At 40.1% G+C, this 63,863-nt stretch overlaps 1 protein-coding gene across 1 annotated transcript; it reads left to right on the top strand.

Moving 5' to 3' along the window:
* Window positions 1–28,442: 28,442 nt before the first annotated feature.
* Window positions 28,443–62,440, top strand: LOC104523686 (pleckstrin homology domain-containing family G member 7). Its single transcript, XM_010166353.1, has 13 exons — window positions 28,443–29,072; window positions 39,024–39,119; window positions 40,319–40,468; window positions 42,475–42,570; window positions 44,839–44,934; window positions 46,206–46,319; window positions 47,938–48,112; window positions 50,057–50,172; window positions 50,931–51,024; window positions 53,607–53,686; window positions 54,946–55,105; window positions 59,666–59,763; window positions 62,333–62,440. Exons 1-13 carry the CDS (start codon window positions 28,443–28,445, stop codon window positions 62,438–62,440), a joined length of 2,013 nt encoding a protein of 670 aa, XP_010164655.1.
* Window positions 62,441–63,863: the final 1,423 nt, after the last annotated feature.

The following is a 63,863-nucleotide window of genomic DNA, read 5'->3' as shown; positions in this document are numbered from 1 at the left end:
AATCTTTCAGGTAAACAGCTAAGCCAAAAACATGATGCATAAATACTTCATAGCATTCTTTGAAGCTGGGAGTAAGATGGACCTAAAACATCATAAACTGTCCCACAAGGATGAATTTTAATCATGTTAGCATGTTCAATAGTCTAGCTATGCTTTTTATCTGCTTTTGGTCTGCTGGAATATGAACATAAATAATAAAAGCAACAAGAGCAGCTACATTTGTAACTTGCAGGTCTGCACTCAGGATTGTTATCATATAATCTATATCTGCCCAGAACAAGAAAAAAAACCCTCTTTGAACAGGAAAAAAAACCCTCTTTTAATATTGCCAGTGGAATACTTTCACACATCTTTCTTCATTCATCCCTCCCACTGCATCTGAAAAGTTTATCACTGTAGCGACTATCCAGTTTGGTGGCACTGAAGTGTTTTCCAGACAGCAAAGAACTGAGGTTGAAAGCTTTGTCCTTTTCAAAATGCAGAACCTCAACAATTATTAGGAATATTGCTAAATTAAAACTTGAAAACCTGGTAAATTTCCACCTTTACACTGAGTAGCCTTTATGTAATGTGCAAATCTGAAGGAAACAATAACACAAGAAAAAAAGAGAGAAATACAGCATTCTGTGATACTGTCCACAGTATTATGCAACATGGCTTACTATAATGTAACAAATCATTTGGGATTTTATCTGGAGTACTTTCTTTATCTGTGCATCTTCCTAAACTCTTCTTATTACAAACTCTTTTGCTTTCAATTATCATTCATCAGCAGGGCTTTTGTTATCTGAAGGCTAAGTAAACAGGAGGGAAAACAAATCACCCAAGCTATTCTATGTCACCAGGCAATGTCTTACTGCCACCTTGTGTTGAGCTAAAAATATTATTAGCTCGTATTTCACAGACATTTAAATAAAAAAAATCTGCTCAGAAAATAAACAGGTAAAACTTTCAGGAAGGTATGTGTGAATATGTGTATAACATTATAAAAAAGGTTTTAAGAGTTCATAAAAAGAGGAAAATGCTTTATTTTCTTTTCAAATTTCTCTTCACAAGCAAGTGGTAAATGTCCATTAATGGTGGACATATGGCTGTTAAAAGCTGAAAAGGGGCTTCTTTTTTTTTTCCCCTGGAGAAAATTAATGCATATTTATGATTTTATTCCCTGTGTTGATTTTTTTTTACAGTTACTTTGTGAATAATGGAATTTACTGAGAAGCTAGAGAGACTTTTATCCTACTCTTGGGCTATTTTTCAATCATTACAAACACCAGTTTTCACACATAAGTACATCCAAGTAATGAAAAATTCCTACAGTGCTGTAGTTTCTTACAGTTCAGAATAAATCCACATGCTGCAGACAACTTTCCCACTCACCACATAAATCATTTACTGTGACAGGATTGGTCCTTGCACTTTTTTACATCTTACAAAATAATTGCTTATAGAAAATCTGTCCTCTGGTAGCTCCACAGAGATTAGTTTTCCTTGTGAAGCAATCACTGCACAGCAATACACACACACACATGCACCAGCACGCATAGACAAAGCCAAGAGATAGCAAGCTCTTCTGCCGCAATAATTTGACCTTGCAGAATGATGATAAAAAAACCTAGTTAATCAAGTGTGTATTAGAGATGCTACCATTACTATGGGTTTGCTCTGTGCCCATTATTATTAGATAAAGCTGTCCCTACAATGATGGCTCACTGAACACCATCCTTGGTACTTTAAATCAGTTGTTTTCAACTTGTAGTTTGCAGATCTTTCAAAGTCCTGTGGACCATTTCTAAGGTGCCTGCAAAACTAGATTTTTTTAAAAAGCACATTTTTAAAAGAGCACATATCTTTTTTGCAATTAACTATATATGCAGTCTTCAAAAGGTTTTACTTTTCCATTGGCCAAAATTTAAAGATTCAAAACCAGAAAGAGGTAGGAAAGCACTGAATTAAAGCTCAGATCCAATCTCAAAACTTTGGGGGCCACTAGCGATCACATTTTCTTTTGGACAGCACATACTTTTATCTGCAAACATATTGAAACTAGGAAAATGTTACTACCAGCTTTACTGCTTAGTATGATGCCAAGCACCATTTACAAACTGCTTGCAGCTTTTCAAGGTTGTTGTGCTCCCATGGCTATGGATCTCTTTAGTACAGCAGGTAACTTGATTATTAGACAAGTCTTCAGTAAATCAGAAACTACCTTGGAGTGGTAATACTGATTAGTGAGAAGTGATTCAGCTAATTCCATCATCATCATATGGTTCATATGAGCACTATAAAATGGTAGCGGACTAAAGCTATGCAAGTTTCTGCTCCCAGAAAGTCAGTGCCCATGGCATTAGTCCCAGCACAAAAGAACATAAGTTCTATGGCTTCATGTGGTATGACAAATGGATGAACCAGTTACTTAATTCTGTGTGGATAACAAAGACTCTTTTCAGACATTTATGATCATTGCTAACCCCAACTCATAAAAATGAGCTTGTATAATGTACTTGATAGAGACACAATCCTGCCCCTTGAGGGTTCACCAACTTCAGTCACTGCAGTCTGTCCTCAAGGCATTATTTGCAGGGTTGATGAAAGTGCTTCCACAGCAATAAAAAAATCAAAATAAAACAATAATAATTAAATACCTATAATATGAATTACCACTTAGTTTTTTATGTCTGTAAGTAGAAGTAGTCTTCCTACTCCCATATTAGCTTCTTGATCATTATAAGAAACTTTTGTCTGCTACTAGTATTTCTAACTAGGAAAACCTGTGCTTTAGGCAGCCATGGGAACATATTAACAAGGTCTAGATGTAGCAAGTCACAGAAGATGTTTTGGCACAGAGAGGCCCAAAACACAGGGTTGCTTAGGATCCAAGTGAACAACCTGAGTCACACTGCCTTTGACTGCTGAACAAACAAGATTAAAAAAACAAATGACAAAACCACCTCAAAGGCAGGTTCAGAGATGAGAGAATCAGAAAAGGGGCAGAAAAAATGTTATTTGTACCTCAAAACCTCCTTCCTTTTAAGAACTTTTCTAATAGAGGAATTTTCAAACCCTAGGACTCATAGTCTGGACTCGGAAACACTGGAAGTTCCACACAAACTTAAGGAAAAATTTCTTTACTGTAAAGGTGACGCAGCACTGGGACAGGCTGCCCAGAGAGGTTGTGGAGTCTCCATCTCTGGAGATGTTCAAAACCCACCTGGATGCTTTCCTGTGTAACCTGGTGGAGGGAACCTGCCTTGGCAGGGGGGTTGGACTAGATGATCTCCTGAGGTCCCTTCCAGCCCCTACTGCTCTGTGATTCTGTGGTAGTCTTGAGTGATCTCTTATAGTACCCATGTTGGGCTCCCACTAGGTTCCACAGCAATGCTTCTACTGCCCCTCCTTTCTTCCTAGCCGTCTCTGTTTCCTCAGGCATCTCTCAGGCATTGACAACAGAGTCATATCATCCTGTCTCAGTTCTGCTGATCAAGGAGAGGTTAGAAAGCAGTTCTCCTCTTACTACTGTTGTATTTGTTGCTGGCTTTGCCTTCTTTCATTTCATTTCATTTCATTTCATTTCATTTCATTTCATTTCATTTCATTTCATTTCATTTCCTCATCTTGCTCCTCTGCTTTTTATGTTCCCCTTTTGTTACAAAAAGAATCAGCAACACATACCCCTTTTTCAGTCCCAAAAGTGCTCAAGGACACCTCAGACAGAGACCCCTCCTGGCTATAAGCAAGAAATATGACAGTGATGGGGAGTTTCTCAGACTGTGTTACCCAAGATAGCTTCCACTCTCTCACTCTTTAAGTCTCAGTCAGTTGTAGAGATCCTAAATATGCAATATGGTAACATGTTTCTATGAGTCTTTCCCAGTCTGCATAACCTACTCCATGTATACATTCTCAGAAGTGCCTCATGGTCTCATTATAGGTCCCACAAAAAACACATTTGTGGTTAGTGTGCCTGCCTGTAAACACAAAGATCTGTGAGGCCAAATATCAGGAAGTAATTAGAGATTTGTGCATTTAAATTTCTTTAAGAGTAAAGGAAAAGTAATTGAGCTGGTCTCTTCTGTTACAGCATTGTCATATTATCAGTTTTCCTCCAGATGCCAAGCTTTCCTCCAGCAGGATGTGGGTGTAAGTAAAACCTACTGAAAAATGGTTGGTTAAGACTAAAGAGGTCCCTTTCTTCCAAATTCCAGGAAAAAAAACTCACCCATATCCCCAGGTGAAATACCCATCAATATCAAGACTGCACAGTATGGATTTGGACTATAAATCCACAGGAAATCTAACCGCTGGCATCTGATCCCAGCAAACCCTTGGCTGTGTCGCAACCTTGAAGGCATTCAGCTGCAAAAGCCTGTCTGGAAGACCCAGCACATGAACTATGCCTTTGGTGGTCTTTGAATCAGACTTGTTTGATGGCAGCCATTGGTGAATTTTAGCAGACCAGCAGTTTCTCCTATTTCTGTCGGTAAAACCAGAAGGTTGAAAGTCATTCATCTCATTATGGTAATAAGATTCCACTGCTTTTTCTTACAAGAGTTTGAAGGATTTTGTTGTTAAATTCTTAATTCCTTGCTCAGAGTTTGTGACTGAAATAGCTCTATATTGTTTTAACTTGCCCATGATAAAGAAAACAGAAGATAAAATGTATGTTCACACAGCAGCCCATTGTGCTATGTAGATTTACTCACACCATCATGGACAATGGCTGCTCAGCTGCCAGTATTTAACAATAAACAAACATCAACAATTAAAAATGTTTGACAATAAATTTAATTACTGTTTGGGGGGCAGTTGTTTTCTGTCTTACATAACACCAAGGAAGAACTTGCTCAGGAAGGACACTCAGTATTTCAAGCAGAGGAGCAATGCAAATAAATCATCGATGGAAAGAGTGCCCTGCATCTGGGACAGAGGATAAAAGGGAGCTAAGCAGCCAGCAGGATGCAAAATGACAGCTGTTTAAACCACATTTCTAACTGTTGTGGCCAATGGTTTGATATCTCTGAGGAACAAACAGGCAGCCATGGGGGAGTGGGACACAGAAAAACAGAAAAGATCAGCATATTATTTCTATTGTGACCAGACTGTCTGTTCCTGTCCAACTTCTATAATAGCTAATTAGCAACTGCCAGAGCTTACCCCATCCAAACATCTTGTTATCCAGGCCTTGCTTTCCTCTCTAAACCTTTAATGAATTTTAACATGTTTGAAAGAACATTTCCCTCTGCCTTACTGAGATAAAACAAGATATAAACTGTCCCTTTGGGCCTGGTACATCCTCTATTCAGTAGTGTTCCCAAAATGACTTACTGCCCTATCCTCCCAGGCAATTTATTTGCCCCCAGATCTCCTAGTTCCTGGCTTGCTGAAAAAAACATCTGGTGAAGTACACAAAAGCCCTATGCCTTATGAGAAGGACCATTCCTCAACTCTATCTAGGAGCAAGAATAAAGCTACTGAAGAGGGTACTTCTTACCACCAAATACTGTGATGAGGCTTTGCAGCAATGGAATCATAGAGCCTTTTGGTTGGAAAAGACCTTTGAGGTCATTGAGTCTAACCGTACCTGTCCACTACTAAGCCAATGGACGATGGTGCCTCCTGGTTCTGATACTTCCTCTGTGTGCTGCCTCCATCCATGATGGAGCACAATTCTCATCTTCAGCAGCTTGTCTGTGAATGCTTCCAGCCCTTGGCTATCAACCAGATCTCCACAATTGTCTCTAGTGACAGTCTCACTAGCCATGACCCACTCTCTCTAAAACACATTTCATGTTAAATCTGTCTGACAGGAAGAGGTTGGGAATACAGTTGTCAGTCCAAGTAAACGTGATCAAAACCCACCTTTTAGGAAAATATAGAGTCCTATACTGCAGTGTGAAAAGATAAAAGGAAGGGAGGTGTGGGAAACTGATTCAACACTCCAGTAATTCCTGGAATAACTCCAAACATGCTTCACAAGTTCCCACTGAATGAAACACCTTTGTGCCTTCACATGATACATCACTTATTTACTCATCCAACTTCTTATTCTGAGCACCCAGAACACATCACAGGAAGGCAAATTGTGTTTAGTCTCGTAACTTTGTACTATCAGCAGCTGGAAACCAGAAAGAATTTTGCCAGTGAAAGTTGCTATCCAAATTTCAGTAAGGTACTTCTACACCGCTTTGGGAAGTCTTACTCAGCTGTTCATTTATGTTATCTTACACTGCAACCAGTTAAATTAATGAAAAATCTGGCTATAGTTCCATATACAGAGAATGACAGTAAAAAAAGATATTAAGTTTGACAAGGTGTCTGGTAAGAACTCACAGGGTACTGGATGAAGCTATGCAGTTTTTTGCTGTTTGCACAGAACTACATATCAGAGAGAGAGAAAGGTGATAGTATTTCTTTACACAGCCCCGTAAGTCTGCTGTTATATCCACTGGACCCTGTCTCTGCCAAAGACACTCTGACAATAAGGACACTGAGAAAAGAAGGGAGGATGGTTACATGGTCGAAGGATTGATTTTTCTCCAGCCACTTGCTTCAGAGCATGGACGATTATCACAGCTACTGCTCGTACTGGTTCCTGTCTCTCCTAGTTTCTAGTCTATGTATTGCTATTATCTCCCCTGCCTTCTCACTACAACTGCCCTACAAAATGTCTCAGCTACCTCCATGTCTCAGCTACCTCACTCTACCACCCCCCAGGTGCTGTTCCATACACCTCTCAGCTGTCCCTGCTCCCCAAGCATGCTTCACTGCAGACCCAGCTTTGAGAAATGAGGCTGAGGAGAGCAGAAGGCTTGTGACTTACACCACATAGAGTCATTTGGTTGAAAACGACCTTTGAGATCATCGAGTCCAACCATACCTCTGAACTACTAAATCATATATCTGAGCACCTCACCTACCGTCTTTTAAATACTTCCAGGGGTGGTGACTCAACCACTTTCCTTGGTAGTCTGTTCCAGCGCCTGATAACCCTTTCAGTGAAGGAATTTTTCCTGATATCCAATCTGGACCTCCCCTGGCACAACTTGAGGCCATTTTCTCTTTTCCTCTTGTTCTATCACTAGTTACTTGGGAGAAAAGAAACAGACCTGCCCTGCTGCAACCTCCTTTGAGGTAGTTGTAGACAGTGATAAGGTCTCCCCTCAGCCTCCTTTTCTCCAGGCTAAACAACCCCAGTTCCCTTGACTGCTCCTCATAAGACTTGCTCTCCAGCCCCTTCACCAGCTTCATTGCCCATGACATGTTAGGGGAGCTCCTTCCTTGTTTAGGGCTCAAAAGACCCCATGAACCACCTGCAAATGCTGAAAATCACTTCCCCTTTGACCTGACCAGAATTAGAAAAGATGAAAAGACAAAAAGGATGATGATACGGACAGTTTCTACCATTCAAAAAGAATTCAGATTGTATAGATAGAGAGCATAGCTAGAAATTACATTAGTCAGGCAACAGTAGAAGGCAACAGGTAAGTCAGAATTTTAGGTCTACCTCCAAAACTTATTTTAGAAATGAGGGCATACCTGACCCTTTACTTGTAATGTAATGGTTTAAAAGAGATTTGCCTCTTTTGACTTGGAGAGTTAACCAATTTGGTTTTCCTTTTTGCCATCCATGTCCCTGAAATAATACCTCGTTCTCCTAGGAAGCCTGACCTTTCCTGGCATTTCTCTTCTTTTGGAGTTTTTCCCACACATTTGCACACACTCAAAATGTTTCTGCTATCGTTTGTTACCAGAGTCCTGCAGCTCAGGTTTTGGGAGGCCTTATCAGAGAAAGGGGAAAGATATGAGATTCAGCTCAGTGGGCCTTCTGCAGCCTGATGTGATAGTTTCACTGGGCTAGTCCTTGGCTAGCAGCCAACACAGCCGTTCACCCACTTCCCCTCCACCCCCCCCAGGGGATAGGGGACAGAATTAGGGGACAAGGGTAAGGAGGCTTGTAGGTTGAGATAAGAACACTTTAATAATAGAAATAAAATAAAACTTAAAAAAACCCTAATATTAAAATAGTAGTGATAATAATAACAGCAATAAAATATACAAATGAGTGATAACCCAGTGCAACTGCTTACCACCTACTGATTAAACCCGGCCCATTCCCAGATAACGATCCCAGAGGAGCAACAATCCCGAACCGAAACCACAATCCTGGAAGAGCGAGAGCCCGAGCAAAAACCCGTGTGAATCCCCACCTCCTTTCTGGTCAGCCCCAGATAATATAATAAATATGGCGTGATATGATATGGAATATCTCAGTGGCACATCCAAATGCCAGCTCTGGGCTTTGCTATTCACTGCTCTTCTCCCTCCCAGTCCTAATGCAGCTGTGAGCAGCCAAACACGGTGGCCTTGAGCTCCAGTAGCAACTAATAACATTAGTACTTTTATCAACGTTCTTCTCATAACAAGTCTGAACTGAAACCAAAACACAGCTATTCTAACTACTGAGAAGAAAATTAACTCTATCCTAGCAAATCCAGGACACCTGACAGAACCAAATGTGACAGCAACAAACCAGCATAACAGGAGGTGTCAATGATGGCTGCAAGACTAGAGACACAGACCTGTAAATCTGTATATCTGACACATATTCTCAGCTGGAGGCCACCTCTGAAACCTCGACTGCTGGTCTGTGTTTGAAGCAGGATCTCATGGTTACACATAATGTTCATGTTTGACTTCAATTTTCTAGGAAAAGCAATGTATCAACTTACAAAATCAATATTTTTTTTTTTTTTTACACTCCTTCACAGGAACAATCAGGCTATATTCCAGATTTCACCTGGAGATCCCCTTCCAGAGGTCTTTGTGGCACTTGAGATGATGGAGCTTTGACCTTTATCTTACCAGTTTGAGTCCTCTTAGTCATCATTTGAATGCATTCTTATATCCACCTTGTATCCACAAATTTGTCACTGGCTACTGACACATCAGTGGGGAATACTGAACACATGCATAGGTTTATATCTGTGTGGGACCATTATATCTGATAGATTCTGTCTGGGGGACTTTAGGCACCCATGTAATCAACCTATGAGATAATGCACATGAAAAAACAGCAGTAGCACATTTACACAGCCAGACTGAACTGTGGCATTTCCTGATATTTAGTTGTTAACTGTGTAAATGTACTCTTGAGTGAATGTCAACTTTTGTATTTGATTTTCCTTGGATTTGTTGTTTGTTTGTGATTTTACTTTGAGGATAACATTTCAAAAGGCTAATCTCTACTGCTTCGTAGTTATGCTGCTTAGACAATAATTACACAGCAACCATGTAAATGTTGTTGATGTTTGACTCAACACTAGTACAATCCTGTCATTTTATTCTACTTCCCTGTAACCAAGATGCCTTTGAAGTAGTATATGTGAATTGTAAATATAATTTCATGAAATAAATAAATAAAATTATGAGTCCAGGGAGTAATTTTAGATTATGTCTTATCTGGTTTGTAATTGTTTTGGAGTTCAAGGAGCTTGGCTTGTACTACAAAAGCACAGACTACTTCTTTCAAAATAGCAGCTTTGTTTTGGTGTTTTTTCCTAGTGACATGCTTTCCAAATGCTCATATTTTAATCAGTTTAAACCTCTGGGGTTTTTTTGTTTTGTTTTGTTTTTTTAAATGCAGTGCCTTGCCGTCAGGGCCAGCTATTTCCATATCCGTTCCAATATTTAATTTTCAGCTATTTAATTGCACCTTCTCTATTGCAAATACCTGGGGGTTTTTTATTCCATCCAGTATCACTAGCTGAACTAATGTTTCTAAAACCTTTCAAAGGTAATTGCCTTTTCATAGAAAACACCAGGGAGGGGGTTAGACAGTGGAATGGTTATCTCTGTGCTGGGGTCCTTAAAAGCAAGGAGCAAGAAAGGTCCTGATTTATTTATTTATTTATTTTTAAAAAGAAACCTATAAATGTGTAACTTCTGTGCTAGTTTGTATTACTTTTTGTATTGCTGCCTAGCTGATTAATACTGGCCTCTATCTTGCATGTACCTAAATGCCTCAGAAATAAAGGTTCCAGTGATCCAAGGTAAAAGCATGACACCAGCTTTCTTTACATGTGGATGATTTACAACATACTGAATGTTGCTTCTGTCTGCTACCTCAGAATTTAAGACTCAAGGCAAATTTCCCCTCCTTTTCCTATGTGTTGATTTCCTGCTCTATAAACTGTGCAATAAGTCAGCTGGTCAGATAAATGGGACTTGGGAACCTCTTCCAGGTGCATGGGAGATGCATGGGAATGGGGAAAAGATACTGATTTCACTATCCCAAGAAGAGCAGTGATACAGTATAGTCAATCAACTGTTTATCCAGAGTCTGTGCAATCTCCATCCTTGGAGGTTTCAAGACCCAACAAGATTAAGCCCTGAGCAACCTGGACTGATCTCAGAGCCAACCTGGCTTTGAGCAGGGTTTGGACTAGAGACCTCCCGAGATCACTTGTAGCCTGATTTACTCTGTGACAATGTCTCCTCTCATCCTTACAGCCACAATGACATTTCTAAAGCAAAAACCCATCTCAGAGGTTGCTGGATTTGAATAAGTTCAGAAACTGGTAAAGCAATTACTTCTACCCAACTTCTGGTGCTAAATTATGGCAGAAGTGTAACTTGTCTGTTATAGGTATGAAGTGCCGAGTGTACTGCAAGAAGCAATGCCTAGCATTAGCGTTAGTTGCAGTGCATGATAAGGGATGTCACCAGGTTGAGGATTTAGTGGTGTACTGCAATGTAGCTACTGACACTGTTTGACAGAAAAATGAAATTAACAGTAGGCACTAATCCAAAGGTTTTAGCAGCAGATCTTTCAAGTGAAACTATTTCACACCTGAACAGATTGATCAGTGAGAACCAAAATGTCTGAATGGGATGTTTTATGAAATTAATTAAAAGTAGAACATATTTGCTAAATTTGAGCTTGGGTTCTAGAGCACTTTTTTTTTTTTTTTCTTTTTTCTTTTCTTTTTTTTTTTTTTGTCTTTCAGTATTATGATAATTTGGGGGCTAAAGAAGTTTTGGTTTCCTTCCTGGCCAGTGGATGGTCTCTAATCATCAGTTTTTTCAGGCTAGAACTCATGCTCCTCTCCATTCAGGCTAGGAATGAATAAAGACTCTGAAATTCACTGTGAACATCTTCAGTTTAAGCCAAGGCATGACAACTTTCTGTTTCCTGGCAATACAAACTCAGTCAGTGACCAACAAGTTAACTCAAAGCATAGTATTATTTCTTTAGTAGAAATGCATCAAATATGCATTTAAAACAGCAAACTATGTATAAATGCCAAGTTAACAAAATAAAAATATTGTCCACAATCTGAACAGCTTCATGAATCAGAAGAGTCTTTTTATTATGGGGCAGGTTTTTAGGGATGATTCCCCAACCAACCTTTAGTCTCTGCATAAGCAATGCAGAAAGAAGCATCTCCAAAGCACATTCCTATGACATAAAGAGTAAGTATGTGCAACAGACTGGGGGGGAGGAAACTAACATTTTTTTTAAATAAAAACTTCAACTCTTCTTTAACTGTGGAGCTACAGCCAGGTCCTTCATTCATTTTATTCCATAATGCTCAGTTTTATAAGACATTATTGCTGAATCTTAACCATAAAGCCATTGGAAACAGTGACCCATAACTTGGAAAAGATATCCAGTGACTGAGCTAGTTGGGCCACTGAACACAATCTGATTCCTGGAAATTACTGTCTTGTTATAATGTTAACAACATATTTCTGGCCATAAAATGTTCCTAGTCTTTACAGTATGTGTCCATAGATACACACAAACATAAACACAGTGAAAACTCTGTATGTGTACATGGATATTGTTAACCTGGTTTTCACCTCCAGAGCACTCAAAAAATTTCCACTATCATGCATATATGAAATAGTTGCATCCTGCAGACTGGAACCCCTTGTGATCATTTGGCTTTTGCATCAATACACCTGCTTCCTTTATAAGCCCACTGCTGAAATTACCTATATAGCCAACTGATGGGAAAGGGAGAAAAGGCTTGATGGCCAATAAATACAAGACAATAAAAAGGAACAAGGATTTTAGCTAAAAAGGTAAAGTTCTGATCCATTGTACTCAAAGCTACCTCTTTCAATAGCCTGGATTTTACTATACCTTTTTAAAAAGGGGTTTCAAACAGCTCATTGTTACAAACTGTAAAAGATGTCTCAACTTGAGTGACACCCTTTGTTGGGGGAGGAGAGAGATGGGCAGAGCTCTGCACAGGTGGGGCAGTGGTTCACTTCTCTCTTACTTTCCTCTGTTGTTGTCCAGAGGAAAAACTTGCCTGATTGCACAGGTGCAAGTCAGAGAAGACAAGAACCTTCTAGAACAACCAATGGCACAGGCGTAATAAAGACTATAAAAGGACAACATCCCACCCATGTTGGTTTCAACCCATGACCTGCAGACCAAGCTTGCTATGCCAGATATCATTGGATCCAAGGGTGGTGATATCTTTATATCTTTCTCTCTTTCCTTCCTTTTCTCTGTAGATAGAAACCAAGGGGCTGTACGTCATGCTCAGAACTGTAACCTGCTCTCTTTGCCAAGATCTTTTCTTACATATAAGTTTTATATGACTTATGATGGGCTGTTAAGAAAACAATGTCTTTGCCAAAATGCCTTTATTTGTTTGTTGAAGGTTATGCGGTTAATTTGTTACCAGATTGCCTCCTCTTATTTATCAAGGTTTCTCAGCTAATAAAGCTATCTGGGAAATTGTCCCTCTGAGTCATTGTTGTGACTCGCTCCGCTCTGTGGCTCTGCCAAGCAGATACCAGTTCGTTTTCCTCAATGACTCTATTAAGAGATTGGCCACTAGTCTTTTGCAGTGACTCTACTAAGAGATTGGCCTCTTTTCCAGAACACGGGCTGTCAGGGAATTCAAAAGATTCACCCACCTCGCAACCCACCACATGGGACAAGACAGACATCCACATATTACTCTATAACTTCTTTTATTTTAAAGTTCAGTTACTGTGATTCTGTGTTTTGGCTACTCCTTTCTCACAAAAGGAGTTCTCTCCCCCTGTTTTCTCCATTAGAAAAGAAGGTATTGTTCTTACCTTTGCTCTCTTTCCCCCCAGCACTTTCCCTGCCCTTTCTACCCTTGTGTGGCTAGGTTTTTTTCATTAACATATATATTTCTCCTATACTCACCAAGGCATGCATAATTTCTGCAGATACTTTCAGGACATCATGAACTTTACCAGAGATCATGGGAAGAGTCAAATTGTTCATATCACAAGGCAGAATTAGCATGGGATATGTAATACTCCTTGATAGAAGTCAATATTGGTTTATTTTAACATTTAGTAAGGGTTTGGCCCAGATGACTTCCAAGTGGGTCTTTCAACCTCAATTATTCTTCAATCCTAGAAGTTTAAAATCTTCCAGGACAAGTTTTTCCATCATTCCTCATATAGAACAGCAGCATGTTGTATAAGAATATCCATCTTTTTGTACCATAAATTACTCTGTGATACCTTCTTGCAAACTCCTTAAAGCAGGATGGGTGGGATTATTTTTAATGGAAAAAGTACAATACAGCACAAAGAAAGAGAGGATTGATGTATGTTTTATGCAGATCAAGTGGCTCATCCAGATCACAAAGAAAGTTCAGTGTAGGCCCAAGCAAACTGACCAAGCAAGTTTAAATCTAGTCTATTGACTACACCACATCTTGCAAGTCCTACCGCTGCCCTGAGAAGCGCTCTGAACCAGAAGAGAGAACTGACTCATCAGATGCTCCAGTGCTGTTTCCACTTAGAGGCTATGTCCCACAACAACCATAACCTAAATATTCATATGTGAGCGCTCATCCTGAGACCTAGCCATACTTCAGGTGCCACTACAGAGCAGTGGGAACCCTGTAAGTGTGATGTTTTTGCCCATGTGTGAGCTACTTTCACATGTGATCTTTCCCAAATATGAGCTTCTCTTTGCTCTTTGTGGTATCAGATATGCGTCTTCTGGTTTGGTATACCTGCAAAGGTCCAGAAGGCTGGTTGTGTTGTTCTGGATTTAATCTTAAATAAATTGAACTTAATATTATGCCTCTGTTTAGGTTAAAAGCAGTTTTTCCTTGAATTCATTAGACTTCAAGGATTCCATCCAATGTTCAAGCACAATACCATTTCACCAGTTTTAAATAAATGCAATGGTTTTAATGCAGCACATTGACTAAACAGGATGGCATAATATGTGCATACACTAGTAGGTAGGTGTTTTAATAATATGCCATATCATTTATTATCCTTTCCATTATGAGATTAACTGATTATTTTGGCAGTTTAAACAGTTCTATTTTTCTTTTACAGGGATGAAAATGGTGCTGGCATGCTGCAGATGGCATCATTTGCTGACTGGAAAATTTATTCATGAGATTAACTACAACTGAACAGTGTTTCATACAACTTTCAGACACTGTCAGATAATTACTGAGTCTATTTTATGAAGATAATTTCAAGTATAGTTTAGACAACATTTAAAGAAAGCAAAAGGCAACTTCAGAAAATTTTCCTATTAAAGACGATACAAATATGACAGGCATTAAGTTTCTAAAGGCTGTTGTCTTGCCACCGTCTTCAAGTGCAGAAGAAAGGTTTTCTTTGGAAAGAATATTTCATGAGAATTTTTTTAGATTATCATAACTCGTTAGGGATGTATTTCTTCAGAAATGACTCATTCATGAGATTTTCCTATCTGTTTTATGTATTGAAAGGTACTTTATAATATAGAAATAAAGAGGTACATAGGAAGAATTGTTTAACAAGACAGGTAATGCAGAAATATTTTGTGAAAATAATATGTATCCTATGGTATTTAATAAGTGTCTCTGACCTCTGAAAACTTAAGGCACTTAAAGGCATTTCTCAGAATTCCCAGTTTCAGTCCTAAACAGCAAAAATAATTTTCTTTGGTCAAAATTTTTATTAGTTCACATTATGTGTTAAAAGATAACATGCTGAAAGAGCAAAGTATGAAGTATGATATAACTGAAAGCTAAATGATGCAGTGATCTGCAGACACTGCCATAAAAAATTCTAGTGACTGATACATTAGCAATAAAATGGTCTTGGGAGCCTCCAGCCCGACAGCTTTGCAGAGCCAGGATCATCCTCCCATAGAAATGAAGCACAAGATCTAGACTCTTTCAAATCACACAAACCCAGCCAATGTGCAGTGCCACATCTCAGGAAAAGCAGAAAATCCCAGAAATGAGTAACCTCTCATTAGCCCCCAATTTCAGTGTTCCAGCCTTAGCACAAAGCAAGGTGTCTTTGGAGGCAATGACTGACAGGGTCCCAAAAGACGTCTTATTTAGCAGATGGTGGGAGTGAGTACCACACGGAATGTATCAAAGTTATGTTACACTGGCAAGGCCTTTTTGTGAGCCCAAAATCTCAGAGCTCACTGATTTTAATGACAGAAGAACTACCACCATCACCAAAACAAGAATTTTGCCTTTTGTATAGCAGAAATCTATCACTTTTGTGATAGAGGGGATGTGAAAACAGCCCATGAGACAACTGGTAGCTAATCAATATTCAAAAGGGAGAACTCGGATTAATCTATCAGAATATTTCAAATTTAAGAGCAAATGGAAATGTTAAATGTTTTTTTAACAAAGATCTACATATAGCAGCTTGTCATTTTTCACTGCATTGTGAGTTCTGGTTTTTCTCTGTTTGAGCAGATACACAAAGTTCCAACTGGAAATAAAGGTAACATTTCTTTGTTAATATGACAACTGTCCTCTTGAAGTATTATTCTTTAATATTTAATTATTATTTTTCAAAAGATAAACATTTTGTAAGTATGGTTCTCTTATCAACTGAGTTCTATTTGCCATTTGATAACTGATTGTAAACTTGATTACTGAAAACACTTATTTTTCACACAGACTGTTGTCTTCAGCGCTGCCTGATACCTTCCATCAGGGAACATACCCATCTGTATCTGTACAGGTTTTGGCTCATCACTTTGGATGTTTTCATCAAGTAGTTTTTTCTCAGCATGAGTCCAGCTGGCAAACTAAAGGGTTGTGGAATTCTTTTTGTAACTGCCACAACTTATGAAGAAAAAAAAGAAAATCCAGAGTAAAAGCAAACCCACTCAATGCACTTACACTGTTATTTTCCCACTTAGGAAATTACATTCTGAGTTCTGAATAGTTTAATTCTTTCTGCAAGTTAAGAGAATAGAGTTGACACTACACTAATCTTTAGATTGTGACTCTATTAATCCTTCCTTTAGATTAACATGTGTCTCAGGGGGTGTGTTGAACTCTGGTCTAAGCAACACAGCTAAAATTCCAAGCCTTATTCCTAAGAGGGATGTACAAATCACTTAAATGCGCTGATTACCAAAATAGCTGACACAAAGGCCGTGGAGACTGCTATTCATAGTAGTTTGTAGCTGTAACTGTACGTTACCATAGTGTGTTATCAAAAGATCTAAAATATAGAAATGTGTATGAATATTCTGTTGAGATGATGAATCTGTGGATTTTTCCACCATAGTGGAAAATCACTAACTATTTCTTAAACATCAAAGGCACAGCACCAAAGAAAAACAAAAAAGCTACTTCCAGCTCTAGGGAAATTGCTGCCTGCTTTTGCGATGCTCTTAGCTAGTCAGCTGCACCTCTGGATTTGTTCTCCAAGATGCATGGATGCAGACCACAGATTATTAGAGGTGTTCACTCAATAAACTGTTCATGCTGTAAATGAAGTGTCTCTTTTAATGACTTAGTGAAAGGATGCTCTGCTTTATGTTGTGGATTAATGCAACAAAAAGCTGCCTTTTTTGCTTGTCTTTGTATTACGCTGCAATCACTAGGGAACTAATAGTCTAATCTCTGCCTACTACTGTCAACACCAAAACAATCTCTGAAGTTTGTTGTGTTTTAATAATTACCCAGGAGTTTTTAAGTGCCTACAAAGAGAATGGTAAGAAAATTTCCATGCAGCAGAAAGACAACCTACCACAAATATTTCGTGTTTACCTGTATTTTCATTGAAACAATTGACATCCCTATTTTCCTCCATTATTTTTTCTCCTTAAGCTAGAAGAAACAGACCACAGGAGTGGATGTAGTCATAATATGAGATAATAATCTTTCATCAGTTCATAGTGGAGACAGATTTTCTCTCATCCCCATGAACATCCATAAGAAAAAGTGATCTATGCTTCCTTCATTGAAAAAAATGTTGTCAATAACAATTTAAATTCATTTAAAATCCAAAGCAATATTTCCCAGTTTTAGAGACAGTCAGTCAAATCATACTTAGATAGTTCTATATATGGTTGAGTCAGATAAATAAACAGAAAGTCTCAGCCAGGATAATTCAGGGTAATTCAATTGATTTTGCTGAACTGAACTGACTACATCACTTGAACATCCAGTCTTAGAGGGGTACAAGAAGCAGCACTAGCTTTATGGTGAGCTTCATACCTTCTATTTCCATCATAACACAGCCTTTCACCTGCCTTTTTTTTTTTTTTTTTTTACTAACATATTTTTTTATACTAACATACAAGCATCATCCCTTAAGGTTTCAAATGCCATTATTAAAAAAGAATGATCCATTGTCTACGTATCCAGTGAACTGATAGGTGCTACCAAAAAATAAAAAAGCTCTTTTCCCAGATAATACTAACAGCAACATCTGTCAACAAGGTAAGTACAGCAAAAATTCCGTTTAACTTGCTCTTCTACTGTACTGATATGTTCTTCAGTTGGAAACTAGGTGTAATTTATTGAATTTAGATAATAAATTTGAATTAACTTCATGAGACTAGATATGACTTTATAAATTTCAAAAATATTGGGTTTCTTTGTTCTGAAGTGATCTCCTCTCAGAGCACATTAGGTCCTAAAAAGCATACACAGAATGGAAAAATATATGTAGATATTTGATGGGAGTCCTGTCATTTTTGCTACTGTGATTATCACATGGGAAGCCACTGATAAGCAAACAGAAACAGATGTCACTCTTCACAACACTTTTTGTCTTGGCAGGACTACTGCATCCACTAAATCCAGCTGTCTGGATAAAACAATGCCGAAGCATAATGGCGCTGGGGGGGATTCAAAACTTTTTCTTCTCAGTGTTACATGTTTCCTGGTGGTATGCCTTACGGAGCTGTCCAGGAAAATATAGACATCCTTAAGGCTAGAATAGAGGCTAGCTGATGGAAAGTTAATATAAAGCTATGATTTTTCACCTACAACTTTAGCTTGTGATTTATCCATAGCTGGACAACCAATATCTGTCACCGAAACAGCCTTTCATAGAGGTCATGGTGATGAGAATGCTGGGTTCTTCTGATTCAGTGTCACTCTTCTGTCTACAGCTTTAACACTGAGCTGTGAAAAAGATAATTATGAGAAAACATCTGCAACTTTCAATTTAATGACAGCTGTCCTGTAAACCACATTAAAGTAAAAGTATCACTTATTTATCAACACCCAACCACACAGATGTCAGCTCTGTATTCCTGATTGATGATTTGCCAGCTGATTCTTTTCTCTGTTTCAAAGTCACTTTGCCTTCAGATGGAAAACTACAGTTGTTCTCTTCTTTACACCTCTGTTCCTTCAAAAATTAATTTGCAGAAAGGAGAATATCACTGTCTGAAACTAAGTGCAGCTGCACAGAAGACACCGGTTTGGACATCTAGAATTCAGGGATGAAGATGTCTGACATAAAAGTCTTGATGAATCATTTCTAGTATATTTTTTGCTTTGTTTGTTGCTTGTGAAATGAGGTAAAATATTTTGAAAGACCCTTAATATACACATATCACATATCACCCAGGGCTCCCAAGCACACCAACAAACTCCGTAACCTCTTGTCCCCTCCTTGGGCACATTACCAGTTGTGCACGCCATGTTGCAGCTGGCCTACATAACTCACCATATCATCATCTTGGCCAGTGCCACTTTCAGCCAGAGTAAATTCTTATAGGTCTTCTTGCAAACAAGAGCCCTCATACACTGCAGAGATTTCTGCCAGCAGAGCAACAGTAGAGGGATCAGGCTCCTGCAGTAGAGGGATCCAGTCATACTCATGGATAAAAAACACAAAGTCAAGATAAGGCACCAGTTTATTGCACCTTAATGGGCAGACAAGGTTAGGCAACCTCTATGAAACCTTCATGTATCTGACAGCATCATACTTAACACTCAGGACAGTAAACGTGCTCAGTAGCAGCTGGGGGCCAGACAGCTTGAAGACCATGGGAAGGATTCATTTAAGATATATAGATAAATTTGGAATCACACTTAAAGGCACTAAGGAGAAATAGTAAAACCTACAGGGGATCCTAAAATGAGTGCCTAATACAGGTCAGATGAATTATCCCCTGATGTGCACGGCATGCATAGTAGGCATCACCGCTGACTACAGAGGGACTGGAGAATGGCTGCTTTAGATACTTGTCTGACTAAATACGGATGAGATGAATCCCTCTCACAAACCCCTTGAAGGAAAATTGGAGAAAGCAGGCTAGCAGCTCTCTGATCTGCCAGGTGAGATTCAGACCTGATCCTTTGGCTGTTGTCTCCTAACTCTGCTTCAGTATTCTGATTTGCATTACACCACGTGTTTTCAGATTAGGTGCTGAGAGATGAAAACCAGGCACAGCATCTGACAGGAAAGGCAATCATCTAGAACGCTAAGAGCTATCAATGTTGTGACCAAGATGCTAAAGTTCAAGTTGACCCTCAAGGAACTCAAAGAAACTCTCAGAAAATAATAGAAACCATAAAAGGGAGTATAAATAAAGATTAATAAAGTTGAAAAAGAAAGTAGATTTGTTGAATTATGTAGTTTGGAAGTAGCCCATGTTATGTGTAATAATGCTCAACAAATGCTTTCTTCTAAATATATATTTTAAGTAACTCTTCAAATGGAAAGGTTTCAACTCTTGAAGTGACCTATTTTTAAGGTAAAAAGCATTACCTACCCAAAACAATGCTTCACTGGACACAGAGCAAAGTTAGACAGAGGGAAGTTTTGCCAAGACAGTCAAGTAATTTCTGTTCTACTTCAGCCCAAAACAAAACCGCTCCTTTGTTATTTCTTTACATTTCATTACCCTAATACAAATACCTACAGATAGATTTGGTATGAAACCAAATAGATGGTTTCACACAGAAATCAGTACGTGTTTGAGAAATAGTAACTCTGTTCCTCCTCTGTCTTTTATCCTCTTTGTCTATTAGTTACATTGTGGATGTCACTGATCTCTGAATGGAAAGAGGCGTTCCTCCATTCAGTTTGGGATACACAGAAAAGTAACCACTAACATTCCATAGAAGTTTGTTCTGAAGAATAGAAAAGGTCTCTTCTTTGCATAGTGTTTTAGAAAGTTTTTCCTATTAATAGTGGGAGGGGTTTTTTTTGTTTTTGCTTTGTTTTGTTTTTCTTCTATAAATCATATTTTCATTTGCTCCAGAGGAAGTTCCAAAATAAATGCTTTACACAGAAATCATTGTGTACAAATGGGCATGCATGTTTCATCACTTGCTAACTTCTGTAAAAGTATTATTGTCTACTGATTTTAAAAAACCCACTATTATTATTAAAGACAGAACTGTCAGTGCAAGTTAAAATCATGCAATACTTGGTCTCATTATGATTAAATTCCCATTTATTTTGCCAGATTCCAACCATTTGGCAGATTTCATACAAAAGGTGTCTGCAATTCACTGAAGTTTTTGAAACTTATCAGGCAAAGTGTTCTGTATTTTTGAGGGCAAATCTAGAGGATAAAAATATCCTGTTTGTACCATAATAACAAAATGGGAATTTCTTCTTTTATAAGCCTAGCTTTGGATTAGTCACTTGAAATTTTGCTGGCAAATAGAAAAAATTAGTTTTGTGTAATTTATTTTGGTCCTGTGAACTCTGCCAAAATTTTTCTAAGGTAAAGCCTTGGAAAAATGGCAAACAGTGTCTCTCTGACTAAATTTCAAAAGGTCTCTGCCCACACCTACTGAAAGGATCAGCTGAACTTGCATGCTCTGCAGCTGCAGCTCTGGGACAAGCCAAGACTTCCCACTCTAACTGGAAACAGGAAGCTCCCTTTCTTTTTTATTTAAATAGGGATGACAAAAGGAGGCTGTAGGCTTTTAGAAAACCAACATTTTTGTTGAAAAGCTAAACACCCAGAAATGAGAAAGTACCAGAGCATACATCCCTTTTGGTACCTGTTTTGATCTCTTTGGGGAAGGAATGGGATGATTCCAGTTCAGATGATGCAACAACATTTGCACAACGTGCCCAACTCCCTGCCCCATTTCACCCAGTTCTGGCATTATGAGGGGTCTTAATCACACATTCCTACTGTGTGTTGGATGAGACCCTTCCTCACGGTACAGGATGTTCTAGCTCTGGGAATTAATCAGTACTAAGGCATGTAGGAGACTGCTGTCTTTGGACCACTGGTCTTTATTTGTTCAAAAGCTGAGAAGCACGATGTGAGGCTGGCATTCATAGGGAGAGAATCCGGGAGTTCTCATGGGAATGTTTCCCTGGAAAAAAAAACATTTTCTCTCTCGATCTACTGCATAGTCTCTTTGTGCTGCTGCCCGAGCCATTTAAATTGAACTTTTCACAGGGGTCACTAAATGCATGCTGTTTATTCTCTGGGTACTTGACTTGAGACCTGAGGTCTGATTACCAAGGGAGCTGAACACTTACAGCTGCAGCTGATGTCAATAGCATCTGTGCCCTGAGCATGTTAAGAGTTATTCAGCGCTAAGTATATGGAGAGCAGGACCTCACATGTTTTGATTTGGACAGCAAGAATGAGTTATTTTTGCCAAGTTACTTTTAACTGGTGTACATCTACCCTCTCTTGTGGAAGCATCTTGCTGAGACCATATCTGGCGACTTTCTCACCAGAGAAATGCTCCTAGAGGAATCTCACCAATAGACCAAGTTATAAGACTCCAAGCGTGTTCTGAAGTTTTAAGCCCTCATTAGGATGCCCACAGACACACACTGTAGACTATGTGACCTCATACCTGGTTTGCCCTCCAGCTCCCAGCACTGACTTGCAGTCTAGCTGGAAGCCTATAACCTCCCACCATGCCACAGTACTGGCAACCCACTGCACTTGGTCTGTACCTACAAGAGTACAGCAGATGAGGTGGGATACACAGCCTGATTTTTAAGGCCAAGTCATACTGCAAAGCTGCCACAGACCCCCACAGGGCTACTATCGGGACTGCTATTTGCTTCTCTTCTTTTGGAAGGGCTGTCAAGCCACCATAAAAATGTCATATGGACTCAGAAGCAAGCCTCCATTCAAGAGGCCAAGCTGGGAGCAGTGCTGAAAGAATGTAATAGCTAGATGAGTATGTTCAGGATACACCAAATTCTGAAGGTTATTTGAATCAGGACACAGTAAAGCCCATTTCAAAACAGTTCCATGAATGGAGGATAGGAGGAAGAAGAGCAGAGTAGAGAAAGCTTTTTACTTACAATGTAGAGAACATGCCAGATTTTGAGGACAAAGACAAAATGTTTTGGGCATTGTAACAGAAGGCCCCTTTGGCTGAGGTACAAAGACCTTTCAAGAGGTAACAGATAATCAGGAAGCTGACATTTCTGGTATGTGGAAAATACAGTACAGATCCACCTATGAGCCTGCCCTAGGACTTGGATGCAATCCAGGTCCCTAGCCAGCCAGGTATAGCTGAGATGTTGTTTGTCCTTGCCAGTGTGTGAGAGACCTTCTATACTTGCCAGCAGTAGGAAACAAGTTGTATTTGACACATGGTCTGATACAGGACAAGATAGGGAACTTTGGGAAACACAAGAAAGAAAAAAATGCAACAAATCATGATTGAAAACACAGGAAGAAAGTTGAGGACTTTTCCTGGCAGCTCTAATAACCTACATATCTCTGAAGGACCTGCAAGGACATTGCTAGAGGCACAAAATCCGGGACCACATTATTTTATTTCTGGACCTTCCACCCTAAAGAGGTTGTCAGCAGCCAAAAGGCCAACTAAGTGTGCTACAGCTAGAGGGAGTTCCATGCCAGAGCTGTGAGGCACTTCTAGACAGTGCTGCATTCATATTTACTTCTCTGCCCTAACACCAAGCTGCACTAGTGCTCTAGAGATCTGTTTAGAAGGACAAGTCTGAAAGCTACAACTCAGCCTGAGTTTTAGGTTAGATAAGATAGAAAGCTAAAAACTGTAAGAATTTCTTAGCTCTTAAAAGGCAAGGCAGCAAAGCTGAGAACAAGTCTGGTCCACCTGGATACAGTTAGTCTTCTGGTAAACAAATAAGGCTGCCCTAATGCTAAGGCTAAACCAAATGAGATGATAAGGAGTTGTACAGACTGAATCTGGGAATCTCCTACATTAAGGAGTGACTTGCCAGGAGAAAAGGGCTGGCTGGAGCAGCCGTTAGTCTACATTACTGAGGTAACATGAAGCATAAGGTTTCAGCACACAGCGGCTTAGCAGCATGAGTAACAAGTGAGTTCAGGTGACCACAGAGGCCAGTGAGGACATCTGTGTAATTCTGGAACAACAAGGGGAGTAGGGGGCTGGAGATAACGCTTAGGATAGACCTGATTGTGTTCAAAGTTAGCAGAGATCATTGACCTGAAAAATCATCTTGATCCATAGAGCAGTGTAGGTCTAACCTGGAGATTAACCTTGGAAGGAGTCACCTGTCAAACCCTGCAATTGGTTCTAAGTCCATGGTCAGTCCAGGTCAGCAAAGGCCAACGCACTGGCTGCACTCAAAGGACACTACCAGGAAAAGATGCACACACAAGAGACAACTTTAGCTTCAGATTGGAGGTGTATTTTAGAGTAAAGTTAGTTGACAGAAAGCTGAGATTTGAGCATGAATGTTAGGATTTAGACCAGAAGAGGCCATTAATCTATTACAATTATTTCTTTTAGAAAGCACATGCAAGGTAACTGGAGCTTAGTCAGTTAAATTATTTGGCTACATTTGCTTCCAAGGGTGAAAGTTATACTTCACAAAATTAATACTATGGCAAAGGTTTCTCTAGAGTTGAGTTTATAGTTGAGGCTAGGATAGTACTTGTTTGGAAATGTAGTAACTCATGTAACTTGAGATGAGGCGATGACAGGAACCAGTTAAGTACACATACATAGTCCAAACTAAGGGCGGTACCTGCTTTATTACAATTGGGGCTAAGAGGCAAGTCAGGCAGGGCAAGTGAGCTCTGGCCAAAATGAGGGCAATTATGATTTCACCTACATCCACAGTTAAGCCAGAGAAGTGTTTAAACCTTTAAGAATATTTTTAATTCTGGGTAAAGGAAGTTACAGGGAGTTTTCAATTTACAGCACTAGCAAATGGGAAGGAAATAGAATAACTTATTTTTATATAACTGCTACTAAGTCAATATAAGTATACTGATCACATTAAGGATAAGTCTCAGCTAGAATTAAAAAAAAAAAGTCAACCAAACAAAACCCACACCAAAAAAACCACCAACGAACATAAAGAACCTTCCAGGTCTCAGTCAGAACTAACTGATCATAAATGGCCTTAAAACAAAGTTTCTGCCTAGCTATGCCCAAAGCCACCTAAACCATTCCCAATACTACATGTCAGCACCATCCCTGACCTTAGGCTAGCACTCTAACTTGTTTTTTTTACTAGTATTTACCCAACTGTCTCTTTCAAAAATGGTCCCACATGGCAGCTATCAAGGCCCAGGTGTGGGTATTGGTATCCAAGAAATGTACAATAGCCTTCTTCCTAGCCCAGCCATCTCTGTCATCCTCCAAATTGCATATAGGCAAACAGAATAGCAGTATTTGAATGTTTAGACATTTAGAAGTTGGGGTTAGATTTAGATTTAGATTGTGATGAGGCTTCCATGAACTGAAGAGCAGGAGTAAGGTCTCATCTGGTAGACCCTGTACTAATTTGGGGACTAGTGTTTGCAAAGGGCTGTCTAGATACTTTCAAATAAGAAGTGGAGGTAAAAATCATAGTAGCACCTTTAAAACACATTCAGAAGATTTAAATTAGGTAGCAAAAGAGCATGCTTGTGCACCACACAAAAATATAAAGACTGCCAGGAGCAGAGAGCATAGCTCTCAGCTCTCCCCACCACAGAGGCAGTTTTTTGTCCCTAGGAAGGGTATGGCTTCACTTGCTGACTGTCTGTCCCCTTCCCACAGAAACCTGCCCTTCTTCCTGGAGAACCTCACCACTCCAACCTGCCCAGCTGCGGTGCACCTAGAACTCTCCTGTGGGGTTGGAAAGGACAGATTTGAACACTGTAAAATCTCCAGATATTTGCATATTTCATCAGGCAACAAAGTCTGTTCCACTTCATCTGATCCTTGTGTCATCTTGAGAGCATCATAAGGTGTCAAAAAAAAAAAAAGTCTTACATTCCTAAAACCCCTACTTAAAGCAAACACACATTTTATTTTTAACTTATTTATTTTTCTTAGAAGCCAAACTCGATGAATACTGAAATAGATATTGTTATAGTCTTGCAAACAGTCTTTGAGTTTGTTTTCCTCTGTAATTATCTTGAAAGAATCCTCCCTCAATCCACAGTCACATCCAGTGCTAAGCAAAATCAAAGGCATTTACTCATAACAGTTTTGGGGTACGGTGTTCTGGTTTGTGGATTAATTCTGAAAAAAAAAAATCTTTGCAGAAAATGAAAATGTCATAGTGCAAAGGTTGTCTGCATTTCAAAGTGTTCATTCAGCCCTCTAAAAATGTGTGTCAATTACAAAAGAGATTTGAACATTTGTGGTGTTAGTGCTTCCTCACAAGTTACCTACCAAATAAACCATCTTTTCCCAAGTTTCACTTTCAGTTCACCAAACCAAAGAATGCCTAAACCAATTTAGATGGTTTCCAACGAGTTCTGTAACACAACAAAACAGTGAATTATCAATGTTTGGTTTAATTCTCAAACACTCCAATGCTAAAATCTGTCTGTGTTCAGAATTACTCAGATAGTTAGCATGCTTGTTAAAATTAAAATCTGATTGCAAATGACATAACCAAGGGATATATCACTACTCTTCTTCCATGAAGGATGAACAATGCACAGTTAGATCCAGCTGAGTGAATCAAGACAAATGGGGGGGTGGGGGAAGAGGATGATTGGAGGGGTGGAGACATTTCTTCTGCTCTTGCGGCTTATTATATACTTGACTGTGCTCTTTCTTGCCAAATTTTATCAATGTGAAATGTACAAAAAAGGAATTACAAAGGTAATGAAGTTTAATGAAATATATTGTTCGTGTTACCTTTTGTGAACAGGCACTGATCCTGAAGCCACTTCCGTCTGACCCGATAAACAAATCCCCTAGAAACAAATCTACAAGAAGAAAAACTAGTTGCCTGTACCAGCATTCAGTAAGGAGGCTTTAAATGAGAAAACACTACCACTAAACCTTGTATCAGTTAATCAAGCACTTGTTGAAAATTTTATTTAATAGCACACGAAAGAGATGTGATATACTGCAGGTTGGTAAATCGTCACCTGGCTACTTTGGTAAGTTTAATCATATACACTAATTTTTCTGCATGTGTGTGGCATATTTCTGCACTTTTTTTAGCAATGTATTTTATTTACAAATATTTTGCTGCTGAGAGATACTACTCATAGAAGTAACGTAAGTACTCATAAAGAGACTCATAAGTTTCAATTTATTAAAAAAAAAAAAGCTTGGTAAATGGAAAAGCAAAAAAAAAAAAAGTGTATTTTTAATATAAGACTTCCATGAAAGGCTGTCTTTAATCTTTTCTATTTCTGCAACAGAACTCTATTCGCATGAGTTGCAAAATTCTGCATGGGAAAGGGGTGATTATTTTAAAAAAAAAAAAAAAAAGACAAAAGAAAAAAGAAAAGAGAATGCCTGGCCAAACAACAATCAGTCTTTTTATTTCATTATGTAGCTTAGATGTGATTGCACTTCACAAAATAAGAGTCTTGAAAAATTAAAAAGCATTAATAGCAAATCTCACAGCAATCGTATACAATCATATCTTTGCTCAGAAGCAGAAAATAGTAATTATTTCTTATTACTGTCATTCATTATATATCTTGAATGTGATTTTTAGTGCTTGTCCATTTTAATAAGCATATGTGTTAATTAGCCTTTATCTATTAAAATTGGAATTAATAGGTGCTAATATATTTGTGGCTATTCACTACAGTTGTGAAAGAAGCCATTTCCATCATAAAGACATGCTTTTTCTCCCTGTAAACATCTGAAAGATTTTCTTCTAATGGCTGACAAGTTTATAAAAAACAATACACTGAACTAGCAAACTTGCTGAAATAATTTGCTTCTAATCACTTTATAACTATGTAACTAGACAAAAATCATATTCCATAGCTCAATAAAAAAGTCAACCTATCTTTGAGTAAACTCATTTTAATCAAAGTACTCAAAGATGCCAGCAATCATTAACAGTTTTAAGATTCCTCAACCTATCTTTGAGTAAACTCATTTTAATCAATCAAAGTACTCAAAGACGCCAGCAATCATTAACAGTTTTAAGATTCCTGTTAGCAAACAAAAAAGCGGAATTAAAGAGGCCGAAAATGTTGAATAATCTTCAGTTATAACTTGAAGTTAGTTATAACTGTCAGTCCAGTTTTAGAGAGACTAGTCATCAAAATACCTTAAAATAGAGCTTCATTAATCACAGAACATAAGATTATTTACTGATCAAACAACAGATAAGTTACTTTGATAAATCATCTTCATTATTTGATTACAACGTATGCATGTTTACTACAAAATGCTGAAAAGCAAAAGTAATTAGACTCACCTTACATAAATGTGAAACTGTATTTGCTTAATCTTTCAGCAAGTAATTAGTATTTGCACATAAACAATGTTGCAACAAGTGGGAGTTTTGAGAGCTAGTCATTTCATTTTTATTCCGTGTACAGCAGTATCACAACCTCACTTACTGATGGGAGAGTGGCAACAGGAAATTAGGCAGCTGCAGTACCAGATGAGCAGAGTTCCAAATTACACAGTTAGTCTTTACCATCTGATTATTTCTGCTGACTGATGCTGACACTGCTTGCACACTTAAAGTTAGTGGCTCTTTAAACAGCTTTCTGAAATAGGGTCCAGAAGCTGTTGAAACCTGCATTTAAGCAGGATTCAAAGTGCAGGAAATTGTTTCTGTACTAGTGCACATACCTACATTACTTTGTTTAGATATTTTTCTACTTGCATATCCTCCCATATAGAAATGCATACAGCAAGTTTCCAAGAACCTTTTTCTGATCATGTGTCCTAGGTACACAAAGCTATAAATCTTCCTGCTGCAAATAAGAAATGTAACGACCAAGCTCTGATTATTTTCCAGACCTGATCAATGAAACCTGCATCAGCATGGAACTTATAGACAGGGAAGCTGAGCTTCATAAAGAAAATGTTGCTTTGTCTGGAAGCAGCAGTTCAGAAGATGCCTCCAGTCCCTGTGAAATGCAGGCAGTATCAGTTTGTACAGACACCACCACGTCTCCAGGTGACTACATTCGAAGACGAGGTTATACAGAGTCCTCACTTCTGAAGCTTCCCACAGAGAAGTACACTGGGAGCCATCATGCACCTTTCCAGTTTGACCGGCATGCTTTGGCTAGAATTTCCACTTCTCCAACTTTAAGGCGTCTAAGGATGGCCTCTGCCTCACAAGCATTGTCATTTGAGGACTGCTCTGACACAGCTCAGCTGAGGAATCAAAAGGAATATATTTGTAAGAGTCCACCTCGGTGTGCTACAGCTTCCTCATTGTTGTTGCCTTCTGGTGTCCGTGCAAAATTACTGTCTTCCAAAGCCAAGTCTGAGGCAAGTATAGCAAACCCAGAGTCTGCCAGCCCCAGATCAAAGCTATCAAGCCAAAAGAATCCTCTCAGCAATGGCAGTCCTAATGAGACACTCCAAAACTCTTGGAGACCCAACTCTGCTACGCTGCCTAGGAGACTCCCCCACCCCAGCTCTACGCCACAGGAGGGTGTCCAGGTAAGAGGAACAGGATGACACAACATCCTTTTCAGTCTTGCATATTCCAAGTTGGTCCATCATGGCCCAATGCATAAACAAAACCACAGTTCTTAACCTGAATTGCAACCTGGCCCCTGTTCCTTTGATACAACAGACCAACTTCTATGCTCATCAGGAAGGGAGATATTTCCCTCCAAATCAGCAATAGACAATGGTTCCAGCCTTGACTCTTGGTGACCAGGTTGGTCTTATCCACTCCTACACATAGCCATCTTTCCCACCTCTGTCCATTCACTCTGGTATGCTAGTGGGGCTATGAAAGAACAAGACTAAGTAACTTATCCAGTTCTAGCTTGGGGTTTAGACAATTATTTTATTTACAGGGTCCTTATTGTGTTTTACTGAATAGCATTACTAACCCAAACAAATCTAAGAATTAAGTCATTCAAGATGGTTGAGACAAATTTAAGGTTTGCTACTACCAAAGGGAGAGGTCCTATTCCCTTTCTTTACTTCCACTTACCTAGCTCTGCCACTCACTAGCCCCCTCTATTTTTATGTTCAGCTCCATAAATGAGCAGGCAACTGTACAATCTTTTCTGAAAAAAAAAAAAAAAAAAAAAAAAAAAAAAAAACACTGATCCAGTGAGTGTCAGTAAAGAGAAAAAAGCAAGGGAGGAGCTAGCCCTCCATCTTACCCTGGCAGCAAACTACTGTTCAGCTATCCCCCATAACTTCACCCCAAAGAAATAAGGACAAGCATTGCATAAGCCAAGTTTGCTACTAGATCTACTCTCCAAGATCTCTACTAGATCCACTAGCAGAAGCAGTTAAATTCAGACACATGCTTGACTATGTCCTTATACAAAGCACCTACACACATGTTTCACTGAAAGTGGATGGTGTCAAACAGGTGTATAGCTCTTTACTAACCAGGTAGTTTTGTGCCACAGACCAAAAGCTATTTTTACCCCCCTTCAAATATAGAAAATATTCTGGATATCAAGCGAGTTCTCCTGTCTCCACAAAAGTGAAGAAGATTAGCCAGTGTCTATGTAGTACATTTCTCTTAACAAATGAGTACTTTTTTCACAAAATCAGATTGCTTCCTTGTTTTCTGATCAAGTAACAAGAATATCTCACTTTCTTTCAGAGTGGATTGCCTATACAAAGGTATGCATATATTTGTTTTATCTTATTCTAAACTTCACTTCTATACATTTTTAATTAATCTGTTTCACTCTAAGACAAAAGTGAACAGCAAGGCATGCATGTGTAACTCAATTTTAATTTGTGGGTTGACTTTGTGAAATGCCTGTCATCAGCTTGTTAAACTAAACTTTTTAATGACATTTTTGTTTCAAAGGTGGCCCTCTCCCTGACACATTTAGATATCTTTCATGCAATATTTCAGCTAGACCATCGAAGAACTCTGCCTAGGAACAAACTGCCAAAAGGTCTGGCTGTTTGGATTAGCAATCTCAAATTTCATCTTGAAGAATGTGAAACATCTCAATCTTGAGCAATACTCTTCAGAACTCTGTGGGAGGGAAAAGGGAGTAAAAAAGCTAGCAGAACAGCTCGATATTATTCTCATACGTGAGCAAAGCAGATCTAAGACTACTACTGGTTGGGGGATTGTTAATCCTACAAACTAAGAAGAATACTTGAATTTTATAAATCAGTGCAGGCAAGATAAGGTGTTGTGTACTGTAGATCTGTGCAGTGAATTGCATCAAGATCTTACTAGCAATTATTAGAAAGTAAAAGCTTGATTAGAATTGAGTTTGATTCAGCCATGTTTGTTTCCTTAAGATGTTCAAATGTTTACAAAAGGGAAATGAAGTTTATTTTCTCCCCATACAAGGAAGTAGGAGCTAATACATCCCTTAATAACCATATGGCTCTGATGATGATGCAGTGCTCACTTTACGGCATGATCCTCTTAAAGATTTCAGGTGGGGCATGCAGGTGAGTGAGGTATATTAAAAGCACCAGCACTGCTGAGCAAGTCTTGGAGAAGACAGAAGCAGCCTCACAACAAACAGTTGTACACTGCTTTTGTGACTCTACCATAACACGTTTCATTTCTTAAGGCAGTAGACATCATTAGTCGAGCTGTATCTCCTCTTCTTCCCAATATGGATTCATTTTTCAGGTGAAAGTTCTGTTATAACCTGCGGTTTACAAACAGGTCTGTGTTTCAGCTACATTCATGCTTGGGACTGGGTGGCTTGGAGCCGGCTGGTACAGTCTATGAGTCATTACACAATGCAGTTCCCTAGAAAAGGCTTAACAGATGTGTGTGCGTACATCTGAAATCAAAAGTTCACTGTGGAAGAGACCTTCTAGATTTTCCCAAATTGTTGCAATTTCCAACCCACTCTTTAGCATTTTGAATTTAAAATACAGATGGAGAGAGAAGGAGAGGGAGGCATCTTTGCATCTCAGTGTGAAAGCAGGTACCTATTATGGGAAGATTCTGCTCTGCTCCAATTCAACTATAGTACATAAGCATATCTCACTGATAGGGTGAAGATTTGTGTGATCTGTAGCAAACTTCAGGGGAGAATTTGAAGAATACTGAATGCAAATGGCTAAACAGGAGAACATTGAACATTTACTGTACAAACTTTATCTTGGTGCCACTTGCCTGGCAACATCAGATGGAAACCACTATATGCCAGCTAAGATAGTGGCTCTGGATTTCTATGCAGACATATTTTAAAAATTAAGAAATCACCCAGGGAGAAACACAAGCTTTGTTTCACAGCCACCAGCAGGAAAGATTAAGAAAAGGATGTTTGGACCGTGTATTATTATTTTCTTTTTTTTCCTGACCAATATTAGAATGTGCAGAAATGTAAAACAAAAAACCACCAGTTTCTGCTTTAAACTTTTTGTCAGGTCGAATTTGGGACAAGTTCTGGACAAGGGCTGTATTCAGCTCCTCCTTTATCCAAATCATTAGTCTAACTCCTTAACAGCTAACCCGTTCTTATCACAGCCAGAGAAAACTGCTGAAATGTCAGATTATTCTCTCCATCTAGAAGCACATTGGGACAGCTGACAACCCTCCTCCAACACTAACTCCAACACATCCAGGGTAAAAGCATCCTTCAGCTTTAACAAACATCTCCCTACTCCCAGGTTGTACTTTCCAAAGCCTTCCTTAAAGCAGCAAAGCTCATTTTAAACAGCCTTACCCCACGCAGCCTTCAGTTAGGAATGCCAGTACATTTCTGTTGGCATGGCAACATGCTGAACTGATGCTGATTAAAAGTAATCAGCTAAAATAAATACATAAAAAGGACAAGAATGGCAGCATAGAGAGGTGTGTGTGGTGGAGACGGGGTGAGATGCTGAAGCCAACACTGCAGTGGAAGGAAATGTTGATAAAAACAAAGCATTTAGTTCGCTCTGGGCTTGTTTTCTCCTTGCCTCATTCAGCCATATCAGAGACTGGATGCAAAACTGGATTGCACTATTTCCTGAAGACAACCAACTAATGAGAAATCTCAGTAACTGCCAAGGCAGCTCATTTTCAACAAGTTGAAGGAGCTGGACTCATCTATTTTGAAGTGCTCCTCTTCCCCTTTTAACATCTCATATGCCCTTAAAGCGTCATGCTAACTCTTTTGAGTCAGAGAGTCCAAATACCCTCTTCCCCAAGTGGCTCAGGTAAGAGTGTCATCACCCAGCAGCTATCTCAGTACTGTGACCACCCCATAATGTTGACCACTGTAACCTCTTTGGTTGTTTTGATTCTCATCTAGTGGGTATTCCTTTAAATAACATATCTATTATTTAAGTAAGGTGATTTACATAGATGTCTGTTCCCTGGGACATCTAAAAAGTTTAGTTAGGCTAAGATTATGAACATATCAAAATACAGCCATCTAAAAATCAATCAGTTGAAACTCTCCATGCCCTAAAAACAACTGTATACCCAGGATATTTGCTTTTCCTGACAATGAGCTGCTTCAGTATCTTTAATAATTTTCCATAACTTTGTAATGCAAACCAGTGACATTATCTTGTTTCACAAAATAAGTAGATTTGAAGGAAGAACTGTTGCAGGTGATGTCTCCTTAGGTACTTGAGTTCATCCCTGAAGTACAAATGTTTATTTCACTCAAGCACTTCAGCCTCCTCCCTCTATTAAGAAAAACAAAATACTAAAGAAAAAGACGAAGCTACGAAGCAGGGTGTGCAGCACAAAAAGATGCCAAGATATCACATACACATACTCAAAAACTGATAAAATACATCACACAACACTTCAGTAGCTTTATTTCTCCAGTAAAACCAACAAGAGCATCTAATTTATCTAGTATGTCTACAGGCATCAGACTAGGTGAATATAGATACCTGTACCTTCAGCTGTGAAGCACGAATACATAATTTAGGTATGTGAGTCATTAATCAGACCAGGCATGTCAGATTGCAAAGGTATATTGTAGATACGCATCCAAGTGACCTTGGCATTCTCCCACACTTCACAGGCCTGCATACCTATGTGGAGAGCTTGTTTAGATGTATGTGTCTGAAATTCAAGGCCTTTTTGATCTAGGGAAGAAATACCGTTTAACTCAATTACAATGAAATTCTGTTTCCCATTACTAGTGTTCATAAGCAATTAGCCTCCAACTTCAAACTACATTCTACAATTGAAGTAGTCTAGAAACTTTAAGAAGCAATAGTACATTGGATAATTTTATTGTGAATCCAACCTGAAATAAAGCTCCTGAATTTCCCAGTACAGGAGTGACAACTTTTAGAATTATCCTTGTATTATATTGCAGTATCTGGCTTATATAATAATCCAGCTGCCCAAGAGACTCCATGGTGGAGACTACAGGTTACAGAAGAATCTTAATACAACTGTTACCAATGATTAAAACTTACACTGGGTAGAACTCAGTGCACGTCATCAGGAAGTGGTCTCTCTTGCAGTGGTATGGGCTTGCAATCAAGAAACAGACCCCATACATAAAAGCTCTCAAACCACCTGTTAGGTTTGATTTAATGAGAAACCTCAGAGTTCCAATTTAAATCCCTGAAGTTAAATAAATAGATCCTATGTTCCCCAATCAGCAGGACTACCAGAAAAAGAAAAGCTTTTAGAGAACTCATACATCGCACATCATAAACTCCTCAACACTTAGTTTTCAAAGCCTAACTTGCCTGTGTTTCAAGTGTTAAAGTCTCAGACCTGGCCCTCCTGATAGCCTACAGCTCTCTCTGTTGTCAGAAGCAGATCTTCACTTTCAGCTGTACAGTTCAATTGGTTTAGCTAAGGCAATTGCAAGCCATGTCACTGTCAGATCATCATAATAAGCATAATCTCACATCATGCTATACATACCAAATCCCAGTTCTCTACCTCAGAGCTCATCTGCTAGCTGATAAGTTTTAAAGTGACTATTCATGCACTTAAGGGGAAAAAATATACCTGCCAGGTTTCACATCAGGTGTTGGCAAATGGCTAAATATTCACAGTAAGGTACGTGCCTAGGTAAAAAAGTAATTAGTTATATTTAACTGACCAAAAATACCATACACAATAAATAAAAAAAAAAAAAAAAAAAAGACAATATATATAGAGAGAGAAATCTCATGCCTCCTCCCTCACTTACTGAATTACTGACCATTTGAAATCTGATGCAGCCTTCACGCATCAATCAGTTGAAGACAACAGAACAGAAGCTAGACACCCATCACTTTGCAACAGTATACTAACACAATTAACTAGGTATCAGTGTGACTTATTAGCAAAATCCAAAAAAGGTTTTTGATGTGCACCAATAATTTCTGTATTTGAATGCAAGCAGCCTCTGGCACAAACACACTGTTGGATACAGAATGCCAGTGTCACTTCACTTGATGGATCTACATCCTGGACAATGCCCTCCATTAGTAACAACAATAGTTGGAAAGAGCCATTTGTTTTCAATCAGCAGGGCCACTAAGTCATATTATATTCAAAATACAAAATATTTGAATTCGTAGACTTAGAAAGAAAATAGCATGAACTAGCCAAAATATTATTTTTTTTAAAAAAAAGAAGCCAACATTTAAACCATTTCACCAGTATACTGTCTTTTCTTCAAATCTCCTGAGTTATAGAAAGGTTAAGAGTAACGTCAGCCTACATATCAGCTAGGGACATCATCTTTAAGCACACCATTGGACTCCAGTGCCAAAACATAGATTCTGAAATCTCCACTCTTTTTGCTTAATATCAGAAGAACCCAGGAATTTCCAATATTTAAATTCTCTAAGTACCTATTATCTGAGGCAAGCCACGGCCCTAAGCACCTTGATCTCAGCAGCAACGTGGAGCTTGAAAGAGAATTAGATATTTGTTGTCAATCACAAAAATTCTCTACTCATTTTTCCTTTAACACATTATGTCATAGCTGTTGTGATCTGGTTTTTTAGCTCATTTCCTCCTGTATCAGTAAGGAGCACTTCAGAAGTTCTCTCTGTACCCTGAGCAGAGAGAGATGACATGTTGTTGTTGTTGCATCTCACAGATCAGCCGAGCGCAGGCGTAGCTCCGTGGTAGTGAGTCTGCCGGGACTTGAGGTGTTCCCTGGAGACCTCCTGGTGTCAGACAGTGCCATGGACTACCTGCCCCACACGGCCCTGCTGCTAAATGCAGGTCAGACACAGGGTGGGGTTTGCTCATCAGAGCCCAGCAAAAGCCACAACTAAAATGTGTGTGGGATGGGGAGGGAGGATGAATGCAATGATGACACATGAGGCAGCGGAGCCACCATGGAGATTCTGTTACCCAACACCAAAGTGACTGCATCACGAATTTTAAAATTCCCCTCAAATTATTTTTTTCTGCATCCTATTGTTGAATGCAAAACATAAGAGGTAGTTGAGGGAGGCAGGACACTGATCACCTCCCTCCTCCACATGGCAGGAACAACCAGAGCCCAGGCCAGGATGTCCATCTGCAATCAGTTGAGTTACAAATTCCTACCTGCACAGCTTCAAGGGAAGAGAGTGGCCATGCTTTGCGATAGTGCTCTAACCACAAAGGTAAAAGACCCAGCTCATGGCTAGAGGTTGCTCACAAGACCTTCCGATACTGAAATGCAGCCTTGCAAGCAATTTCCACAAATATTTATTGTGTAGTATAGTGTGCAGTGTGACTGCCAGAAAACAGAAGATGCTGGCGACCAGAGATTAAAATTTTCCCAAAAAAAAAAAAAAAGTCAAAGTCACAACCAGCAGTTTCATGAAAGCAAACAAGCCAGCCATCCCCAGAAAATGACCAAGGCCTTCAAAATCTAAAAGGAGAAAATTTCAACTATGATTCCCCATCAAACACAGACCTGAAAGCACACACATTTAGAAAACTCTTTCAAATTTCTTGATGAACAAATACAGGCATTGCTCACCTCTCATCAGTGCATTCCTACATCTAGATCTCTAGCTTTCCCCGTGCCTCATGAAGAACCCTGAATTACAGCCTGCATCATTGTGCTAGCCTCATGACAGATCTGAGGCTCAGTGTTTGTAGGATTGTTTATTGGCAGGAGTTTTAAATACCTGCCTAGCTCCAAGATATCACTAATGAACAGATATAGCCTAATTCTTGCTTCAAAACAATGGCTATCTTCAAGAATTGGCCTGAGGTATGATGTGTTTTCCCATGCAAAGAGTTGGCAATCACAAAGTGATCATCTGCAGCAAGTGGGAGGGTTTAGCATCATCCAAGATCCCATCACAGACATAATTCTTGCTGGGAGGAACCCAACAGACTTAATGGGTTTTAAGTCTGGTGCACAAACTGCCTAAACACAAGTATTAAATCTGAGCCAAGTGTAGTATAATCAGGCTTCATCTTAAAAAACCCAACAAAAACAGAAACAAAAAACCCCCAAATAAATAACAGTTCAACAGTTTTCTTTTTAGCTATTTTTTTCTTTACTGATAACACATTTGTTTTACCCATTAGAGTCCAAAAAGCCAAGATGGCCATTTGCCAAAAGAGGAGTTGTAAGTATTTAACTTTTTTTTTTTCCTTGCACTGACCTTTCCTTTTCACACAACTAACCTAAGTAAAAGATTCACTTTATTGCCCTTGGAGAAATGCTTCCAGCTGGTGAGCAGAATGAAGAGGTCTCAGCCCACCCTGGGGCTGCTTGGACATTAATCTACAATGAAGGCAGCATGGCTCCAGCACAGTCATCAGTGCCACTGCACATCATGCAGAAGAAAACACAGCCAGCACCGCTGCCCCTGTCCTCATGGGTGGTGGAAGGAGAGGTGCCCTTGGCAACAGGAGGGCAGAGCAGGGTGGGCAACATGAGAGCTTTTATTTGAGGTGTTCAGAGGTGGCAGGGGGTCCAGTGCAGCTCCCTGGGATAAGAGGGTACAAGGTGGGTAAGTCAGTCACACAATTGCTTTGACCATAGTGTGTCCTCTAGTTTCTGCATGCCAACTTAGACCTTAGTGCCTTAGGGCTCTGGAGTATTTGCCTAAGTCCCAGTCATGTATCTAAGCTTTACCTTTCAAAGTAGCTTTTTAGATGCTTTCCTAGGTTTCTCCTGTCCTTATGAGCACCCTCATATTCTCCAGTAAAAGCATACACACCAATACACTTTAGTTAATTTCCTTGTCTAACGCATTTCCTTGTCTTTTCCAGTTAAGAAAATTTTCACTTACTATGGTATCCAAATTTCCTTTTCGAATGTCAGTCATCATTCAAAAAATAATTTGAAAGTGACTTGATATCTTTGCAACCCTAAACATAACTGTGAAGAGCACCTTCCTAACATTTTTTGCATTTCATCTTCAAAATCTTGACTATCAAAGAAGAGACTGTGCAAGTTAAACCAATGCAAATACTCAGATTAGCATGTAGAAGAGTTCCCAGTTCATTTGATATCATTTCTATAGCATTTGAAGGAGCATGACCTAAAACTGAGAATTTTTAAATTTGGCAAAATATTTGAAATTTACAATAAAATGCATTTGATATTTAGCTAAAAGTGATTTCTGAGGCTATTAAATGCCATAAAATTTAACTTCTTAAAATGCATTTGCTGATGCATTGGTTAAGTGTGTATACATAATTGTATTAGTGAAACAGCAATGGAGAAACTGCTCCATTTCAAGCTCTCTTTCAAAACCAAGAGTTGAGCTTAAACTCTGAATTTAAAATATTATAATCAAACACATACTTCAAAATTGGCTGGAGTTGAGTGCTTAGAATTCAGACAATAGAAATCCATGAAGTATGAGTATACAGTTCCAGAAAGCAGACAAAACTTAGGCAAACACCTTATAAGTCTATGCTTAGAGCACTAAATTTGAGTTCATAAATATTGGTTAGACTTTTTACATGGCACTGTCAGCCTGAAAAACAAAGCCAAACCAAAAGCAATTGTTTTTATTTCATGATCCCTCACATAGCCAAACTCCTCCTGCTCTTTAAGGTTTCTAAAAGCGTATTTATAGACACTACTCTGCAGCTGACCAAAGGAATTTTTTTCAATACATAGGTCAAATGAAAAATAAAATAAATGTATAAAAAAACCCAAACATGCGGGGTTTGTATACCTATGGCGGGAGGATGATTTCCACTATGAGTTTACTGTCCCCTACTTCTGACAGTGCTGAAGGAAGCAAAATATTTTACTTGTTCTGTCTGCTGAGGGTAGCCCATTGTCTGTTACCATACCAGTGATTTGTCCTGCCAAAGACTTCAGTGTTACATAAACAAGATCTTACACACCCACACCTAAGCCACCTACACACCCCACCCATAGCTACAAATAAATCTGCCATCACTGCCTCATCTCTGTGGAGGAGGGCCTGGAAATATGAGGAAACCTCTCAGCTAAGGGCAAGCTCCTTACAGGTCAGAGCAAGGTTACTGAGTTGGGTAAACTTCTTGGTCTTTAAAACATTGTATGAATCAGGGGATTTTTTGTCATTCAACAGGTTAAAGACAAACAGAAGCAAGCATCTGATCTGGAAAACTGTCTTTCAACCATTAAGACCATCGGCTGCAGCACATATGAATTTTACTGCTTTAAGGTATCATCAAAATACTCAGTATATTGTACCAAGGATACTTAAAGATAAAAATTTTATGCTCAAGTTACAATTTTTCACTACATTAATCTAGATATGAGACCTTTCTGCAAAATTAATGCATAAGCATAAGATATATTTTTATTGTTTGAAATGGAGGGGCAAGGGGGAAACTGTGAGTATCATAGGTGGTTAGCAAGGGCCTCCCAACCACCTGGATTTTGCCAGGATTCCAGACCACCCTAGATCAGGGAGGTACCACCTTCAGAAAAAGGCATCAAACCAATCCTCTCAGCAGTGCCTGCAAACCTGGGGAAAGAAACTGCATCATCACAGAGATGCCAAATGTGGCACAGTCAGCCCCACTGCTGCCTTAGGGGTGTGTTCAGAGGCAGCCACATAGAGGTCAGTGCCAACACCAAGGTTCAGTTGCAGAACACCCACTCAAACCTACCTGCCTGCTTGCCAGCTAGCCAAGGCTTCTGGCCTCCAGGGGCCTCCAGCCATAGAAGCATCAAGCTTGGGCTACCAGGGTGATATTCTGATAACCCACAACTGATACCATCCCCTCCACAAAGCAAACCTTTTGCTTCTCACAGCAGGCTGTTATAGAATTGTTTTGGTTGGAAGAGACCTTTAAGATCATCAAATCCAACCATAAACCTAACACTGCTGAGACCACTACTAAACCATAGACTTTGTTGTTAAGGACTCCTGTCAGTGCTTAACTGAACATGAATGTCTGACTTGGGAGCAAGTCAAGTAAGGTGATAGTGGCCACTCCAGGACTAAACAAAACAATAACCCAGTACCCATGAAGATCTAGTCCCTTGGTACCTTGATTTTACCACCTGGAAAATGGGAAGTTATCATCTATCCCTGCTTTCCAGTAGCAGCAGCAGGACAACAGATCAAATTCCTGAGCATTTGCAAGCTGCCCACTAGTTTTTGACACAGCATCCTACAAACATAGAGTATCATACTGTGTTACTTTCAAATTCAGTGTGTTTATAATATAAGTATTTTGGAGGAAAATGTCAGGGGTTTTAATCTTTTTAAAGGAACCTTTAAGCTTCCAAAAGAAGAATCACTAATACTGGCAGCCAGGCTCTTTACGTGGGCAAATAGGTCACAGATTCTCTTCATAAAGTCTGAAGCAGTTGATGCAATATCGGTGGTTTTCTTTCTTCTTCAATCAATAGAATAAATCTTGGCATGAATTTATAAAGGTGCACCAGACTGAGCAGAAAGATGTCGACAGCCGGTTAGAAGTGAAAAAAGAAGCAGCAGTGTGGGAACTTTTCACAAGTGAATGCACTTACTTTCTGGACCATTTGCTGGTTCTCAAGATGGTAACTTCAGATTTAATTTCTCAAAAATAATGAAACATTGTTTTCCCTGCTGTCAGCATAGCAGACAAAGGCATCTGTAACCTTTCTTGGGTGTCTACAGCGGAATGAATTAAGCACTTGGTTTTCCCTCCTGTCTTGCCTTGCTCATCCTGTTTCCATAATCCCCTTATCTTCTTGATGGCATTTCTTCCTCTGGACACCACTTTCAGTGCTTTGCAAACACAATCTGATTATAGATCCTTCCAGTAATTTCCTCTGATATTCCACTATTCTTCTTACTAACACTGAACTGAAGCTACTTTCCAATAGACTATAGTGGATGTTTCACTACTAGTAGTTTTTAACATTATACACCTCATTTAATTTCATATAGAACTGTGGCTAAATTATCCTAACTTGATCACGAAAACCTCAGAATTTAGCAGAACTATAGTTCTAATACTACAAGAAAACAAGCAAACTAAAAAGCATCCCCTCTCCCAAAAACTCCAAATTGTCTCCATCGTGGTGAATTTTAAGAGCTTTGAAATATGGACACTGTTACAAGGTATTACACACTGTTTGAAATATTACACACTGTTACAAGAACAGCTACATTATTTACATTCACCACACATCAAAAGTTAGTGTATCTATTTAAAAGGATGGAAGCTTCCCTAGATATCTTCCTATCATTTTTCTCTTATTCTGCACAGACAATATCTTTTTTCTTTGACTAATAAGAAAACAGAAAAGTGAACTATTTTCCACATTGCTGAAAAGTTAGCCTAGGCAGTACAGGAAGTCCTCCAAATTAAAGGGAAGAAATGGAGGACGGGGCCAATTTCCTCCTTGGTGCAGCAGAACAGGAAGGGAGAGGAAAAGGGACAACAGGACCAGCTATTGGTCCAAGGCAAGATGGAAGCATCCTTCTTTCTAGACTCTTTGTTCAGAGATCTGAGAAGATTAAAAATAAGTGAGTCCTGGGAAGGATGAGGATAACAAGAGACATGTGAACCCCTTTGTGAGTCTGATGTAGGAATTCACAGACAAGCCCTAGGGAGCCCTGTGTGAGCCATGAGTGATAAACCATTGAGTCCATGCCAGATTCCCAAACTCTCCTGACACAGAAAGAACCCATTGAATTTGGGTAGCCAGCTTTACAGATACCTGCTACTCTAAGAACTTCCCAGTATAGAAATATTCCACTGATTTTAATGAATCTCTACAGGGAACTTAAGACCACCATAATTCCCCTTTAAGCTTTCAGGTCAACCGTTCACAGCAACTGGAGAATTACACAAGGCTAAGCAAACACTCTCACTAGCTTTTCAGTTTTGGCACCTGGGTGATGGGGTTTTTCATTAATACTTTTCAGACATATACAAAAAAAATCTGCTTAGTAATGTGCATTTTTAAAGCCTTTTTCAGATTTAGGTCAGATTCAGCACAGCTCAAATATCAGCATCAGAGCTTAAATAATATAAAATCTTAAACATACAATAAATACACATGCAGTTTTCACTCAATATATGTTAATAAAACAATCCAAAGGCATTAAAAACCTTTGTGAGCCCTCTATTTATGCTATTCCAAAAATTTTTTAATTTTTTTTCCCCATAGTAACTCTAAATGACTTATACAGCAGCAGACGCATGGGGTACGAAGGAAAACATTTGAAAAGGTCATAGAAATCTGTAACTATGACTCTGATGTTATTAATTCCTTCACACGGATCTGCAGGGGGCTCAGTTGCCCCTCTTCTGCCAGAGAACACAGCAGGGAGTTAGCTGCCTCCGTGGCAACCACAGACACATCCCAGAGACATTACTCATACCCTCCTCCTTGCAGAAAGCCCAATATTTAGCCTTCAGGCAGGTCAGGAAAAGTTTCTGAGAGTGTTGTCTTCTGCCCTCCCCAAATCAGATTATCATTTCATGGGAGTTACAGTGCACATATGCTCTTTTTGGGACATATATTGAATTGGCACAAATAGTAAATAACATAGATATGTTTTGTTTTAAAAGATATTTATGAACACTCTAAAATACCTCCAGAGTAATGAGTTTCTCTTGGAAGTGGATTTGTGGAGACTTTTCGCAAACTTATCGGAGTTAAACAAGGTGAGTGAAAAAAATAAATATCTTACTGAGACCAGAAAACAACCAGCTCAATAAAAGCAGATGAGAAACCATCCATAAAGCTTCTATTCAGATTCAACACTCACATTTGGAACTAAGTTCAAATAATTAGTCTTTCCTTCATTTCAATTTGCTATGTCAGTGGGGGTCAAATTTCACCAGCACAAATTATTCTTATGTGCCTCCAGCAAAAAATAAACCAGCATCCAAACACAGAAGAGAGCTCATTTGGCAGTTGTTTCTGAAGCAAACACGAGTTTGAGACTAATTCTTGAAAGCAGCATCCTTTTAAAAGGATTTGTGAAAATAAACTCTGACTGCACAATCCTTACAGCAAAACAGTAAGAATGGCAAAATAACTGCAATAACAATTTTCCTTTTGCCAACACATGGGCACAAAGACTTTGCTATCTGTTATGCCATTCCACTAGAGCAAGTTAAAACAAAATGATGACCACCTCTCTCCAGCTGGAGTTTCTCTTGGTGTGGGTGGAAGGGTATCTCCCACACAGACTGGATGCTCTGTGTTCATGTGCTACTTACCCTCCAGCTTCCAGGAAGAGGGAGACCGCAAGGCTTTGTCATGATGTGCTCCAGCTCTTTGCTGCTTGTAGCCAGTTGCTGGGAGACCATTTTCAGCTCCTGAAAGTTAAAGGAACCCATAAGTCCAAAATAGCTTTTACATAACTTCAGAAGCAAAACAGAAGTTTTTCTTAGCTTGAGAGCTCTTTTACAGGACACCTCACCCTTAATAGCTAAATTAATTTTGGAAGGGGCTCTTCAACTGCATAAGTTGAATGACTGCTCACAATCACATCACATGTCCTAAACCAGTTTCTTACTTCAAATTCTTTCCCTTATTTTATTTTCCTTACCTTAACAGTTAACATCTCCCTTTTTAGCCGAAGCAAGAAAAGCAAGAAGGCTATTCAGAGTTGAGACAATTAGGCTGAGCTCAAACACATGAGCATATCACCTCTGCTCAGTGACTGACCACACAGCAGGTGAGCTGTTGTGAGTGACCACCTGAGCAGATTTAGAGATACAAGGAAAGAGATTTTTAGCTGATGTGTTTCACCTTGCTTTGGCAGTGGACTAAGACTATACATGCAGCCAACTAGTAGAGTTCAATTGATGTGAGGTCACGGATTCCTTTATTCTTGTTCAAAGAAGGGAGTGAGGTATATTGTTGTATGACATTTAGTGATAATAAAAGCTTTGAACTTGATCATGTCTTGAGAGAATGTTCTTTAATACATTTTCTGCTTTATTTTCTAATTTTGTTGTCCTTATTAATGAGGATGATAAATTATCATCCATGCTGCACACTTGTGTAGAATATAGTGATCCAATGTAAGAGAAAGTAGCTGCTCTCAATGCCTTTTATGTATTTTTTTCATGCAACTTACAGCATGTATTTCTTCTTGACAGCAGGCTGAATCCATGAAAAAATGCACACTGTAAAAGGTGTAAAATGCATCCTTTTCAGAATGAATAAGCATCATCCCATAAGCAACGCTGCCCTCAAAAATACATCAAACAAAGCAGTGTGTGCAGCTGCAACAGCAGTTCATAGCAGTATCACAGAGGATGATATTCCCTTCTGGCCAAAATTTTGGCCTAAATCTGAGCCTGTTTATGAGTTTGTGTGCAGACAGGAGGCAAGTGTGGGCTTCAGAGCAGACTTTTGCCCACATCTGACCGACAGTGTGGGCACCCTTGAATCCAGTGCAAACATAACAAAGTTATGTGGAATATGTGACTTTTTAAAGCATTTTATAGAAATTTTCCTCATCTCCAATAGCATGAAACAAACTCAAACTATGAAACATGGTGTCTTCTTCAAATTACCCTGAAGACTTTCCTAATTACCACAGCTCTGTCACATTCAATGTGTTTTCCAGCAGACAGTATTCATCCATTGTAATTTTTCATGACAATTCATGTTAAAAGCAGCTGCTACTTTAAAACAAGTTTAAAGGGAATAAGTAATCTTGTTTCAGAGCTTTTGTCATATGGAATTGTCATGATGTAAGTGGATATTTGTATAGATTTGTTTTAGCTTCTGACTCGTGAAAGCATTCAAGGCGCAGTTCTGAAGCTAATTCTGGCAATGTAGTGGAGACAAGTAGAGGCACCCCATCAGGCCTGGAGCCTTTGAAGAGACCAGGGATGGGAAATAAAGTTGTCTTAAACTTAAGTTCAGAAGATCACTGATTCTATTTTCTCTTTTTTTCCCCTCTTACTTAGATAAGTCTCAGTTTTCTGAAAACTTTTTCTGAAACTGTGAAGGAGCATGTCAGCAAGTCAGACTCTCCTATGGATTTCAGCTCCATACTCAGAAAGGTAACATAATTAGAAGTATTCTTGCTTAATATCAACAGGTTCTTGCAGTAGACCATTTATCATAGCATGCAGGTGCTGTAGAGCAATCAAATCAGTCAGGAACATGCTATCTATCACAGGCAGTTTGGTCTCAGCTGCAAGCACCTCCTGTCAGCAGGATGTTTTTCTTTTTATTCATTGACATGTTTGAGGTGGTCATGGAAAGGTGCCCTGTATGTGGAACAAAGTGTGGAAAGAATTTCCCTTCCTGAAGAACAGTAGCCCAGACCTTGAGGAGAATTTGCCAGCAGCAGAGGCGAGTTTCTCAATCTATGGAAGATGTTTCCCTGAGACCAGACCCCAGCCCCATGACTTCATGTTCCCTGCCTCCTTCCACAACATCATAGATCCTTCCTTTACCCCATGGACCAGCCCCACAAGTGTATTTAAGTACTTCATTAAGTTCTCAATGAGACTGAAATACCTCTTACACTTTGGCCTGGGTTTGCAAAGCAAGAGAGAAGCAGGAAACAGCTGTCCTGCTGCCAAGCACTGCCTTGCAACCCTTTTGGGCTGGCTGCAAGGTAAACAGGGGCTCTATTTCTTGCACAACTTCCCAATGACCAAAAAGTTGGAAATATTAATACAGACAGAAAATCAATTTATGGACCTGAGCTTTCCCTAGCAGTAAAGGCCATTAGAAAAGTTCTGGGAAAATACTGAAACAGACCCTACCTCAGGATTAGGACTCTAAAAAGGGGAAGGGAGACTAGAGCTTGGCTTCTTGCCCCCATTACCTCTGACTTCAGGAATTCTTATTGATACAGTTTCTGTGAGACAGACAAAATCCCAGACAAAACTGAATTTCATCATGGATGGCATTCAACATTGCTGAGAGCTGTATAACACACTCGGCTATAAAGTGACATGTTATATGAAGCCATGTAAAGCTGTTGCATAGATAGTGGGTTTTATCTTCAGCTTCTACATTAATTTCACTTCATTTATTTCTAATGAGAACAAAGTCAAACAATGCTTCACATCTCTGCAGAACTGTTAGAACTGTGCTCCCATGCCTTGTTTGAGCACTGCTGTAGTTTTTTTACTTCTCTGGCACTTTTACTACTGTTTAACTTGCCTTTTATTGTTTTAACTCTGCCTTTCCCTCTTCCCCTGTTTTCCTAGGTACAAGGAAATCTCAGGTAAAATGCACATTACAAAACCAAAACTGTTGTTCCTCCCTTTGTCATGACATTTTTCTTTCTTGATAAGTTTCCAAATCTTTTCTGTAGTTTTTCCAGGGTGACCTCTGCCAGACACACCAGATTTATTGCCTTAATTATACCTCCGCTGTCGTCTACTTGGAAAAGCTGAGACAGAGAGAAGATTTTGGCATCTACCTGAAAGTAAAGTGATGGGTTTGTTGTTGTTGTCCTCAGCCTTCCTGCCTTGTGACAGGATTTTAACAGTAGACTAGGAAAGTTAATTGGAAGCAAAACTGTGTAGATAGCATTTTACACAGATTTTTTGAACTGCAGAAGTTATCAGAGATATGAAGCCACCCTTCTGAGTGTATATTCCCCTGCATATGTGAAAGTCTATACTTGTAATATAGAACAGGCAAGAACAGGAAGCCAAAAAGGAAAAATTGGTTGCATTTGTTCAGGCAGAAAATATGTACTACCTGCCTCTATCATTCAGATGTTTCACACATAATCCCTTGACTTGGTGACCTCCATCTTAACAAAGGGAAATGGTTACAGGGAAAAAAAAAAAAAAAAAAAAAAAAAAAAACAAAAATCAAGGCACATTTGTAAGATCTCTCTTGAGGGTTTTACTTTGATATACATCCTGCATATCAGCTTTATCTAGGTGTTGGGTGGGAACACAGTGTGTAGGGTATTATGTGCTTTAGCAGACAAGAGGGCTTGCATTCCCTGGGTACAAAACAGCCCCCAGCCTCTGTGCCATGCCACATCAGCAATGACATACACAAACCTCAAAACTGGAGAAGCATATGGCTTCCTTCTGCTCAAGGAAAGGGGTATATGATACAAGCCAAAACAAAGGGAACAGAAAGCCAGGAGCACGTCAGTGCTTTCATGTGTCTTGGGAGCCCAGGATGAGAGAGCGGGGTAGGTTTTGGTTGAGCCCTGGCAAGAAAGCTGGGCTGCTCTCCTCACTCATGGGTATTCTTTGACCCATGTGCCTGGAGGGAAGAAGCAACATCCTGGCTAAAACAGCAAGCAACCCCTCTGCAACAGCAGTGCTTTAGCCCCTCTGACAGGTTTTGCTTAACTATAGATAAAGCAAATGTAGAACTTGGTATCAAAACACTACCAGTAAGTGGGCATTTACCTCCTTCTAAGGCTGGAAAGAGATATCAGTGGTGTCTTTGTAAAGTTACAGCCCTAGAGCAGGTTCTGTCTTTTCCACATCTGCCCGAGGTGACAACTTCAGCCAGCGCAGCGGTGAGGCTCCCGGCAAGAAGGCTCTGTTCTTTATGACTTATTAGCAGACCAGTGTATCCTGTAAATACCTAAGAGTGATCTTCAACGGCGGCCAAAAACCAGGAGAACACCTCTTTGTAGCAGCCAGACTCTGAGTTTTTAGGGCCTGGGATGTTCACATTGCTTGCTCCCTGACAAGGATTTCATACATTCATGTTTAGGAAAAGTTCCCCAGTGGGAAGCAGCAGGTGACCCTAAAACATAAGATGTCCCTCAAACGTAACTGAGGTTTTCCTGATGAAATTAAAATGGCAGATAAAGAAGAGCACCGCCTTAGCTGCTAAAATGACCACAGCATCTGAAATGGGAAGCAGCAATGTAGAAAGTCAATCTGGAGGAGCAATGTGATTCCCCCTGTAGAGAGCTTTTATGCTGCCCTTGCTTTCCCTATGTGAGAAGTTCATCTTTAGTTAGTCCCTGTCTCATTACAGCAGCTGATGATGCAGAAAACTGTTTGCTAGCTCCTTGCCAGGGAGCAAGCTGAGGCCTAAGGCAGGTTTTCCATCTTCAACAGTGGTGTGAACAAAATGAACAGTGCAAGAGGCTGCATCTGCCAGAGCTGCTGGTCGCTCCTTTGCATCGACTGACACGCTATCCCCTCCTCCTTAACAACATCTGGAAGAGGAGCACTGATGAAACAGAAAAAGGATTTATCTGGTCACTTAAAGAGAAGGTGGAAAAGTCGATACGTAAGTAGCTAAGTTTAAAAATCAAGTCTGCAATTAACTATCAGCAAGTTATATGGCCTTTTTGTGCTTGTCCTCAGACTGTGAAGGGGTCCAGTCTTCCTGCAGAGATGCAATGAGCATGTGCATGCCTCTCTACAGTCCTGAGCCCTTCCTCATTCTGTAGGAAATGATTGGTGCTGCCCTTTTGCTTTCAAAGCCTCTCTAAACAAGGTCACAGGACTCCCAAATCAGTGAGTCACTTGTATTTGCTCAGAAACATCTGCAGTGACATGCAAACAATTAAGAGCAGATTGCAAATTGGAACAAATCAAGAAAGATCTCAAACAAAGAAGCCTTTGAGTTGGATTTATGTTTAGGGAGGATTTGTTGGGGCTAATCCTTAATAGGATAAAATTGCACTAACAAAGGGAATATTATGTCAGTGACCTTTCACTAAACGAGGGTCCTACCATATAAAGTAGCTAAAGAGTTATCTCAGCTACAGATTTTGTCTAGCTGTTGTGGAAAAAGAAGGGGTTGGTGCAGGAATATTTTGTTTTTCCCCTGCATTTTGTTTTAAGTAAATAATCTATTAATTCTAAATAATTTATTACTTCAGTCTTGTTCAGGAAGCTATAAATTCATCTCTGTCTTACGGTCATATAGTAAGTACATCGGTAGATGGGTTTATTCCCCAAAGGCCTCATGCAGCCCACACTGAAATCAAAGACAAGACAGTGCATCAGCAAAAATCTTATCCTGACAATCCTGTCAGCCAGATGTGCCAGGCAGTACTTCATCCTCAACAGCAGCACACTGGGTCCTTGAGCCACCCAGCATGGTAGCTTGCTCTCTGCCACCATCCTTCTTCCCGTCCTGGAGGCTGAAGGATCTAACATCTCCTTGGGAGATGAGGCAGAGAGATCGTTAATGTCTTCTAGAGACAGATAAATGTGGGGCTCCTTCTTCTTGGGTAAATACTTAAATGACAGAATTAACACCTAAAAGAGAGACTTATGTTCTTTCTCTTCTGGCCAAGTCTTATGATGAGTCTAGCCCAATGGCCACACAAGGAGCACAGTTTTATGGCACAGAACAGGTCCCATAGGAAAATATGATGGTTTTGTCACTAGTCTGGGGACTTCTACTGTCAGGAAAGCAGTTTTAGGTATGGCCCCAAAAGGCCATAGTGTATCTGAGGAATACTACTGGCAAATAAATAGGGCCAAGCAAACCAAAGACAGAAGTGACCCCTCTTTATTCACAGACACCTGACAAAGATCTGCCTTCATGTTTTGATCAGTGAATCAGTGACATAAGGAAAAGTTGCAGTCCCAGCATTCCCCTTCTGGTGCATGTGTGTGTATGTTTCTGAAACCATTATTTGCAATTTCATTCAACACAAAAACTTGGTATTTAAGTTGCAGGTCCATTAAAGTTTTACTCATAACGGCCCACAATCAGCAAAGACTTAGTTCCCATCTTTCACATCCTGAGGTGCCCCCATCCCAGTTAAATACTTCAGTCACTTCTGACACCACTTCACCTGAAATCAATTCTCATTAATTTCAACAGCCTTTTGATCTGGTTTTATATAAAGAAAATTATTTTTCTCTCACTACCCCAGACAGTTTAGAAAGGCAGGATTTTTTTTTTTTCAAGAACTTTTTAAGATTACAGTTTAACTGAGTTTTATATGATTCTCCCTGTTCCCCAGTCAGATTAGTAAACATAACCTTTTCATTTAGCAGTGAATTTAACCATGTTTGAATGCATGGTTTGAAATACTGGCTCTGACAACCTAAGAAGAGTCTAGGCATTTTTTACAATGAGGCCAAGATTTCATTTGGGGCTTCACATGTGAAGCACTTTGGCTTCCACTGGAGAAAATCAGTATTCAGTATCTTCTAGAAGCAGGACTGATTTTGACAGCCTTGGCAATAACTGATGTTTCACATATTTCAGGGGATCTGGAAGGTAAAGTCAAGTGGTTGGACAATTTTCAGAAGTTCAAGCAGCTGCAAGAGGTCATAATTTGGCCTCAGGTCTGGGATCGTGACAAGAGATTCTTTGTCCCAGAGGTAAGCAGTTTTTTAAAGGTCATTTTTCCTTGAGGAAGGTTTAGCTTCCTATCTATCTTTATAGTGTGGTCTAAAGTTGGCTGGTTGTCTATATTCCAGTTACTGGGGACAGCTCTCCTCTAACAGGAGCAGTTTCAGCCTAAGCACTGCAAATGCTGTAGCTGAACACACAGGCTGTGCAGAGGGCCTTGGATGGCAGCATGGGTTGCTCTCTGCTAGCACCCAAGAGAGAATGATCATACGATCCAGGAGAATTCTCCAGTGTTTGCTTTTAGGGGTAGAATGAAATGGAATAGATGTAAGTATTACTACTTTTTTTATAAGGATATGAAGTAATTATTTGCCTCTTTCACTCCTCAAGCTGAGCCAAATAAATTTCTATTTACATTTAAATAGCATTACAAAAAGTTACACAGTATACCTGGGAGTGTGTGCACCTTTCTGCTGTGGTTACCCCCTTACCCATACAGACAGACTTTAAGCAGCATTATGGTAACATCATCAAGAGGGTCTCACATCAAGGATTATGTCTGCTCATGTGCAGAGTTGCAAAAAACATTAAACTCACTCCAGAAAAGAAAAACCCAGCTTAACATTTCAAAAGCATAAACACATTTAAGCAATAGCACTGCTGAAGAAACGCAGCCACACTCAGTTATTAGCTGTGTGATGTATTTAGCCAGAGATAAGATCACATGTATGCTCTGTTTAACTGCTAGTTGCCTGCCTCTCTCTCTCTCTCTTTTCTTTTGGTCCAGTGTTTGAAGCAAAGCTTAAGAGAAAACAGCAGTGAAAACATTTTTTCTTCAGCGAACAGACATCTCCTTCATGAAGGGAGGTTAACACTAGCAGGTAATGTCCCTAAATGTCCTGGTATCAGCAGGTAGCTTAAGAGAACCATATTTTGTTATGGCAGGTCCAGAATGAATCTCTGCAACAGTATTTGGGCAGGTGCAGGAAAGAAAAAGCAAATGTAAAGCTTGTCAGAGACTGAAAAACAGCCAAACCACCAAAAGGATGAGTAATCTGCATGACTGTTTATTGTCACATCTGGATATTCAGTCTTCCAGGTGCTAGAGACATCAGATTGACTCGCCAATGCCTGCCAGTCAAAGGGAGCATTTTACTGTCATGTTCAAGAACGTGGCAATAGGAAAACAAGAAGTTTAGACTGGCCTATACAAGATGCCCCACATGCCTGGGGACTGATGTCAACATGCCTCACTTCTCTGGCACCATATCCGCTATGTGTTTAATTGAAAATTACTGAAAAGTCCAGAGTTTTTTTTCCTATTTTTATTTCATACTTCATCTCTGCTGTTTTGATGGATACCTTGGAACAAGAAGGTATTATCCTGCCAGGTCACTTCCCTTTTATGAACAGAGCACTCACACAACACACCATTAACTCCACAGGTAGCACAGTGGTCCCACATGAGCACATTGATTTCTACAACACTGCTCGCAGCTGTCTATTACCTTGGAAGAGCAGAGACTCCGGTCTGCAGACACACAGGCACCATTTTGTATCAGGGCACAGGCTGCTTGCTGGGAAGTTGCTGCAGAATCTCTACCTGTGCAGGAGAGGAGGATTTCCACCTTGCATAAGCAGGAAGCAGAGCATAGGCAGTTTGGAGAAAACCATCATCTGAAAGGATGCTGGAAGCTGCATGCCGCAGTGGCTGCAGGGCTGTAGCAATGGTTTGACAGAAAGGAGCACAGTCCATGTCTTACATTTCCTTCACTACCTGCTCAGGAGCAGAGATGAAGAGAATAAGCACAACACTTTGTCTCCCACCACCAGTATTACTGTTATAAAGGAAGCAGCAAAAGGGACACGGTTTATTTTTCAGTGGTTTTGTTTTTCTTCCCACATGAGAATTATAGTAGCAGAGGAGAAAGCACATCATCAGGGACATGGGAGCAGAAGAAAAGGTTGCTGATGATGTTCAAGGGGGTGGCACGCTGAGGGGAAAGAAAGCTACTGAGTCCTCTCCTGCCAATGCTTCCCTCTGCACTCACTGCCCCTTGATGAGACATCAACCCCCAACATGGGAGGTAAGGGTGGCCATCAAGCATCCACATTTCTTTCTGCAATACGTAATTAGAAAATTGAGAAGGAGGTATGAGCATAACTCTTACCCACTAAAAGAGCCAGCTGCCTGCAATCTGCAATATAAAAATGTCTGGCACTTGGCCACTTGTCTGAATGAAATATCTTTCAAGACAAAAATGAAATCACAAGTCAAATATAATGCCACACAACAGAAAGCAGCATGTCCTAAAGTCACCGCTCTGAACAGACTCACACAAATTTGGTGTTAAGGTGAACTGTGCTTGTCTGAATGAAACTGAGATCAGCGAGACCACAGTTGCATGGGGTTTTTTATAATTCTGTAATTGAGAATAGGAGCAGCTGAGAAAAGTGGGCTTGTTCAGATGTAATAAGAGATGGCTCAGGGAAAATATTACTGTTGTCTTCAACTGCCTAACGGCTGGTTTAAGGCAGATGGAGCTAAAAGCATCTTGGAGTTACACAGAGAAAAGATGATGACACTGCAGCAGAGAAAATAGGTCATTCCGGAAATGAAATAGGACAGCAAGTTGAGATCAAAAATGGAAATGAAAGAAAGATTCATGCAATGGGATAGAAGGAGCCATAAACAAGGAAGAGGTCAAAGGACCAAACTCTGCAAATCCAGTAGAGTCCAGGTTTCCTAAAAAAAAAAAAAAAGTTGCTTAAAAAATTACTCTTGCTTTTGTTAAATTGTTGCCTATTATTTTTAGAATAATACCTGAGTTTTCAACATGGCTTGGAGATCAGCCTAAAAGACTTCAAAGTATTCTCACAGACATTCATTGTTATCTTCCTCACATCCTCATGAACTCAAAGCTAGGAGGAAAAGATAAACCAACACTATTTTGTGTAGATTTTGAAAGGCTTTTGTGGTGCTATTAACATTTCATTGCTGCAACAGCCTGTGAAGAGGGCAGCATACCAGTATTTAAAAGTACCAGGAAAAGGTGTCACTTCCCTATTTCTTTTATCTCTGCCATTTTCAGAAGGTTCACAGTTAAACGTGTAGGATTTGCTAATTTATAGCATGCTGATTGTTGTATTTTTAGGTATTTCAGGTGATCTGGGTCACTTTTCCTGGCAGGCAAGGAGTTGGTTTTTTCATAATGAGGTACATTATGCTACAAGGTAAAAGTATTAGTAGCCAAAATCATATAGAGACATAATAATTTTTAAGCACTGCATTTGAGAGTGCAGGCTAGGGGATGAATAGACGTGTACTATATGTTGGAAATCATGCTTCTTTGTTAAAAGTATTTTGTAAGATGCAGTGATTCATAGATGTGCCTCATCGTAGAAGCAGCAATGCCTTAAAATAGTCACACTATAAAATTTATTTTCTTGTTTTCCTCCTCAGAAAGCACAAGACTCCTTGACATCTACCTCTTCCTATTCGATGATTTCCTATTAATTACCAAAATTAAACGTAACAAAAAGGTAATAATGGATAGAGATATACAGAGTTGCTGTTTTATGGGTTTTTTTTAGCTTAGCAAATATTTTGAATGCACTTTGGAAGATTGATCTAACAATAAAAATACAAGATGACTAATTGGTACAAAGGACAGGTGATACTTGCTTGTGTTAATAACAAACCATAACACTGATCCAAAACCCTGCTTCTAGGCTCAGTAAGTTACAGGAACACTATGACAGGAAGAATTTACATTACAAGACCTTGATATTTTCCTGCTCTTGTTCTGATTTGCTAGACTCCCAAAGCCCAGAAAAGTTTCAAGAATGCAAAAAGTTTTCTAATGCTCCCCTCATGACTCAGTCCAGGGGAAAAAAAAAAAAAAAAAAAAAAAAAAGGAAGAAAACAGTGAAATACTAACATAGATGAAAGGTTGGCTTTATTCTCAGTTCCAACACAGCCTGTTGTATGTGTCCTCTCTTTGCCTTGATTTTAACTCTAGTTTAAAATAGAGATATAATGACTTTTCTTAAGAAATTTTTATTTATGAAAGATGCTACAGAGTTTGTTCTATAGATTATAGACATCTGTATTTAGCCACCAGAAAAAGGCACTGGGTGACCTGGAACTCCTAAAATTTCAGTGTAAGAGTAGATCTAGCTAGTCAAGTTTATGAAGCTGATGTAAATTAAAGCTAAGTGGACCTGTGCTAAATCTCAAGAAGTTTGTATCTTTTTTTTATCCTTTTTTTTTTTTTTTTAAAGAAGTAGGTGTTCTGTTTTTGTAGGAGATAGAGCCGAGAGATTCTAAACCAGCAACACCATCCCTTAGCAAAGAGGGGGGGATGAAGGGAACAGGAATTCAAGGGACCTGGTGCCTGCAGGCAGGTTTCTTTGAGGGTTGCTACACATACATGTGTTGGTGAACCTTCTGTGAAGGTCTGCAACCCCTGGAGTCACAGCAATTCTGTGTTCTTCATGTACACAAGTGGAGATGGGGAAACACACCTCCAAGGAATGGAGAAAAAGTCCAGCTATTAAAAAACGGAGGGGAAGGGGAAAAAAGAAGTCTTTTTAATACCTTTGATGGTTTTCTGCCTATGGACTGTGTGACCTTTCAGGAAAGCTCCAGGTACCGACGAGTTTTTCTTAGGTACCTCAGGCAAATAAGCTGCCTGAGTACCTTTGATAAGAAAAAGCACATAGTTTAGGGCTTTTCAGTGCCTATACTTCATGAGCAGATGGCAGACAACCACTTAACCAACTTCATTTTCTATTCCCAGAAATACGGGGGCTCAGACACCAGCTTAATCCCAGTCTGTCCTTCCCTCACTCCTGAGCTGCAGTCCTTCATAAGAGAAGGTGGATATTGTACAGTTCTAGACCAGCCCATACCACTAGACAGACTGATACTGAAAAATGTTGACCCCGTCCACGTTACAGGTATGTGCCCACTTGCATTTGAACATCTTCATAAACACCACCTCAACGCGTTGCGTATGTGGCAGCGTAAGGACAAGACACTGTTTGCCCACAAACCACCCTCGGTTGCCTGAAGTGCAAGTGCCAGTGCCTCAGCACTCTTTGGCTTCACAGCTCTGCTCTCACTGCCCAGGCAGGACCTGCCAACACAGATGTTACACTCTACCTCCCCCTGCCTCTGACAGTGACTTTCACATACACACCAGCAACTCTCAGGTATTATCCATTCACCCCAAAGAGATATCAAGACTCCAATCACTTCTTTCTCATGAACCAAGTATTTCCTTGCCCTAAATGTCCTAACATGCTCTGTTGAACTCCAGGTCTCTTTCTTAAGTACATTTTCAGTTCTGTAGTAGTCATGCAGCATTTTTTCAGTTGTCTCACTGTCCGACACTCCAGTGCACAGCTCTCCTGGGTGTCCTCACACATGCACAGCAGCAATTCTCGAGAAGGCTGGAGAGAGGATTTACCTCCTGCTGCTGCCTTTATCTCCCCACCAGCTATTGAGAGGGTTGAAATCACCCACTATACATCAATGCGTCCTTGCTCGGACATCCAAATGCATCGCCAGGGGAAACTGCCCTAATAACATCTGCTGCTGTGTCCTTGGGTGAGGAGGGGAGGAGGACCAACCTCCACAGAGAGTGGCCAGCCTTACCCTACCAAAGCAATGTCCCTGGAGTTACCAAATCAGACCTTGGGTGCAGGAGCAAGTGTGAAAACTTAGGCCTCTTCGTGATCGGAGCTGCTTATACAGGCTTTCACACACCTCAGTCTAACACTGCCCTGATCCCAGGAGCCTCCTATATGAAAGAGAAATAAGAGAAATACAAATCTCCGGGCTCCAGGGCCTGACAGCCATCCTAATCTCAAGACTGGGAAGAAAAGCTCAGGCAGCTAGAGTACTCTGCAGGAAATCAACAGATGTGGAAAATAAACCTAGAGCCCATAAAATTTATTATAACCTTGAAATATATTCACCCAGAGTAATTAACATTCAGCTTCAATACTGATTGATAGGAAATAAAGGTAGGCAGCAGAATGCAAATTACTAAAGATGAGGTAAGGGGACGAACACAAAGAATAACCTTTCTTTAAACATGCTCCAGGCACTTCCTGTCTGCCTAAGGAGTCTCCCTATCAAGCCAGCAGAAATGAAGCAAACGCAGCGTCTGTCTGCCTCTCTCCCACAGGGTGGAGGGGAGGGCAGCTCCACCATCCTGCCTAAGCCTAGCCCAACACCCACAGCCTCTGGGTGCTGGAGAGGGTTGTGCAGCCACCCGTCAGTTTGCACATACAACATTGGCCATATAAGCCATAATGGAGATAGGAATAAGATTTTTGGATATTTTTTTTCCTAGACAACATTCCCTACATCCAGAGATTCTAACCGGGGACCTTCTTATCCATGGGACCCAGGTGCAGCCAGAACAGACAAAGTTACCTGCTGCACCTCAGCCCAGGCTCTGGCCACTGGTTATGGCCCTTCCCCACACTCTGGACCTCACTGCATGACTTCTCTCCCATATATTCCTACTAGCTTTATTTCAGCTGTACCAATGGCAGTCTCCGTTACTTACCTGCAGTCTTACAAAACTTTGGAAGCCCCATCCCAATACAGGACCCCTTGGAGTGGGGTACAATAAAAACAGTGAGAAAAATTACTAAGGAGCCTGCAGTTCAGATTTCCACCATTTTGTGTAAAACAACAAGCAAAACTTCCAGTGTCAATGGAAAAAGTCCCTTTGCAGGGAAGAAAAAAAAAAAAAAGATTAAATATTGTCAGGAATGCATGACCTTGGGGAATGCTGCCAATTTATTTGCAGTCTCAAGGAGACTGTAACTACTGGTAGCAGTAAAAGATTAGTTAGCATGTTCTCAGAAAGGACAGCATGTGACTTCTACTGATCCATCATGTTAATAAAAAATGAAACCCCGATTTTTGATGTAACAAGTACTTTTGCATCCATTAGTTTGCTGAGGATTGATCTCACTTTGGAAAGAAACCTACCTCAATACAAGGACTAGAAAAATATATATATATACTGCAATATCATAGAAATACTCTTTAGGCAGCAGGCAGGAAGCTGACAATCATGCAGGGTAATTCTATCCCGAAGCCTGCTATGTAACAGTGAAGGGACATGAGATATAATGGTGTGCTCATAACACCAGGAAACTACCCTAAAGGCAGAACTATCTGTGAAGGCCAGGACCTTGTACAAGAGAAGTAACTTTAACTGTAATAGTAGGAATCCATCTCTGAAGACTGTAAGCAGCAACATACTTTCTGATTAGAAAAATCACTTTCCTTTTAACATTCTGCTCTGGATTTAATCTTTGTAGTCACTTGTTATTGCTCCACTAATAAAGCTTTACACTAAGTTTGAAGGGGCCAGACCCACCTGTATGTTGCTACATGGAAGACTGGCAATCTTTACAGCCACAGAATTTCTTTTAGAAAACATTACTGAGAGCCTGATGTCGAGCACTGCCCAGAAAATACATTTTTAGGACTGCAAAGTTGTATTTCCCATTGATCACAGACAGACATAAGGTATGAGTTCTGAAACGTGCCACCTCTGCTGCTACAAATTTCCGCTGCTAACTGATTTGCCCCAATAATTTAACCAGTGTTAAATTTATAGAAAAGGAAAGTGGCCTCCATTTTCCTTTTCTATAAAACTAGTATTATAGGACACTTTATCTTCCAGAAATGTTTGAGGTCTGACTGTAGAGCACTTGGAAATGCTTGGACAAGAAGCATTACAGAGCAACAAGAGATTGTACATAGTACAAGTCTTCAGAGGAAACTATATGAAATAAATAAGGTTATCAAAAAGATATATCAACTGTAGTGGACAGGAAAATGCTGCATTGTCTTGGCAGCTGGAGGTCTGCGCTCTCCTCGGGGCTGCGTGGATTCAGGAGCAGGGCTCCACTTAGGGCCACCACTCGCCAGGAGGCAATCCTGCACCTTGCTTGCCACCACTTCGTTTACAGAGTCAACTCCAGATAAAAATAGCAGCACCACGTGAATCCAGTGCACTGTAACAGGTTGCTGTGCCTCCCTCCCTGCTACCACCAGCCCACCCAAGCACGGCCGCCGTCTGCCGCAGGATTTTGGCTACCTGAAAATGCTTTCCCCTCCCCTTCCCCCAAGCTTGCTTGCAGCAGACTTAAGCCAACCCTTCACTCTGGACATGCTATGCTGGTGCGGATTTGTCCCCTTGCAGGGAAACCTGCTACATGATGCTCAAAGTCATCTGCAGGACCCAGGAGATGCTGCTGTCACTGATAAACCTCTCCTGTAGAAGTTTGGGAGGAACCAAAGAGCTGTTGGCAACATGCCCAGCCCAAGACATTGCTGATGGAAGCGAACTGGGGGCACCCTGGGCAGCAGCACCAGCTCATGCACACACCCCAGGGAGAGCCCAAAGCCACCATCAGCCAGAGTGCAGCCACTTCCTTATGTGGCAGCCAGCATATAGACCTGTTGAAATAAAATAAAAATGGGGCCTTTCTCTTTAATTTTTGATATTTGTTTTTCTCTAACATTAGTTATGATTTAGTCCACTTTGAATGGAAACTTGTCTTAATGATCCTCAGCTAGACTCAAAAGCACCTTAGCTGCACAATGATAAAGTAATTACAAATAAAACAAATGCCAGCAGAATTAATTTTTTGAATTCATAGAATGGTTTGGATTGGAAGGGACCTTAAAGATCATCTAGTTCCAACCCCTTGCCATCAGCAGGGACCCCTTCCACTAGACCAGGTTGCTCAAAGCCTCAGCCAACCTGGCCTTGAACACTTCCAGGGAGGGGGCAGCCACAAGTTCCTTGGGCAACCTGTCTGGCCACCCTCACAGGAAGGAATTTCTTCCTAATATCTAATCTAAACCTACCCTCTTTCAGCTTAAAGCCATTACCCTTGTTCTAGCACTACCTGCTATCATAAAATGGCCCCCCCCAAGCTTCTTGTAGGCCCCTTCAGGTATTGGAAGGCCTCTATAAGATCTCCCTGGAGCCTTCTCTTTTCCAGGCTGAACAGCCCCAACTCTCTCAGCCTGTCCTCACAGGAGAGGTGCTCCAGCCCTCGGATCATCCCAGTGGCCTCCTCTGGACTCGTTCTAACTGGTCCATGTCTTTCTTGTGTTGGGGGCTCCAGAACTGGACACAGTATCCCAGGTGGGGCTTTACGAGAGCGGAGTAGAGAGGCAGAATCCCCTCCCTCTACCTGCTGGCCACGCTTCTCTTGATGCAGCCCAGGATACGGTTATTTGCCTTCTGGGCTGTGAGTGCACATTGTCTGCTCGTGTTCAGCTTCTCGTCCACCAGCACAAATAACAAAGCTTCCCACACAGCAATGAACTAACTCTGTCAGGGTGCATTGCCCTATTAAGAATCAGAAGTTATGATTAAATATATCATTTCTTTAATCATAATCAAATGTGGTATAAAATTGGACTGACAGCTGCATGAGGCAATTTATGTTACTTCTTATATTTTTCCACAGTCTTCAGCCTGCGAAATGCTTTCCTAATACAGCATGAAAACAGGTATTGTCAATGCATAGCAGTCTTCTTGCTACAAGCTCAGACAGAGACTGCCAAGGTAAGCAGCACACTTTTTGTTCTTCTCTAATTACACAACTACACTTTCCCTAAAGGAGGATCACAGTCTAAAAGTGGCCATGCTGCGATAATAATATATTACAGTTGTGACATGTGACCAAAAGCAAAAGAAAACAAAATAACACCCCAATGCTCTGGCTCACACATTTGTAACAGAATTTTTGCTGTTGAACATGTACCAATTTTATATCAGGGTTGATAGCAGTTCAAGTATTCTTGTTGAAAAACATTATCATTTCTGTTTGCTAAAAAAAAATAAAAAGCTATTTCTTGTGTGACAGAAATGAAGACGTGTCAGCCCCTCCAGAGAAGTCAACACCAAAACAACCCCCCCCACCCAACTCATATGCAGTAGTACTCAGATCAGAAAACTGTATCATGCTCATCTAGGTTTGACAAACATCTTGCAATTTCAGATTGAACAGATGGTATGATTAATTCTACTGTTACATAAATTTACCCCTCATTTTCACACCACATCACTTTTCTAGTAACAGCACTGTATGTAACATCTGAAGGTGTGGTAGGCACTTCACAGGAGCAGTTTTTTTCTCCTGTAAGTTGAATTTCATTCTCTAATATCTAATGCAGAGAAATTTGACCACCACTAATACTAACTCTTAAAAAGTAAATCACAGTAGATAGATAGACATTTTCAGGAATTTCCTGTTATTGAAATATTACCTTTCCCTTCCAAAGCTGCCTTCACAACAGGTGGCTACCATCCTCTCAATGTCTCCCAAGTCCACTTTATCAAAGGAGAAAACTGAGCAGTGAAAGGTTCTTTTCACTTGGATGTGGTGGCATTACCACATTTTGTTGACCTTGGATGCTCCGAGCCGTAGGAAAAGTAGGCTTTTTGGCACTAGTTGAATTAAATGAACTACCTTATTTCAGCTCCCAAGAAGCCTAATCTCAGCATGATCAACATTTTTTAAAGAAACTGCTAGCCAAGATGAGCTCATGGGTTTAGCTGACATGATTCTGCAAGGCAGAAAGGAAGATGATCTGGGCAAGACTGACACTGGTGAGGACCATCAGACCAGGGCCTCGAGCTAGCTAAGCTATATCAAAATGGAGACAGGAAACTGAATGAAGCTGTGCATGCCATGTTCCCATTGACTCATCCCAAGCAGAGGGTTGTTCCGTTATGAGCTGCCTCTTAGATCTGATTTTTGTGAAGTGCCAGCTCACCCTGCCCATCTGCTTCTCACTGCCACACTGCACTTTACCAACTGCACATGGAGTGCACACAATGCATTGAATGTACGTGCAGTGAATCCCTTGCCCCCCTCCCACCTCTCTCTCAGAGAACCAATACTCAGCAGACACGTGAAAAAAGAAACCTGAAATACGCTGCTGCTTCTCACCCCAACCATACCACTGCCCTGCCCTCTGTTCTCTTCCCCCCATCCCCTGTTCTCCTGCCTGAGCCTTGAAAAGCTCAACAGTTCAAACCCCCTTGTGTAACCACCACCACTACACTGCACATCAGACACTCCTCCACCAGCAGCTCCAGAGGAGCCAGAGCCATTGCCTCATGCTGAAGCTGGGCTCTCTGCTCTGCCAGGCACATATAGCTTGTGCATGCAGACACTGCTCATGTCCGCTGCTGGGACTCTCTAGACCCACAGTTCAGGCAATAGTTCTCTCCAGCTTTCTACTTTTTGAAGCAATACATTTAACTTGCTCAGGGTGTAAACACGCGCAAGAAACAACCAGATGGGTCAATAACAAAATTGAAGCATCCCAGCTCAGCAAGAAGAACAAGTTGCCCCTTCTGAGGCGTTTCTACCCTTTGCATCAAAGCTCAGTGTCTCTACATGCATTACAGCAGGGAGATCCGCCCCTGATCAGGCAAAATAAAAATCCTGGGGTGGGAGAACAGCTAGACCTTAAGCTTGTATTGCTGCCAACTAATTTGTAATATCTAATCACAGCAATTCAGAGATAACTCTGCTTCTGCAACCCAGACCATCTGGACTAGCACAGAGAGGAGGAAGTTATGTATTTTAAAATCCATCTCTCCAGCCATTACCCCCTGCCCTCATACCTGGATGACAGCGGGTATAGAGCTGAATGCTGTCAGCATGATGCTAGAACCTGAAATTCATGTGGCAGCACAAGACAGATCTTGGACAGGGACAGAACTTGTGAGGCTGATAGCACTGAGGCTGTCTCAATCAAAGGAAGAGGGACCCCAAATGGCAGGGACAGCATAAAATTAGTAAATATTGCACAAAATCAGGTGAAATAGCCTGCAGCAAACCTCACCACTTCAAGGAAACAGAACATTAAAATCCTACTTTCCAGTCAAAAAATAAACCTTCACTGGAAATCCCTGGCCGCAGACAGACTCCAGCCATGTGTAGTGGCCTGAGTAACTAGCAGAGTCTTGGTTCTGGTATAATTCATGTTCACTTCAGGAATTATGAGCATGGGCTTGAAGAAAGACTAAATAAAACTAAAAGCTCTGGGTGTTTATGTATCTGAATTACTGGAACTTCTTTAGATTGTCTTGGTTTACAAATTATTTTTTCTTGTTACAGAAAACATGGATGTCACAGATAGAAACAGCAATCTTCAATTACACCACACAACATAAAACCAAGAAAAGCACTGCTTTCTGCTTCCCAGCTGAATCCTCTGAAATTTAGTAATATCAGCAAAGCACCAACAGAGCCAGTGGAAGACTACTGTGGTGATAGCACAGTTATTTCTTCCAGCATGCCTTAAGTTTCTGAAGCTAACAGGATTCTGACTTGACTAGACAGAAGTGAAGAGTTTTGACCATGGGATGTAGGAATAAACTGGAGGCAGAAAATGAGCCACACAACAAATGCATTGCTCTTAGATGCTCCTTTGCTTCAGCTAGGGGAAGGCTCCTGCCATCCAGGGAAGCTTCAATACAGCTTGTCATTTCCTAGAAAGTGGAACAGGGGGAAAAAAACCTATGTTGGTGAGGAGAGCCCATTCACCAGAAAGTCTAGAAGGGTTATTCTGAGATCATTCAAGCTGTAATAATAAATCTCATTAAATTAAAATTGTGTCGCTTTAGTTCCCGGTAGTTATGCCTCTCTACCTACTAAATTATAATATCATGGTTTTTGCATTAACATTGAGCTTGTGGAGGCAGATCAGTAAAAGTATATATTGTGATGACTCTCCATTAATTTTAAAAATGATATTATTTAAGTTTCTTTTAAAAAGGTCATAATTACATAAAGCATTCAGTTAAACAAGAGATGCTACAGAACATATAAAAACAAAGAACAAAAGTGCAATGATGCCCTACTTTATTGGGATTTTTTTTTTCACTTGAGGTTTTTCACCCCCTTATTAACAGATCTGTCATTATGCATTGTTAACACCCATTGCAGCCTTTAGAGTTCAAGTTTGCTTCACAAACGTGAGTGTTCCTTTTGCACTAAGCCATTCAATACTTCACTGCTATCCCAGATCTGTACTCCATATAGCAGAAGTGTGACCCTGTTAATCACTTTATTTTTACCTGGTTTTGAGGTACTGGAAGAGACCCGCAGAACAGCCTGAAACAGCTTGCCACAACATTCACACAGGTTACTACCACAGAGGGAGGGTGCTTTCATCACATTAGCTTTGGCTAATTCCCTGCAATGAGCCATAGTCAAGAGAGAAAGGGAGACTTCTCTAAAGCCACTTCAAGCGACTGCCACTTTCTCCACCTTCTGTTCCCAATCAGCCAGTCTCCCTCAGCAGAAAAGTTAGCCCTTAGAACACCCCCTCAGTGTCAGAAATTATTTCAGGGGGAACTGAACAGAGATGCCACACAGATGAGGACTACACTGAAAAATGTAGGACTGCCATTCCAGCTGTTCGCATTATTCGCAGGGAAGTCAGCATTCACCTCTGCTCCACACACATTCAACTCTTCTCCACAATCAAATTACTTAAGAGTTCAAGGCTTGTCCCTAACCCCACTCCTCCCCAGAGCCACCCATGAGGATGTGGTGGTACATTTTATCCACTGGAGCTGGTTCAGCCATATATACAAGCTCAGGTCTGGAGGCTGCATATCTGTATGTACTTACCTGGCTCAGC

The sequence above is a fragment of the Antrostomus carolinensis genome, unplaced genomic scaffold (genome assembly GCF_000700745.2).
Source record: "Antrostomus carolinensis isolate BGI_N321 unplaced genomic scaffold, ASM70074v2 scaffold13804, whole genome shotgun sequence".
NCBI classification, from domain to species: Eukaryota; Metazoa; Chordata; class Aves; order Caprimulgiformes; family Caprimulgidae; genus Antrostomus; species Antrostomus carolinensis.
The sequence above is the reverse complement of the archived record's forward strand: the minus strand, read 5'-3'. Positions and strand labels throughout refer to the sequence as shown.

Excerpts from the sequence above, each read along its gene's own strand:
- LOC104523686 (XM_010166353.1), top strand. The coding sequence starts at position 28,443 with ATGGAACTTATAGACAGGGAAGCTGAGCTTCATAAAGAAAATGTTGCT. Across the intron at positions 55,106-59,665 it reads TGACCCCGTCCACGTTACAG|TCTTCAGCCTGCGAAATGCT; the intron begins GTATGTGCCCAC and ends ATTTTTCCACAG. Across the intron at positions 59,764-62,332 it reads CTCAGACAGAGACTGCCAAG|AAAACATGGATGTCACAGAT; the intron begins GTAAGCAGCACA and ends TTCTTGTTACAG.